Source organism: Paroedura picta, chromosome 12 (genome assembly GCF_049243985.1).
Source record: "Paroedura picta isolate Pp20150507F chromosome 12, Ppicta_v3.0, whole genome shotgun sequence".
Lineage (NCBI taxonomy): Eukaryota > Metazoa > Chordata > Lepidosauria > Squamata > Gekkonidae > Paroedura > Paroedura picta.
In genome coordinates this window covers 22,919,961-22,978,554 of record NC_135380.1, presented here as the reverse complement: position 1 = coordinate 22,978,554, position 58,594 = coordinate 22,919,961, and the positions used below count along the sequence as shown (strand labels likewise).

Here is a 58,594-nt window from a genome sequence, read left to right as displayed (position 1 = left end):
GAGCTGCGGCCTGGCGCCAAGGCCTTCGCGGCCCGGCACCGGGCTGTGGCCCGCGGGTTGCGGACCACTGTCCCTAGAAAACAGACCAGCCATACGTGGCAGAGAGAACATTATGCCTGAAAGTGGGATGTTGCGTGGGATATTACTGTGCTTGGCAGTATCTTGCACATGATAGTAGCCCCTCAGTTGCCACGTAGGATAGATGAAGAGATCGCTGCTAGCTTTTGTTCATTGAGGTCAAATAGGCACCTGGCAGCTGTACTGTGCAAATGTTCTCATTGTAGATGCCACTGCCTTCGTACAAGAACAAGGAAACATCTGTCCAGTGATACAAGGGGGTGAACCAACTAGTGAAGGAATTTTCCAAGCTTGCCTGCTGAAGAAATCCTATACAATGCGGAGGATTGAGGCATGTTGAATGGCAGGCAGCCGGATACCCTGATTCAGTCTTTCGGGAACTAAGAGTACACCTTAAGACTGCGCTACAGTGAAGCACTAGCAGGATATTAGCAGCTGTAGGCAGGATACCTTGGGGAATCAGTTCAAAGGTTGTCTGGGCTTCCTTTGAGGATTTTAGAGGGGTGGTGGTCTATGGTGACAAAGTTCCATGAGACCTGCTTGGGGTACTGGTGGCTGGCTATGAATTCAGTGATGGGTAGAGGAAAGTAGCCTTGGCACCAGTCCGTATGCTACTTCTGTGAGGGAGAGGTGAAATACACTTGCTGAGTTCACTGGAGAAAGATTGAGATACAAATGTGGGACCTGGAATAGGAAAAGTGCACATGACAATGGGCTTGATCATGTTAATGGTATAAGTTGTGTGGTTTTGTGGGGAAGGGCCATCCTCAGGATTCCTTTGACCCATTGGTAGTTCTTGGTCCTTGCTTCCTTCATGGACAACTTCAGAATCTCTGGACAATGTCGTACAACCTTCCAGTTAAAGCAGAACGAACATTAGGAAATAGCATCCTTGGAACAGATCAGTCTCTTACAAAAACTACATCAGGTAGAGCTGAGTGCTTAATTATATAGCAGATTTCTCAAACCCACTTTTGGGAGGGGGATGCAGACTGAGCCTACAACAGATTGCAGAACCTATCCGCTTGTTCTAATGAATTGCAGCCTGTGTAATGAGCCCCTCGCCTAAAGCTCTTAAGCAGCTTTCCCAGGAGTTGTCCGTGTCTTGACTGGCCAGCTATAAGATACTTTCTCTGGTTAAGTGGTATTTGGCCTAGATTGGACCTTTCATTAGGACTGCTATACTGATTTAGTGTTTAACCTGTGCTGTTCTGAACTGATTTTCGACATTTGAACATACAAGGATTGTGGCACCACTGTACCTGGGATTAATTGGAAATTCCCTTGGCTCTGCTGCATGTTTTAATATTTAGGCATGTTAATATAGTGGTCTGGGAGGCTTCCTGCTCATAACTCCTTCCAGGTTCATTTAGGACCACTAATGCCAGTTCACATGGTTTCCCAGTATGAATGAAAGCACTAAAATCTGCACACCTTTTTGTGCCTCCTGCACAAAGCACAATGTTGAATTGGAATTCAAACTGGATTATGACTTGGCCCAGAAATCTTGTGTATAATGCTCTGGCAACAATCGTGGCACAGATAACAATCAAGAAACAGCCAGGTTCAAAAACATGTATTGAGACAGGGAAAAGCTTCACTACACTCAATTAACAAACATAGTTTTGCTTACTTCATTCTTAATTAAATTATGCAGGGGAAAAATAAACACCTATGTGCTACGTTCCAAGTAAATTAAATTAATTAAAATATTAACACAGTGGAGTTGCATTCACTGACTTGGGCTGGGGAAGAGGTGTTCCCAAATAAATTCAGAAATTATGCTGGGCTGGGAAAGGTTCAGATACAGTTGGATTGCTTGCTGTACGAAATATTGGTGTGAATGTAGTCCTTACCTGGATGGCCCAGCCTCTTCTCAGAAACTTAAGGGTTGCTACCCAGATATGGGCAATGGGAAGCCATCTCTGACTGAATGTGTCTCCTGAACTCCATGAGGAGTGCCATAGGTTGGCTGTGATTTGATGGCACTTGATAGCATAGCCAGCAGCTCAGGGGCCTGTTGAAGGGTGTTGTACTGCCCTCTGGTGCTGAGGAGGTGCAGCAATAAAAATCTTTTCAGGAGAAAATGAGAGTCCAGTTACACCTCATCCTGTGTCAGTCTTTAAGGTGCTGCTGACTCTTGCTGGTACAGATTGCTAACACAGCTACCCATCTTGATACTTTTTAGGACTTTGTACCTACTATTGGAAACCTGAGCAGTCCTTAGAGCACATGGCACAGAGCTCCAAATATAGGCACAATAGGAGTAACTAATGGGGGTCTCAAATCTGGAGTATAGACACTTGCTGCTCGAGTAGAAGCAGGTGAACATGCGTATTCCATACCTGAACAGTGCAAACATTGCGCTCAAGACATCAGTTTAATGTGAATAGACATAAGTCCAGTAGCACCTTTAAGACCAACAAAGATTTATTCAAGGTGTGAGCTCTTGAGTGCGTGCATTCTTCCTCAGACAATGGAACAAGGATCACAAGAGTACAGATATGAGGGGAAAGTCAATCAGTAGCCAATTATTAAAGTCAAAACTATTCGTTTCTGGACATGCCCTTGGTCCATGTCTTGCTCCTGACAAACCTGACAACTGTGAGGGGCATACAAAAAAAAAAGTTCTTATTCCTGAAAAGATTCTGCCATCTTCCAAGGACAGTGGCATCTTCACCAAACAATGAGTATCTTTGTCATGGAGATCTTTCTCCATGAGCTTTTTTAAAACATTAAAATTTTTAGAGTGATAGTTATAATACAGAATTTAAAATGTTTTATCAATTTCATTAAGTATTTCTGTCCTACATTTTTGCAGAGTGTGCTGACAGACAAAATGGGAGAGGGAAATTTGATTATTGGCCATTAGGACAGCTGGATTAGATTTAGATGAAGGTGGAATGAAAACTGACAGAAGGAACATTAACTATTTGAGATATGCAGACAGACATCATGGCAAAAAAATGGTGAGGACTTAAAGGTTAAAGTTAAAAATCAGGATTACAGCTGAACTGGGGAGTTATGCAACTTTTGAGATTGATGATGAAACTGAAATTGTTCAAGATTTTCTTTTCCTTGGCTCTATCATTGGCCAAAAGGGAGACTGCAACTGAGAGATCGGAAGGAGGTTGAGATTGGGAAGGGCGGCCGTGAAGAAGCTAGAAAAGATTCTTAAGTATATTGATATGTCACTGGTGATCAAGTTAAATCTCGTAGCAGTATTTCACATTACTATGTATAGGTGTGGAAGTTGAAGGTTGAATCATTTGGAATGTGTTGGAAGAGTTTTATGGATACCAAAGAGACAAGTGGGTTCTACACCAAATTAAGTCTGAGCTCTTCTTCGAACAGTGGTTCTCAACCTGGGGGTTGGGGACCCCTTTGGGGGTCGAATGGCCCTTTCACAGGGGTTGGGCAGGGCAAGCAGCTTGGCTGGGGGGGGGCACTATCCACACAACAGCCTTCCGGAGTAGCTCGAGATAGAGCAGAAGCAGCAAAAAACGAGGTCGGCATGGTGGGACAAGAGGCAGAACTGAACTGAGCAACCCCGGAGGAAAAAACATTTATATACAATCATGAACAATGGATCACACCATTTATCATTTGGTTAAATTTCTGTGAAAGAACACTTGCATAATTTTCTGGTTGGGGGTCACCACAACACGAGGAACTGTATTGAAGGGTCACGGCATTAGGAAGATTGAGAACTACTGCCTTAGAAGCTAAAATGACTAAACTGAGGGTTTTTAAATTTTGTTCACATTGGGAGAAAAGTAACTGGAAAAGAAGACAATGCTTGGAAAAACTGAATGCAGCAGGAAAAGGACTCAAGACCTAATCATTAATTCATTAATTCACAGGGTTGCTAAAAGTCAGAAGCAGCCTGACCCCGCACTATATATACAAACACATAGTTTCAGTTGCTATTGGCAATGCTGCCTGAGGCTTAAAGAAAAACTGGTAGCCATTAAAACAGCAATTGATGGTACCAATTTACTGGTTAATCCTCCACAAAATCCTCATTTTAAAAATGCAGGTCAATTTCTCTCCACTAAAATGCTCCACTTCTGTAATTAATATTGGTATTGTAAGAAAGGTTTGAGGATCAGTGACAAGAGTATTGCATTTTATGCAGAGTAGATTGTAGTTAAGTTCCTGACAAGTCTAGTTGTAAGGATCCTGCATAGCAGAATTACTTTTGTTCTGGAATCTTCAAAAGCTACTAGTCAGAGAAGATAATTGTGAATTAAAATGAACCAACAGCTTCATCCAGTACTGCTTTACCCTTCAATACGAACTTCATGAGCTGTCTAGCGTTCTTCAGGATCCTGGACACTTCAGGGCCCTGCCTTTATTTGGCAGTTCACATTCTTTGGCCTCTGACCACCCCCTTTTCCTGTTTTGTCCTTATGCTAGCTAACCTTTGGATACATTTTTGACATTTTATTAGCATGCCTGATTAGGATTGTTTTTCAGGGGATAATTTCTCACAATTCTAGAAGTTATCCTGTGATCTTGTGCACACTTACCTAAGAATAAACCCTATTGGACTCAGATACACTTGGTTGTACTGCACACTTGGGCAGAATATGGATTTATCTTGTCTCTAATGTGGGTAAGTTCATACACTTTAAGGCATCACTCATTTCGGTCTACTATTGCAGTTCTATCATGGTAGGTCAGTTCTGCTTTTCTCACCAGAAGCACAAGCACCCTCCTGGTCTTTAAACTGGCAGAAAAGTTGATTGCAAAGTACAGACAACTTACGAAATATAAGCTTTGCTATCTCGCTATGAGGGAGGCTGCATCATGTAACGGCCCAGTTCTCATTATATCACAAGACCCTTGGAGTGTCACAAGTGTGCTGCTAGTTTACTCTCCTTATATCTGTACTCTTATGATCCCTGTTCCATCGTGTGAGGAATTGTGCCTGCACATGCCTGAATAAAGCTTTGTTGGTCTTAAAAGGTGCTATTAACTTCTTGAGGATGGGACAGGGATTCCCCCGCCCTCCCGACAGTCAGGGAGGATTTGGAAACGTGCAAACTGCCTCTCCTAGAGCCCTGTAAAATTATTATTTTGAAGCCTATGGATTATTTGTCAAATCCCCCCCCCCCGTCCGTCCTTTGTTCTATCACCGGCTCCAAGGTGTTGTCATTTGCAGAGCTCCCAGGTCTGCCATGTAGGCAGCGATCACGCCTACGCGTGTCAACCTCTGCGAGGGTGGGGTATCATGCGCCGTCCAGCCGCACCCTGACACGCCGGGGAATGCGCTGCTTGCTCGCAGGATCTCTTCTTAGCAGCACATGACAACCCGTCTCGGGGCCACTGCCACAGATTTCCATTGGGGGGGGGGGTCGGGACCACGTCAGACGCTTTTTGTGACGGCGCAAATGGCATTCTGTGCACGTCCCCTCGCAGGCGGAGACGCGTGCGGAGAACCCGCCCGACCCCAGCAGCCTAGAACGGCTCCCGCGTGCGGCACGCAGCAGCACGCACGCCAGCCATGGGATGAGCAGAACGTCAACGCGCCTGCGCGACAGCAGCAGGGGGGGAGGGCGATGTTTGTCGAATGACACGCGCCTGCGCCCTGCGGTCCGTTCTGGGAGAGAAGGGGCGGGGCCGGAGCGAGGCCTCGAGCGTTACGCCTGCGTGGAAACGGAGGAGGAGAGACCTTCAGCTCGACGAGGAGCGGCAGGAGAGGCCTCGCCGGCGGCCCTGAGGTGCGGGAGTCGGGCGTGAGGTGCGGGGCGGAGAGGCGCTTCGCGGGGCTCCTCCCTGAGAGGGAGGGACGCCCGGTCCGGATGGGGGCTGGGAAGGGCCCCGGGAGCAGCCTCGGCGGGAAGCCCTTTCCCCGGCGCCGGAGGAAGGGCGCTCGCTTTCCCTTTCGCGCCTCCGTCCCGCCTTTCGGCGGCGTGGGAGCGATCCTGCTTTCACAACGACCTTGCAGAGTGGGCTGCACTGAGGGGGCGGCTGAGCGGGGTCTCGGCCTCGAGTAGACCCGCACTAGGTTCATCTCTGGTGCCCCTGAGGGCTGCTCGTGGGGTGGGCTCCCCCAGGCTCCTTGTCTGGCCCCTCTGCCGGCCGCGGGCGGGGAGGATCGCCAAGGTCACAGAGGTTTCTAGGAGGAGGGCGTTGTGTAGGGTGGGGGTAAGTGCTGGGCGTTTGACTAGCCTCAAACAAACTGGTGACCAGATCAAGAGGCCCTCCATTGTGGGTTGGCTGTAAGGTGAAATTTTTAATGGGCTGTTCTGGCATAGACACGTGTGAGTGACCTGAACCTATGTGTTTTTGCAATGTAAGAATAAGTAGGTCGGATTCTTTGGGGGGGAAATTTGAATTGCTGTAGAGATCCTCCATATCTACCTTGAACTGACAATGCTTGTTCACATGTGCAGGTTGCTGCTTTCTGTGCTTTGCTTAGTAAGCATTGAGGTTTGCGTCTGCACATTAATCCTTAGTTGTTTCTAAAGGGTAGGGGTATTCTGGATGATTGGAGGGAGATTTATGAATGCTGTGTGTGATTCTTGGGAGTATTTTGCACGGGGGGTTGTTCCACATCTTATTCTCTCGACAAACCCAAGAGGCAGGTTAGGCTGTGTGACTAGCCCAGAGTGGCTACCCCAAAGTTGCCCAAGATCCTTCATGACTAAAAATCAGTTTGGATCCCTCCCATCTGACTCCCTTATATTGGTAGAATGGATTTGTTTAAATTACTTCAAGCATCTGTCCTGAAAAAACACTTCAAGATAATGCTGTGGTTTGCTAAGTGAGGAGTGAATTGAGCATCCACACTGCAATTTTATCATTTAATAGCTGTAGCCAGTCTTCACTGTTAAAAGGTTACTTGTGTCATCCTAAGGGGCTTCATTGCATGCAAAAAACATTCAGCTTTTACGTTTGCTCAGATAATCTCCATGAGAGGCCTGGGGAGTCATGGAAGAGTTGTGAAGTCAGCAGACCTTTCACAGTTCACACAAGAAAAGGATGTGCAAACCCCAGTCTGGTATCACGGCAACCGAGTGTCTAACAATTCTTTTTAAAGTGATACTACTACCTTTTATAAACAACTAGGTTTTATAGCATCTTAAAGACCAAAAGATTTAATGTAGTATAAAGGGTCCATATTTGCTTTTACATTTCTGATTTCGTAGTAAGATGCATAACTAGCAGTACAGAAAGTTGCCATGCCCTGAAAAGTGCTGTGACTCCTTCCAGTTTCTGGGGTGTTGTACAAACTCCAGAATATGTTTTAAAAACTGTGTCAATATTGGCTGCAGGAGGGTGGGATAAGGAATGAGTCTATACCTGTGGCTGGGTTTGCGATGTAAGCTTAAGGGTGGATCCAAGAATATGGGCTAATATTCCTCTAAGGAACACATTTAGAAGAAGAGTTGGTTCTTATATGCCGCTTTTCCCTACCCAAAGGAGGCTCAAAGCGGCTTACAGTCGCCTTCCCATTCCTTTCCCCACAACAGACACCCTGTGGGGTGGGTGAGGCTGAGAGAGCCCTGATATTATTGCTTGGTCAGAACAGTTTTATCAGTGCCGTGGCAAGCCCAAGGTCACCCAGCTGGTTGCATGTGGGGGAGCGCAGAATCGAACTTGGCATGCCAGATTAGAAGTCCGCACTCCTATATGCTGAATCATGTATGTTACCTTTCTTAAGTACACGGAGAGGTTTGTTTCCTCCTGTCTTCCCCTGTGACCTTGGTTGTGATCTGTGCAAAACATCTCTCAGGAGGCTGCTACTGGAGAAGGAAGGTACTCTTGATTTTAATATGCTGGATTTGAGCCCCTCAGAAAGCCCAGAGTAACTCTCCTCCTTTCAAAATCTTAGTTGATGAGATGTGTTCAAGTGAGACTTAGAACATGCTAGATTGCACTGAAGTAATTGGCCTTAGATTGAGTGCCATTTCAGTCAGATACTCTCAACTTTCACTAGTTTTGTGATAAATTCTGGTTTTCTGATAATATTGAGACTAATGAATGTGAAGGCATGTACTAGACAAAATGGTCATAGTTTCAGTTTCAGGTGAGTAGCCATGTTGATCTGTAGTAAAAGAGCTACATTCAAGTCCAGTAGTACACTAGAGACCAACAAGATTTTGGGAATATAGACTTTTGAGAGTCAAAGCTCCTTTTGTCAAATTTGCGTTGGAAGGATCTGATGAAAGGTGCTCTGTGGGGACCTTTTAAAAGTTTATACCCCCAATGTCTGCCAGTGGAATTCCAGGCCAAATTCTAGGTTCTGTAACATTTTGCGGTCAGGGTCCTGTGTATCTGAAGGACCGTCTTTCCCAATATGTCCTCAGGAGGGCACTGCACTCTGCAAACACCAATCTGCTGGTAATCTCTAGCCCCAAGGATGTGAGCCTGGTCTCCACCAACCTGTAGAATGAGTTGCCAGTTGAGATCCAGGCTCTGACAGAGCTGTCAAAGTTCCACAGGGTTTGTGAGTGGCACTGTTTCACTAGGCCTATGGTTGAGACCAGGGCAGCCATACATTTTTTATGAGCCTCTTTCTATTGCTTTCTCATTGGCTCCCCCTACTTTTTATTTAGAAACAAGCAATTTATTTATGAGCCTCTTGTGGCGCAGAGTGGTAAGACAGCCGCCTGAAAGCTTTGCCCATGAGGTTGGGAGTTCAATCCCAGCAGCCGGCTCAAGGTTGACTCAGCCTTCCATCCTTCCGAGGTCGGTAAAATGAGTACCCAGCTTGCTGGGGGGTAAACGGTAATGACTGGGGAAGGCACTGGCAAACCACCCCGTATTGAGTCTGCCATGAAAACGCTAGAGGGCGTCACCCCAAGGGTCTGACATGACTCGGTGCTTGCACAGGGGATACCTTTACCTTACTTTTTATTTATTGGTGTCATCTCTAGTCTGGGATAGCTGGCAGAGGGCACTAAGGGGTGAATGACAGGGATGGGGTTTTAAATTGTATTGTAATTTTATTATTGTAACTGTTTTTATTAAATGGGTTTTATTGTGTGAACCCTGTGAGACCATGTGGGGAGGGGTGGTATAGAAAATATTATATTCTTTTGCAGACAGTGTCTGTAAGATCTTGTAATTTCTTGTCTATGGTATGCTCAAAGTGAGACCCAAACCAGATATTACCTCTAACATGAATAGTATTTGGATTCCCCCGCCCTACTTGCGTTCCTTTTACAATCAGATATGGTACTGGGGAACAAGTGCACAGGAATTTTGCTGAATTTAGGAGGAAGTGGAGGGAGGATGGGCTTGACTAGCATCCCAGGTAATGTTTTGTATAGGCTTAAGTAGCTACCTTTCACTAGGCTGACTTGTTGAAAAAGGTGGAGAGGAAAAGGATTATTTTGACAATGTACCATTCAATCAGGCTGTGTTAGTCAGTGAAAGGAATAAAGCTGCACCTAAAGGGTGGGATTCTGCATAGGATAGATTAGAAAGAACAACAAAGAAACTTCCTCATTGAAGGAGTGAGTTAGGTAATATGATTTAACTTGGTAGGGTTATGCAAGGGAGGATAAATAGTTAATTTAGGGATAGTTGCAGGTCCGATAAAGTGGTATATGAATGAAACGCACTAATCAGAAGGGCATGGAAATGACATGCTCACCTCTGACAAGCAAAACATTTTAGCTAGTGACAGGAAGTATTCTTGAACAACTACATTGTTAAAAGATCATATAAAGAGTGATGAGGCTTAGGATGATTCTAGGAAAGTGCTGAATTGCAGGGTGGCTTAGGTAAGTTGTATTCAGAATGTGTTATTGTGGTCAACAGTTACAAAAGCTGTCTGCGTATTGTTAGTTATTTCATCTTCATCCCTAGCATTTTAGTGCAGATATGTATTTTTCTGTACATTCCATAGCTGGCATCAGAATCTTGCTGTTCCCAGTTGAAAAAATGAATTTCTTAAACAATGGGTTATGATTTTCCCTCGTGCCTTATACTATAGACTGATGACGGTTCTGGAACATTGAATAGGTGCCATCATTTCTGTTGTGCCTGGATGGAGAAGTGTGTGTTGACTGTTTTGCACAGAGCACTTTCTGTGGATATAGGAAGTAGTACATGTGACTTCTTGCGTTAAGTGCATACATGTTCAGGAAACTGCTGTTTGAGAGTAGATTCCAGTATGTGTATAAATGGCAAAATGGATGGTAGCACATTAAATATAGCATAAATAAATTTTCTCCTGTGTCTCTGTGTTAGAAACATTATGATCTAAGTGACCCATTCACTGTGCCTCTCATTTGGGAGTGCAGACAGTGAGAGAATGATTTTAGCTCACTGTATTACCTGGTTTTACACATGCTTCCAACTCTCTGCCTTGAAGAATATACATCTCTGTGATTAATTCATGTGCAAATTTCAATGCAATAGGCTTAGTGCTCTTCAGAGACTTTTAAAAAGCATAAACAAAGAATAGTAATTCAGAAATGCCCATTTAGCTCTTTCAAGAATGATGGTGTTACACTTGTAGTACAGAGAGAAAATAATTTGAATATGATTGTTGCCAGCAAGCATGAGCTAAATTCTGAACCTAAGGTTTGAACTGGATGTGGGACTATTTAGAAATAATTTAAATGGAATTTATAAATAAACAGAACTAGATGTGCAAATGTGCTTGGTTTCTAAAACAGACACACCAGTTAAGTCTCCTTTGGAAAAAAATCTAATCATGAGTTTAAGAAATCAAATCTTGGACTTGAGAATACAATTTTGAGAATAAGAAAAGCATATTTAAAAGTTAAAATTGATATGATATATATTGAGTAGAAAATTAACTTTTTCTGGTATAGTCTCTAGCAGGAGTTTACATGGTATTTCACATCTAATGTTGCATGCGTTTCCCCCCTGTATTTGACAGGTCTATATAAGAGCTAGAGGAGAGCCCTTCTGTAGGTTCACATTTCAGAAGTAAATGATTTAGGAGCTAAGTTGTCATATAAGAAGTCTGCAGCCATGTTCAGCTGTTCTCCTTCTACTCCTTCTTCTTCTAGAGCCTCAGGTATCTATATGTATTTTTATGGAAGTTCAGATGGTAAAGGTAAATTGTTAGAAACCAGATGCGGTTATGATAATATGTACAGTGCAAAGGGGATAAAATTCCCAGCCACACACAACTGCTTTGCTAGCACCTTTCACAGCAGAGTGTGCAAATCAGTTCTGTGTTTGACTAGTGTTGCCCTTTAAGAAGTGATGTTAGAAGCAGTATTAAGACTTTTTTTTCAAGCAACAGTCAGAAGAATCCCTGCTTAGCCTCCTGAGGGACCATGAGAAAAGGGAAGCGTATCAGTAGCAATAAAGCTACTTATACAGCCATATTTCTCTGTTGTGCCAGAGACATAAGAATTTTGTCCCTGGCAAACCAATGGTCAGTTTAGTGTATTACTTTTTATTAATTTAATCTAGTGTATTGAAGTTAGAATACTGCAAGAAAGCAGTTTTTTCAGAATAATAAGGCAATGCATACCATTAATAAAGTAGCCATGATCACAAACTATGAACAGAAGAAGCTGTCTTATACTGAATTAGACCATTGGCTCATCACAATTAATATTGTCTATTCAGACTGGCAGTGGCTGGCCATGGGCAGATGTCTTTCATATCACCTATTGCCTGAACCTTTTAACTGGAGATATGCCAGGGATTGAACCTTGGGCCTTCTGCACATCAAGCATATGCTGTTCTCCTGAGCCATGGCTCCTCCCAGATGGAGCTTCTCTGTTCAGAAGCAGTACATTTCTGAATAACAGAGCTGGAAGAAAGGTGTGGCACCCATGTTTTTTATACCCAGTCTGTAGACATCTTGTTGGCTACTTAATGGACCAGTGTACTAAATTAGAAGGAACATTGATCTTGTCCAACAGGCTGTTCATACATTCTTGTTTTCTTTGCACATTCAGCTGCCAGAGCTCTGGAAACTGCAACCCAAGACAACTGGGACCAAAAGTGTTTACAGTTAATGGGGGAGGTAGTTATTGCCACAAAGGAGGCAATCTGTTATTCCTGGAACTGTATACTAGTTTTAAATGTGTGTCATCTATTGGTATAACAGATTGTCCCTCGGAACAAATGTTGCTCATTCTACTAATGAACTGTAGCCTTTTTCCCAGTGAATTTTCCCCCTAATACTGTTCTTCCTGGCAGGAAGATCGCTAAATACAGGTTTTTATTCTTCATTATGCATTACATCAGTTGATTGCCATGCTATTCTATTTGTGAGCTGTCTGCATTCATGTTTTCGAATGGATGGTTACTTTTAAGTCTGTACTCTTTTTCAGACCCCATGGCTATCCCACCACCTTACTGTGACCTGGGGAAAGCTGCCAGGGATGTATTCAACAAAGGATATGGTATGTACTGTAATAACCACATGCTCTTCTGCTCTAGGCTATCTCAGCATTACTTTGGCTGACCATAAATGTTATAGGTTATCAGGATTGCAGAAGTAGTGTATTAGCAACTTTATGGTGATATTTATCCTTGAGAGTTTTGTGCGGGTGTTGACTAGAGAGTCAATATTTCTGGAAAAGCTGAAACTGGAGGCAATAACTGAAATTATTGTAAAAATTAACATACAGGACCGAAACACTTAAGAACAATTAAGAGCACTCAGGTAATGAAACAAGCAATTGGATTTTTTGGTATATTTATGAAGTATAAATGAATGACTGTTATTCAAAGGGTAATTTCAACTGTGCCAGGCACCCTAAGGTTATGATGTGTGCCAGTTGGGAAGATGGGAAAATTAGTTAAAATTAGACGCTTTGAGCTCTCAGTTGAATCTACTGACAGCTACAGTATGGAGTAGGAACCAGGCAGAATGACTGTCCGCTGACTCTTGCATCTGTGAAGCTGCCTCAGCTAATGGAAGCCTTATGTTGCTTGAAGTGGTATAATTTCCACATGATCAATGAGAAACATGTCTTGGCAATTTCAGGGTTTGGAATGGTCAAATTAGATGTGAAGACCAAGTCTTCCAGTGGAGTGGTAAGTAACAAAACGCTTTGACTTGTTGCTTTGAAAAGAGAGAGCTGCTGCCATATAAGTCCTAACTTGATAGCACTGAAGTGACCCATGGACCTCATTGTCTTACATAATTTCTCCCTCTTTCAGAAATGTGATAAAAAGGCAAGTAGCACCCACCCCACGCTTCAGTATAACACTAACTGTGGGTTAAGGTTCAGTCCTTACTTAATTTCCTATAAACTACCTTTAACTGAAACAGGAAGTACTGATTGTGTCAGTAGGTAGGCCTCTTGGCTGTCATGTTTGAAATAGTAGAAGGGACACAGCTATGTAAAAGAATGCAGAGTTCTACTGACAATGGGAAGGATCTAGCTTTGCGAATGGAAATGACAACATTTGAATGAATATCCCTTACTGATGGATTAAAGATGTTACTTACTAACATATTTTCTCCCTTTTCCATGCAACACTGGGTCTTGATATTTATTCAGCTGGTAAGAATATACAGTGTTTGCTTTTGTGTTTCTTGTATGTTTTTTCTTAGTCTTAGTATACTTGTATGATGGCCCACTGCCACGCCTGATTGAGCATCAGGACTGGTGATGGGACATGGAGCACTGCAGTTGCATATAACTCAGTTAGGCTGCAGCACTGGTACTGGAACAGACTGCAAAATAACTGTCAAGATGTGCGTCTTTACTACACAGAGTGAACTCCCTGAGTCAGAACCCAACTTTTGGGGTTTAACTCACTTAGGTTTTAGCTGAGCAGCTTGAAAATGTGTGGATGAAATACAATACACAAAGTTCCAGAGTGCCTTGTAGATGAGTTTAGGTGAGGGGTAGCATTTAAGGGATTCTTCTCTGCCTTTTAAGTTAGGCTGAATTGTCATATCAGATGCAATTTTGCAAATGGTCCAGTTTAGTTTCACTGCAAAACTTGGGACTGATTTATAGCTTGCTTCAGGCACCACTGAGCCATTTTTCTAGATTTGCTTATTGTGTTTGCCGAGGGTGAAGCCTCAGCTGCTACCTTTGCCCTTCCATTTGATGTTTGTTAGTTGTTGCCAAAGCTTAGAATTATGACGTGTGTTTTACTGAGCATCATTTGTGTGTTGCTTCTGTTTGTTGCACTGAAGTGTCAGAAGCAGCATTTACTTAGATCTGCCCCAAGTTCACCAATGAGTGTCCGTTGTGTTTAGCCTCATTTGTCTGGCTTCCGCTGTAAACTAGAATGTTTCCTTATTGCCCCGGCGGGGGAGGGGGGGAGGGCTCTTTCACGCACTGTCACTTCTCTATTCACCTTCAAAAGGGCTTGCAAAGCACGACTTTTTCTAGAAGACTTTATCTTGCTTATTTTGGCTGCTGTTAATTCTGCTTTGGGAAGATTTTGTGCTGGGCTGGGCCTGGTTCATATTGTTGGGCCTTGATGTATTGTGATATGATTGAAAGAAAGCAAACAGGCATATTGTTAGTTGCCTTGTGCCCCCTATGCAAAGCTGGGATATACATTTTCCAAAATTAATTGGGGGCTAGTTGCAGCATTCGAGAGGCAGAGGGCATTAGTGATGATCATATCATTGCTTTGCTCATGACAGTTGTCAGATGAATAGTAGCACATGTTATACGCACTCTTTTCTCACCTGGAAGGGGGAAGGCTTGTTCCAGCTGCCAGAGAAGCCTTTCTTCTGACCATATGACAAGGTTCTTATTTTTCTATGTGTAGCAAAGGAAGAGAGTTAAGAAATGAGTTTCTCCTCCATTTGTGACTTTTCTGCCACCTAAATATGAGTTAGATGTTATCTCAAAATGTCATGGATTTGAAATTCTTATATTTCAAATATTACAAAAACAGTATGTCATGGACATGCCCGCGGGTTAGTTTCTTGTTTTTTAACTGTAAGCTGTTTATTTTAAGTAGGACCTGTTGGGAAACATTACGGCTGACAACTACAAACTAAGTACTGTACAAGAATGACTAGAGACAGGCCTGGACCTCATGCTATAGCTATAGGTTAAGAGAGTTACTGACAGTGATCAGGCTTATAAATAGCTATTTGCCTGGATGCCTTTGAAAGAGGAAGATTGCTTGTGCCAGCTGCAGAAAGCTGGTGTCATCTCCCTCCTGCCCCCAAAGAATAAACTAGAGATGATGTTTTTAAACTGGTCAGAACTGGGTTCACTAGAACAGACTCCCTTTTCTGATAGTTACACGGAAGCTGCAGGGAACTAATTTTTCGAGTTCTCATTTGGTTTGGGGAAGGAGGAAAGGCAGAAGCCCCTCCTTCCTCCTATGCCATTGTCCCAATCTGAGACTACCCCCCGGCAATGTTTTAAAAATTCCCTGCTAAGTGACTAGCACAGACACATTGTAGGCAAGCTTCTGCAGTAAGAATTATTGTTTGTCAGCAGTGTTTATTTGTTTTGCTTGTCTCTTTGCAGACCCTGTAGGGCCTTATGGGTGCTCTGATGTTCCTGGGGAATTCTGTTACATATCAGCTACTCCTTTCATTTGGTGAGAGGAGTTGAGGCAGCTACGTTTTATGCAAGGGGGTGCTTGTCAGGAACAGACCTCTTTGCTGATAGGGGCAATAGAACCAAATTGATTCTTTAAATAAATATTATTTAATGCGCCTGGTTTTCTGTAACTCACGTTGTCTAGGCAGACATAAGCTTGCATGATGTGTCAGAATCACATTAAAAAAATCAGATATATGCATTTTAATGTGTATTTACAGGAATTTACCACTACTGGCTCTTCCAACACAGACACAGGCAAGGCCTCGGGCAGCCTAGAGACCAAATATAAATTCAAGGATTATGGACTTACGTTCACCCAGAAATGGAACACAGACAACACCCTGGGGACAGAAGTGGTCATGGAAGACAAGGTAAGAAGAGATGGTCTCTGGGAGCTGCGGAGGAAATCAAAGCACCCCTGTGTGATTTCTTAATAAGACTGATAAAAATCTTAAGATTGAGGGAAATAAATAAGATCTTTGCTTTTCTAACCCACCCTTCAAGTACGACTCAGGGTAGGTGGATCACCCTGGCTAGGTCCGACACTGAGACATAGGGTGCAAGTTGCTGTGCCTGGCACAGGTGGAAAAATCCCAGGCGGGTTTCATGATTTGGACCTCCAATGATAAGGAGGCATCCAAAATCACACCCAAGCTCCTGACAGAAGGTACCAGTATTAATTGGGCTCTATCAAGTACCAGAAAGCATGGGGGAGGCACCATAATGAGACTGCTAGTAATAAGCAACCAGAATAAGTAGTCTAGTGTAATAAAAATGAAGGAAAAGGAAAATGATGGGACATCACAGTAGTAAAAGGGATGTACAGCAGCAGAGTGCAATTCAAAATAAAATACTTTCCATCATTTGTTTAATTGAATAGGGAGATAATGGGACTGAGCCTTGTGTTTAAATGATAGAAACTTGAAGACTTTAGATCCCACAGGTCAGCTATGCCAATTGTGGTGCTTTCTGCCCTCAGAAGGGCCCTTGGCTTCAGTGGAAGAGCCCCTTGTGCTGAAGAAAGGTGCTTCTGTTAATTAAATGGATCTGTGGGTTCCAACCCTTTGAATTGCTAGAATTTCCATCATATATTCTTCTGAACGCATAAAATTGTGACCTCTTATATATAGAGAGTGAAAAAAGCAGAGTAGTGCTTGAAGTAGGAGAAAATAGAACCTATTCCTCTGTGTATTAAAGAGAGAGACCCAGTATAATCTCTCTCTTTCAGTTGGCTGAGGGACTGAAGCTGAACCTTGAAAGTATGTTTGTACCGAACACAGGGTAAGTATTCATCCTTTGTAAGATGGCATTCTTTAGCTGTGTCTGTTTCCTGACATGCGGGGAATGTATCGGATGCAGTCAGCTACTAGAGGACTTTGGGAGGGTATTTTCTCCTCTGTGTATTCATTTGAAAAGCATTGCATCACAGTGTTCACATTTGCCTTCAGGCAGTGCACAGTGTCAAATTCTTCTACGCTTTCTGGGTTTAAGGTTAGAAATGTTGTTGAGTGTCTTTCACAAGGTATTCAATTTGTTCCCTCTTCAGGAAGAAGAGTGGGAAGTTGAAGACAGCCTACAAACGGGAGTATCTAAACATTGGATGCAATGTCGATATTGACCTTTCTGGGCCCACTATCTATGGCTGGGCTGTGTTGGGCTATGAAGGCTGGCTTGCTGGCTACCAGATGGCTTTTGACACAGCCAAGTCTAAATTGTCACAGAATAACTTTGCATTGGGATACAAGGCAGCAGACTTCCAGCTGCACACGAACGTGTGAGTATTGCTTTGAGCTCCTAAAAGGTAAAGGTATCCCCTGTGCAAGCACCGAGTCATGTCTGGCCCTTGGGGTGACACCCTCTAGCGTTTTCTTGGCAGACCCAATACAGGGTGGTTTGCCAGTGCCTTCCCCAGTCATTACCATTTTATCCCCCAGCAAGCTGGGTACTCATTTTACCAACCTCGGCAGGAAGGAAGGCTGAGTCAACCATGAACTGGCTGCTGGGATTGAACTCCCAGCCTCATGGTCAGAGCTTCAGACAGCATGTCAGCTGCCTTACCACCCTGCGCCACAAGAGGCTCAGTCTTTGAGCTCCTAGAAGCAGACTATTATTAGTAACAGAGACTCATCCCTTGGCTGGTGCTGATTTCAGGCTAAAGGAACAGATCATTCCCCCGCCCTTTCTAGGTATTTCAGAGAAATTCCCAGTCTCCTGAAGCTCTGGTTAGAAAGCATGTGTAGCTGTCATAGTCTGTTTAAACTTTACTTTAGTATTTGGAGGAAAGGTTATGATTTTCCTCCTCCCCTTTTCTGATGGAGCTTGTATCAAAGTTTGTGTAGATATCCCATGAACCTTCCAGTATCCAGGAGCTCATTACATAAGTAAGTTAACCACACAGTCTTCCCTCACCACCTTTATAGTGCTGGCAGGAGGCTGAATGTTTGGGAGCCACAATACAATAGCTGCATTACTTTTAAGCTGATTCCTTTGCTGGAGGTTCCTTTCTCCATTCACTTGTCCCTGTGCCTAGCTCACAATAGCACATTCTAGTCTGTCGGGCACATCTGCTTTGTCTTGCAAGGTAGCTTTTCTCTGGGAAAGGAAAGCTTGCTTCTGTGATGATACCAAATCTATCTTACTGTGTGTTTCAGCAACTATTGCAATATCTTCATAAGTCAGGTGAAAACTAGTTTGTTTGGAATATTGGAATGGTGGAATGTTTGAGTAGGCAAGGACTATATTTACAGTGTTTAAAACTGCTGTTAACCATGGTGAGTCTGAGGTGAAGAAGAAAAATTTCTCTAAGAAGAGCTAGAGTTTAGGGTCTGGGGGATGTTGGGAGAGAGAGTACGGCTGGTGGAAGAAGGGAGCCTTTGGTACCGGACTGACTCTCCACATGATTTCTTACAAACAGGAATGATGGGACTGAATTTGGGGGTTCGATCTATCAGAAGGTCAGTGACAAGGTTGAAACATCTGTAAGTCTTGCTTGGACTGCCGGCAGTAATAACACTCGGTTTGGTATCGCTACCAAGTACCAACTGGACGATAAAGCTTCTGCCTCGGTAAGAATGTTACCACTGTCAGCGTATTATGAGTGTTACTTGCCAGCTGTGGGTCATGGTCAATCCCTCTCCGTTATTTTTCTTGTATCATGGCCATCTTGTAGAGATAAATTCATGACTAGGAAGCACTCTGTATTATTAACGCTGAAAACGATATACAGTTGAAGCGTTGAGAGGTAGCCAGTGCAAAATTTAGCACATACCAGCCTTTTAGAAGTGTATTCCCCTAAGCTTGCAGGATGCCAACTATGAACTGTTTGTCAAAAAGCTGCTGGGAAACAAGAAGGAAGTGCAAGGAAACTGATGATGGCAAACAGTTTATTTCTCACAAAGTGTAGTGATCTCAGCAAAGAGTCATAGCGAGTCCCTGTTTCTGAAGAACTTCTTCAGTGATTTTTAAGTGGAAGAACTTCTTCAGTGGATTTTTTCCCATAAATTTTAACATTTCTTCACACGTCTTCCTTTCCTTCAAAATATCACGTCAACACAAATGTTTTTCACTCAATACACCCTGGGGATCTAGTGGACTAGGCTGAATAGGTTGCCTTTAGATGTAGCTCTAGTCTACCCACTGTCTCCTGGGGAAAATACGAGTGCATTTATTGAAAAGGAAGTAAAAACTTGTATCTCATTCCTGTTTCTAATTTTTTTTAAAGGCCAAAGTTAATAATGCCAGCCTCATTGGACTTGGTTACACTCAAACCCTACGGCCTGGTATGTGGACTGCTGACTATATCAAAATACTTAAGTTCCTTAATATTGCTTATAACTTACCTGTAGTTCAAGAGGTATGGACTTAAAAGTTTAGGTATGCCCTAAGTTATTACACCAGATAAATGTTTGATGGTAATTACAAAATCTTGGTTTAGTCAAGATTAAGCAAGTAGTCCTTCTGGGTTTAGAGGTAGGCTTGATTCTACAGGGACAGTGCATCATGAAATCTAGGAAATCAGAAGAGTAAAGGAGGAGGAGGATAGCCATAGGTTAACATTGGGGCGGTTTAGGATGCTGTAAAGTTAAAAACAAGCAAATGTTTACTATTCAAACGAAGTGTGCACCTCAATGCATTTAATTCGTGATGGTGCTCAGAAAAACAAGGGGGGAGAGGGTCAGTGGAAGCTATGAGAAACAAGAGAAGAGGCATGGAGGGAAAAATTCATCAGCTAGTGGGCACCCTTTCCCAAGGCTGATCCTGTAGCTGAGACCAGGATCACTTTGTTTTATTGCTGTCTTATGCTTTACTTTTCCTTGTTGTGCTTTCCTGTTTGGACTGATGGTGATCTGCTGTATTTTCTAACATTGTATTTCTGCCAGGTGTGAAGTTGACTCTCTCAACTCTGATTGATGGCAAGAACTTCAGTTCTGGTGGTCATAAAATTGGGCTGGGATTTGAGCTGGAAGCTTAATGCAGGTTTTGATGAAGTATTAGATCTCTATTTGGAAAATGAAGGAGAAAACAAACCCCACATGTTCTGGCCTTAAACTCTTCTGTGAAACTTCAAAAAGTGTGAACTTGATATTCTTCCAAAGAATTGTTGTAATCCCAAACGTTGAAGTCTGGAGAGTGCAAACCACCAAGAAGGGCAATACTTGAAGGCATGCATGGAAGTTGTAATGGTTGTGCTACATTTCAGTTCAGTTCCAGTTACTTTAAAATGTGTTCCTCAGACGACAGCATAGCATCTGGTGAAAGACACCCCTCATTCCTTCTTTGTTACCACGTCACATCCTGCATGTCCTACACCTCATGACTGGTCTCTGTGCTGTAGTGAAAACTTTGGTTTTGCATCAAAGTGGAATAAATCAAATCACATTTGGAACCTATCCTGTGTTGTGCTTACTGATGCCTCTTTAGCAACAAAACACTTGCGCTAAGGGCCAAGCTAGCAAATTAAGAAAAAGTATGTCCATAGCATAAAATGCAAGTCTATAAAAGTTCAGTTTGCAGTGAATTGGGGGGTAACTAGTTAGGAGTTATTTGGCTCACCTGTTGCAGATTCTGCATAGTTTGAGCAAGTAACCATCCCAGCATTTGATCACCCCTAATTATAGATGGCTGAAAATGTAACTGTTTTGCAAGTGATCTGAAGTTTTTGGAATTTGACCTGTATGGCAAGATTGCCTTGCATTGTCAATCCCCTCAAGCATTTCAGCCTCTTCAAGCTGTAGGAAGGATGCTGTTCCCTGAGAAGGAAAAAATCTCCGAACTACCTTAAGATTTAAAAGTTATTAAACTTGGTTAAAAAGGCCTAGTAGTGTGGATATTTCCATCTCAGGGTCTCCATCCACAATTGAGAGTAAAGAGTCAAATCCATTCAGAGTGCTTTAAAATTCTTTTAATCCACAAGGAAGGGAGCAGAGACGGGCAAAACCAAGATAAGTTGACAAAATGGTTGAAGAGCATGAGGAATATGGAATATCACTGAAGAACACGGACTAGGTTTTCTTAGTCAGAAGCTGGAAAGCAGCCCAAGGGCTCCTGAGTAGGCTTGCATGCTCCAGCGCGGTTCAGCTGCTTCAGCAATCACCGAAGCTCGAGGCGTCCACCATGTAGAGGGGCGTCACCAGCTGGTGCGCCCCGGTGCACTGCGGCACTGGGTGCTTCAGGCTTTGGTGATTGCCGAAGCAGCCGAGCTGCACCAGAACACGCAACCCTACTCATGAGTGCAAGGATGGCCAGAGAGGCTGAATGCATTCTTTGAGGCTGTTGCTGTTTTCATTAAAAAACCAAGTTAAGAAACTTTCTGGGTTGCTGAATAAACTAAAACCTAGTTAAGTCAAGTGTATGCTAGTGAATTGCTAAGGGAGTGAAATATTGTTGGTCTACTGGGTATTAAAATTGCTGCTAAAATTTGCCTCCACAGGAAAAGATAGTGAATACAGTATGGATCTTTAAAAGGATCTGGTAATTCCAGGTAAATTGGTTGGAATTTTAAAGACAGGAAGAATTAGCATAGGAAGTCCTGTCTAGAGATGATAAACTACTTAGGAGTGTGGTGAACAGTATGGATTATTAAAAGCTAGCCAGGCTGGGCAAGTAGGTGACCTCATGTCAAATGAGGATCTGTGAAACAAGATACACTGTGGTCAAGGTAAATAACCTTAGAATTGTCAACTCAATATAGAACAGCAGAAGAAAATACATTCTGTGCTAGAGGTTAGGAAAAATATTGGATGCTTTGTTAGGTACTGTATTGTCCATGGATAAATCAGGGATAGATACATCTGGAATACTAAGCACACAATCTCAAAAATGGTAATAAGGCACTGAAGGAGACAAAAGAATTTATCAAAGCGATCTGCTCAGCCCTGCCCACTAAGAGGCACAAGTCTCTTCGGGATCTGTAATATGTGAAGACCTGCTCTGAAAGGCCACCATTTAAGAGTAGACCCCTCCAGATCCACTTGCAATGAGTCAAATGCACCCAACAGACCTGAAATGAAAATGGTCTGTATTCGCGAGGACAAATTAAAAGTACTAGAAGGCAGTACAGAAAATCACTTTTATTTACAAAGATTTAAGAGTTTCTCAGGTACGGGGCCTGCAGTCAGCAGTTCCCCCAACAGGATGAACACCTTGGGTGTTAAAAACACTATTCAGTGAATGTTTTTCACATCTGAGTTTGTTCCGGGTTCTCTCGTTCTTCCACTTGAAGTTTCAGCCAACTCCAGTCCAAAGCCTAAAAATAAATCAAATTCCAATTTAGATGCAGCTCACTCATAGAACTACTTGTCCCCTTTCTCTGATTCTTCTAAATATGCTGCTCCAGCTGCCAAGATCTTTAGTTTGGCATAAGTTATCAAGAGGAATACAGTTAAAGGTGGGCTGTATGTAGAGGAAGGAGATGTAACTGCCTGGTTCCTTCCCCTTCCTTAGTTACTATCCAATACATTTCTAAAAGAGAATTAAGCAAGCACTTATCTAAGTAGGAACTGCTTGCTCTCTTTATGCCTCCTTCCTTTAACCTCAGCACCTTACAGTAGAAAACTAGAAGTATTACCATGAAGCTGTGGTCTTGATCCTTCATTGTGTCAAGCATCACACTCTCTAGCTGGCTGCAGAGGCTTTGAGATTCCATCAAGAGCTCCTCACTATACAAGTTACAAAAGATTGGTGTAAAAGAGTGCCATGTAAGTATAGGAGAAATATTTATACATTCCACTTGCTGATCAATGCACTTTCTTTTGGTTTGCTAAAATCAGAGGAGCTACTTAAGCTCTCCTGAGAGTCCTGCTGAATTCATCATATCAAACTTTGCTTTTAACTTTGCTCAGTTTCAAAATTGCCTGTGTTGAAGGCTGTTCTCCAACGAGAATGGCTGACATCCGCATGGGTTCCTTGGTTTGTTTCTATTAGACAAATTCAGCAGGTGTCATAAAAACAGGCACCTGAAGGGGAACTTGTGGCCCTGTCGCAGAAAGTAAATTCATTAACTGATTTGAGAACAAGCAGCTATATAGTCCAATGTCTGGGTAGATGTTAGAAGCTAGTATTTGCCTGCAAGCATTGCAACATACGCCCTTTTAAATGTAATGAGGCTGGGATTATCATACATAAAAATACAACATGGGAAGCATAAACACAATCTATTCTTTTGTTACATTTTCTAAATTATCCATTCTTTTACCTTAAAGGAGCAAACTCACTAGTATCAATGGTCTAATGAACTCCAAACGCACGCTAGAGACTAAATTAAACCATAGTAAGAACAATGTGTACCGCTGTGTTTTCTTATAGAAGCATTAGCACTGAAGATCTTCATTGCCACGACTTCATGTCTGACCCTTGGGGTGATGCCCTCCAGCGTTTTCATGGCAGACTCAATACAGGGTGGCCTTGCCAGTGCCTTCCCCAGTCAATACCAAGATTAAGTGAGGTATTTTGTATAGGTCTTTCCGACATCTGTCTCTGCTTCGTTGCATTTCTTGGTATGAATAAAGGACAACTGGAGCTAGACAGGGCCAGGTTACTTGGTCCCACCCCCACTGTTTTTTTGTAGGAGTTGTAGAAAATTGCTACATGCCTGAAGCAGTGGCTAATCTGGAGGATGCATTTTTGCCTAAATGTAATTGTTATTTTTAAGAAACACAAAAAGAATGTGATAAGAAATTACACAAGGCTGCTCTGAAGGAAAAGATGCTGATGTGGACACAGGAAGGGTGGCACAGTGTTTTATGAAACCAAGAAAAACATGATTGTTTCAAGGGGGTCACTTGGTCTGCAATAGAAAAACTAGATTCAAGTCCAGTAGCACCTTAAAAGACCAACACGTTTTTTGGAGTATAAGCTTTGGGAGTCAAAGCTCACTTTGTGAGATACAAAACTGTATCCGATGAAGAGAGCTCTGACTCTCAAAAGCTTGCACTTTTGAAATCTTGTTGGGTCTTCCAAGGTACTGCTGGACTTTAGTCTGAAGGGACTCAATCAAAGAAGAGCGACTGCAGAATTCAAACATGGAGGAGGGAGAAAGAGCCCTCACAATTAAAAAACTGTAACTGCTATACTGCAAGCAAGTAAGCCCTGTGCTGCTGTTCACACAGTGGTCCCCCTCCCTTTCCGTGAACAAGCTCTATCTGTTCTCCTGGTAACCATAAGGCATTAGTTAAAAATATTATATGTTCCCCCCTCTGTCCTCCACACTAAGCATATAGCCTTATGAAGATGGAGTCAAATGTTTCTCGAGTTTAGATACTCTAAAGCCAGAGGAGTGGTTGTTTAAGTTTTCCTGTGGCACCTCTAGCGTGAAAAAGCAAAGGGCCATGAGACTCCAAATAGTTTAATTTGTAGTCTTATTATACAATTTATTTTCTGCTTATCATAAACTTTCAAACAGCCAAGTGGAATATTGCCAGACTGCAGCTAAAATCATTTTTGCACCCCACAACAAGCCTTCAGGGAGGAATTATTTACAGGAACATCATTATAGAAAACTTAAGTCCAGAACAATCACCTAGAACAGGGGTAGTCAAACCGCGGCCCTCCAGATGTCCATGGACTACAACTCCCAGGAGCCCCTGCCAGCGAACCTAGAACATTACCTTTTAAGCACAGGTTCTTGTAAATTGCCATTGGGGGCTGAGCTCTGTAAGGACAGCTGACCAGGATTACTAAGACGTGATGTATTCATGCTGTCTGGGCTGCCACTGACAGGCCCACGTACCTTACTCTGCAGGGAAGGAAGAGATACATTAAGTTTTCTGTGCACAGCAAAGTGGAGAAACAAGCGGTTCTAATTCAGTGGGAAGTTTTGCCATCCTTCCAGGAATGAGGGAGGGAGAAGGGTGCAACGTTATACAAGATATAAGAAGTCTGATTAAGGCTGTGGTTTTTCACACTGAGTTCTGGGGAACACTCAGTTTCCTCAATGGGAAAATCAGGAAGAGCAGCAAAAAAGCTCCACCAAATATCCCCTGCATACTTAGCTTTACAACACTGAGGAGAGTGGTCTATGGCACATTCCTAATTAAAGCAAGGTTCAACCAGAGTCTGAGATACACAAGTATGACCTAGAATGTAATCAGTTTCTATAACACATGAGGATTCCATGGCCGATGTAGAGAAGCACAGCAGAAAAGGTTTGCAAGCTGCTTAAGGGAAGGGGAAAGATTCAGACATGCAACCTGATCTTCTCTCAATGGAAGGGAAAAAATGTGTTTTTCCACTGCACTCACACAGGCAATTTTCAGCAAGTTCCACAGTTCTTTCTGCCGTTTCTCCTGGAGTCCGATAACCTTTTTCTCGTCTTCATTCATCAGATGCATCACCTCATCCACTTTAGGAAACAATTTCAGTGCCTTTTGTTTGCACACAACTGTGTTGCTGAAAAATGACAGTCTAGTCACCACCTGGCAGCTGACTCCTGAGGCCAGGAGTAAGAGAGAGAGAGGTGGCAAGATGGCACCGCTAGCCTGCAGCACTATATGGCATTCTGCCTGTTCCAACTCTATGCCAAATAGTCAGCATAACCTTCTCTCTTACAACCTGTGGTTTGGGATCTTACCTGAGCTGTGCATAAAGAAGGCGGACTTTCTTTTCAAAGGTCTGGATTGCCTGCAACAGCAGCCGTACTACATCTTGGCAATCCCCACTAGTCCTTTGATCTAGAGGAAGAAGTGTGAGAAACCAAAAAGCAGAACAGGGAGAGGTTATTTTAAAAAGTGTGAGCTAAAACTTGTACTGCTCTGAGTTTTTTTCAGGAAGAGATAGAGCTTAAGGCTATGCACAAGAGCAGTAAAGATCACACCTACTGCAGTATAATGAAATAGACACCATCTCTTATTTCTGTCATCACTGTATTCCAAACAAAATAACCTTTTCCTGCTGGCAGAAGACAGTGATAGAGGGAGACAGACAAGTCTCCCTGGAGCAGGAGTTCCAAAGTTTTGGTCCTCATAAAGAGTCCTTTCTTGGCTTGCCATCCATTTAGCCTCAGCTGGTGAGGACACCCAAAGCAAGACGTCCAAAGATTACTAGAGTGGAGGGTTTATTTGCAGAAGAGGAGGTGGTCCTTAAGGAACCATGACCCCAAGCCATACAGGGCTTTAAAGTTCACTACCAGATGGGACAAGAGGGGAGTGATGCATTCCCTACAGCCCCCTCCAGTCAGCATTCTAGACCAACTGTAGCTGCCGGACAGTCTTCAAGAGCAGCCCCATGTAGACTGCAGTAGTCTAGGTGTTACTAGGGCATGGACCACAGTGGCAATTCTATGTTAAGCTTATGTCTTTCTGCCAGACAATTTGTTATTAAGTGCTCATGGATCACTGACACATTAGAAATCACTTATATGCTTTGGGGAAATTCTTTTTTAAAAAACAGCTTAACATTCTTTAGCAACATCCTTACTGTGTGAACAAAAAAAGGGCCATGGGTGTGAAAATATCTCCAGAAGATCTGCAGTTTCACAGTATTTTGTAAGGAAAAGGTCTGTCTAAGGAACCAGGAAAAGGGAAAGGTGGACTATATGAGCTTGTGGAGAAGTTAGAAGGTTTGTAAATCAGTATCTGAACTACACTGTAAAGTTTCACTGGGGTCAGAAGAGCAGGCTGGGGAACAGTGGCATGAGAAAGGGCTCCTGACATGCAGTCCTGCAGCCCTTCCCTCTTCTCCCACTTGGGCTCCTTTGGAAGAAAACAGGCTGCAGCAATATTGCAAAGCTATGAAGCCTTTTACCTCTTGGCTTTTCCCTCAATCTTCGGTATAGGTCCTTGGCTTGCTCCTCTCTGCAAAAGCAGCAAGAAAACACAATGCCCTCTGAAGAATCTGGATTTGAAACAGCCTTCTTTGCATAGTTCAAGAAACTGAATTATTCTGAGGGCAAGCTAGTAAATATCTGAGTGGGATGGGGGTTTTTTTTATCCGTTTTTGTCAGATAAAAACCTATCATACTTCCTTCTCTCTTGTCCTAAAATGATCTTTGTTTCACTGCCTGTTTTCAGTAGGTAGAAGAGGGGAAAGTAAGAGGCAGGTGGCTATGCAGTAATCTGGGTGACAAGGTTCAAGACCCTTTTGCATGGCCTCTCTCTGCCTCACTCCTCCACCTGTAAAATGGAACTACTGGAACTCACAGGGCAAAAGGTAACAATAAAATAAAAAGATTGTGAACAGCTTTTAATTTGCTATTATGCATCTTAGTCTTGCCCTGGTGAATCTCCCCCCCCCCTGCTAATTTCCCTTTTCTGGCTGGAGTTCCCATCTCTTTCTGCTGACATATAGCTTCTGCCATAAACAAAGCCTCCCTGCTCTTTGCTGTATCATCTTTTTGACAATGGCATATACAGTCTTAGAATACCTTGGACCAAGGAGAGGTTTGTGCAAAACTTGCACCATTTGGATCTCTCAGTGCAACAAATGCAGATTTGTTGGTTATATATGGATCTAAAATTTAAATCCCCCTACATCTCCACAATTCAAGATGGCTCACAGTAATTATACATGAACAGAACTGACCGCGGACCTAAAGAAGTTTGATTTCAAATACAATTTCTCTTAATGAAGGGTTTTGTATTGTTCTGATGGGATGAGATTGAAGCCCAGTTTATACACCCAGCATGTTGGAAAGCTGAATAGTACCACATCAAGTGGGTACATAGTAGGCTTTGACTGTTCTTCTCCAGCTAAGAAAGTCTTTGCATGTACAGAAGTAGAATTCAACCAACCTCCTCACCTGCCTTGGCAAAAGCTTTGTCACCTCACTATGTTAAATGTATAAATGGGCTCTTACTGCTTGTCACATATAAGGATGAGATTACCAAGTGGTCCTTTTAAACCTTGGTAGCCTGTGACAGCAAGCTGGAGAAAGGTATGTACAAACCGTTTGGGTCAACTGGATTTATCTGAGCAACTAAAGATTTATACCCCACTTGAATGAGCTTTAGATATACCTACCTGTCTAAAGCTTCTATAGACTATCTTTGAGAGGTGTCGGGAATCCCAAACAAAGCATTATACACACTGCCACTTAAGCCCTTGCACAGGCTGGCAAAGAAGGACCATTCTGCCAAGCCATTCTGCCAATGCTAGGGAAAGTCTCTTTGGAAGAAAGGATTAAATCATAGCAGTATCTCTTACAGGTCATCCAAGGAGCTCCCTTGTTTGCGGCCCTGTGGGATCCTCTGCAGGTCCACAATCTCCGTCTGCAAAGCCATTGTCTTCTTCACCAGCTCCTCAACTTCCTCCTCCTGAGAGACAAAGAGAGACAGACAGACATGGGAGCAGCAGCAGCTTGGGAAACATTCCATCCATTGTTAAGAAACTTTCTCCCTACATCTTTAGCTTGATTCATCTTAGACGTTTTTGCTTGTCCCCCTATTCTATTTATTTTATTTAGTCATTCAATTTATATACTGTCCCTCACTATGACATCTCGGGGCAATATACAAAGAACCAGTAAACTTGGAACATACATCAAAACTTTTTTCCATAGTGTAAACATATCAAAATCAGCCAATCATAATAATCAGCATCAAAATCTAATTTGGAAACATTGAACAGTAACTGCAGCAATTTGGAGCTGAGATCAGGAGCCTGGATAATGTGTTGAGGAAGAAGACGAAGAAGAAGAGTTGGTTCTTATATGCCAGTTTTCTCTACCCAAAGGAGTCTCAAAGCAGCTTACAGTCGCTTTCCCTTTCCTCTCCCACCAGATACCCTGTGAGGTGGGTGAGGCTGAGAGAGCCCTGATATTACTGCTTGGTCAGAGCAGCTTTATCAGTGCTGTGGCGAGCCCAAGGTCACCCAGCTGGCTGCATGTGAAGGAGAAGCGAGGAATCAAACATGGCTCTCCAAATTAGAAATCCGTGCTCCTAACCAATACACCAGTTGCTTGACAGAGATGGATACAGGTTGCAGGGAGGTCTTCTGCTGCTGGCGTTCAGCGAAAGGCCTGAGGGAAAAGCTCCATTCTGCAGGCCCTATGGAACTGTGTAAGGCCTCATTAGGGCCTTGATCACATCAGGGAGCTCATTCCACCCAATTGGGACCACTGTCAAAAAGGCCCTGGTTCTTGTTGAGACAGGCAGACTTCCTTGGGACAAGGGATCACCAATTTGTTTGAGTGGATACAGCATGTTGCTCTTCAGGGGATATGGACAAGCAGATGATCCTTGAGGTACGCTGTTCTTCCTTTTATTCTTTCATTAATGTCATATCTAAGTCTTACTGACTTCCATTCCTTAATATTTAAAAAATGCATTCATGTTTTCCCTTAGTTCATTCCCTTATTCCTTCTAGATTTGATGACATAACAATTTACATTGATTTCCCCCATGTAAATCTTCCATTTTTAATTTTTAACTCCACTCTCTGCCTCCACTTTTCTATACACAGTTTGTCTCTCTGCAATTCTCTCTTCAATGGGTTTTTTCCGCTTATTATAGTCACATTTTTTTGCTGATAGAGGCTGACAATTAGTTATCATATTTCTTTAAATTACCCACAGGGACTACACACCTCCCGTGCTTTTTTACTCTATAAACATAAAATGTCATTATCACTCTGGCACAGGTCTCAGGCATGCCACCCTGCAGTTTTTTTTAAGCCACATCTGAAAACTGAAAAACACTCATCTGCACCTTTCTCCTGCCCACCAAGCTCTCTGCTGATCAGAAATCATTCCCCCTTTTCTTGCCAATTTATGGGTCCTGGTTTTGTGACTCAGGCTGCAAAGGAGATAGTCAGTGAAGCAACTAACATTAAAAAGATGGAGACATACTTGCCCACAGAGCTCTACATCCCGCTCCATTTCCTTCCAGGCAAGCAGCAATTTCTCAGAGGCTGTGAAGGGAACACAGCAAGGTTGTTCAAACTTTGAACCAAATGAATCAGCCTAAATCAAGAAAATATCCACTTGAGTCTTAAAGGCAACAAATAACAACAGAGATTATTAATTGGCTGGTGAAGCCAAGGTCTGGTAAGACAAGACAGGGAACTCAGGATTTTGGCTCAGTGCATGTTTTACAGGTTACAACAATGATAGCACAGGGTCCTGGCTGGAAATTAATGTTTAATAGAACATGGGCTGAAAGGCCAGTGAAGCCTCCATTACTGGTTGCATTGGGAAAGAGAAGGGTAGAGAACCTTTTGTCAGAATAGATTCAAATGAGTAGCCGTGTTGGTCTGAAGTAGCACAATAAAATCAGAGTCCAGTAGCCCCTTTAAGACCAACAAAGATTTATTCAAGGCATCAGACGAAGGGTGCTTGCACTCGAAAGCTCACGCCTTGAATAAATCTTTGTTGGTCTTAAAGGTGCTACTGGACTCTTGATTCTTTTGTCAGAATGTTAGTGCACCCAAGGACATAAGAAGGGAAAGGCCAGCTAAAGCTGGAAAAGTCCTAAATATAAAAATAATGGATTTTGAAAGAATAGCATGTAGCCAAGTCATCAAATCTAACTGAATTGATACAGCTAAGTGGGTTGGGCTAAGAATCCTGACCTTTCTACAGATTGGAAGTTTGGTATAGTGGTTAAAGAGTGGTGGTCTGTAATATGGAGAACCAGTTTTGATTCCCTGCTCCTCCACATGAAGCCAGCTGGGTGACCTTGGGCCAGTCACAGTTCTCTCAGATCTCTCAGCCTCACCGGTTATCTGTTGTGGTGGAGAAAGGCGACTATAGGCCGATTTGAGATTACTTCAGATAGTGAAAAGCAGTGTATAAATATTATTATTATTATTATTTATATCCCGCCTCCCCCCGAAGGCTCGAGGCGGCTCACATAAAACCCCATCTCCTAAAATCCATAGCAATGAACAATGAAATTACAGTAATTAATAACCAATCGGTCAACAATAAAAACAACAAGTGATGGCATAATCCTAATCATCCAGTCTCCACATCCTCTTCTTCATTTTTGATTATTGGCCAAGAAAGCTGCAACTAAGTGCTGAATTTTACAACTGCACAATGTTACAGGTATTCTTGTTCGGTTTTCACGTAAATGGTGATTTTATATAAATGATAAAAACAATAACTGGCACTATGAAAGGAAAATACATATATTTATCTTGCAAAGAATCAAAGGATGAAAGGTTGGTCTGAATTTGCATATTTGTATGCATGTATATAGTGGGGTTTTTTTGTATTCTATATAATGAGTTGTTTTTATATCTTTTCGCTTTTTGGGGAATACTAATGGGAACATAAACTGTGAAGGGATTTTGGTATAGGTGAATAATTCAGACCTGCAATCCCTTACTTGCATTCCAGCAAAATCTACAGCACATAATTCTGTTGATCAAACAGTTTGGTAAATATTACAAGGAAAAGATCAATAGCTTCTCTGAGCAATGGCTTGTACCTGAGGCTTGTACCTAAGGTTTGGGATATATATTTTAGGAAAAGCTTTCCCATTGCTGTTTAGGTAAGTGGAAATCATGGGGCCTTCATGGGAGTTTGGCTGTGGTTGTTGATTACATAGATAAACCAAATTCACAGTGCAAAGCCAACCAAATACTGTTTGTCGATGACTGATCACTGATGATCTGGCTTCCATGAAGTCTATGTGTACTAAGGCAACGTGATCTCCAATTTTTGTTACTAAAAATATCTCCATGTTTTTCTTTTGTTCTCCACCTTACAGGAGACCCATATACCTAATTTGGGGCTGGAGAGACATTTAATTAACTGTCACCTCCAATAGGTGCAAAAAAATACCGTATTTTTCGTCTCCTTTGTCCCAGTAACTCAGTGCAACTTGACAATTTTGTACCAAGCACTATTTACACTAATCTCACTTCATTTACCATACACCTTAAGCCCAAGGGGTGGCTGCACTCTTCACAACAGGGTCCCACAGCACTCCCTTCACTTTCAGGAATGACCTATTCCTCCTGGATCTATGCTTTTCCACCCTACAGCTGTGGAACTCTCTCCTGGAAGTGTTCCTGGCTCTAGACAACGTGGTGAGGAAGCGAAATTGATTTTAAGGGAGCTTATGGGGCAAGATGCCTCACTATGTCCAAGAGGGAGACTCACTGATTCCAAACTCTGTTTGTTCATTGTACTTCTCCAAGTCAATCTGGATGCTGGTTTTGAAGAAGTCCAGCTTTGCCTTCAGCTGCTGGGACAGGGAAGCCATTGCATTCTTCATCTTGGAAAGTGTGCTATTATGCCGCAGCAAGTTTCTCCTGCAAGGCCAGGGAGGGAGGGAGGGAGAGAAATTTTTGTAGAGAGCATACTAAGTAATATCTCGTGCATCTGTGTTGTCCTTTCACAGCCACCCCCAGACAGTGTCAGTGTCAGAAGCCCCAGACTTCTTCGTCTTGCAGTCTTTTTATTCCCTAGGCACCAGGAGACATTTTGTGCATGTTATATAGTTATGATCACCCTGTATAAGCACAAAACTTGGTCCCAGGGATGGAATTTTGCATCTTAAGAATTCATGCATTTTGAAATTTCAGAGGCCAAAAGACGCCTCAGCAAGGCTTTCAGACAAGGAAATGAACTGGTTAGGTATCAGTCTCTTCCCTCTGATAAGCAACAGACGAATTAATTAGGCAAATAAAAATCTTTGTTTCTATTGCCAGAATTTGAAGAGAGGCTACAGAGTTCACATTTGTCTGTCTAAAATACAGCTCAGCGGCTAGCCCAGTTCTATCCACTCAGTTATACCCCTCCCCTCTAGGAAACTCACACCATCACATACATGGCTGCTCGCTGACCGTGCTGAAGTTGGTTAAAGTTGCGATTCAGCTTCTGGATTGAATGCCAGACTTGACCCCACACCTTGCGGAGTTGGAAGAAAGAGAGGTTTTTCTTTGGATCCTGAACTGCAGAAGAAAGAGGGGAAAGATTTTCATCAGAAACAGCAGAGGAACTGGACCAGAACTGGATTGTGATGCTGAACACTGACTGTCAAATAGTGGCTTCCAGGAAACAACTAGTTTACCTGTATTTTTCTAGGATTTCTTGGGCTTGGAATGAACCCTAGATGGGGTCACTTGATTGGCTGGAAGTTATGTAGAATACTTTCCATGGCCAAATCAAATCCTGTTGGCAATCACAACCAACCTTGGTCTTCCTCATCTCCAGCCCTGACCCTTTTTTTGGCCTTTTTTGTTTTCTAATGCAAGTTTTCAGTCCTGCAGAAGAATTCTGAAAAGTACCATATATGGGCAATGTGTTGTGATATACCAGAGGCTAGAGACTGACTAAGGTGGGTTCCACAAAGGGACTGGCCTGTGTGGTTTTCCTGTTGCTGTTGTGGCCGCTGAAAAAGCACAGTAGCACAGGGGTACGTGTATGTGTGTTCCCACTTGTCATGTTTCGCTGATGGATCCCTGCTCCAGTCCCGATAGCAGCCAACTCCCTTCCGCTGGGTCACTAGAGCTTTTTCAATTTAAACAATCAGCTATTGAATATCGTTCTATCAACATTTAACTATTTGTGAATCAGGTTCTCTGAATTTCCAGCTTTCACGTTTTCCCAACAGCAGTGAACCTGTGGCCAATAACCTAACTGGAAATGGCCTAAGATTTCCAGTGACTACAGCTGGGGCTTCAGGCCATACGTTGCTCATTGCTCTTCCTCATGACAATCAGAAACAGAAGTTTACGTTCTTACGAATGTAGTTGATGCTTTCTGGATGAGGCCTCAGAGAGATCTGAGGCTCATAGGTGTCCTTTCTGTTGTCAAATAGGAAGAAGAGGTCTGCATCAGTAGCCGCAACATCATTCAGCTGCAAGATATAAGCAACATTAATTCCACTACAGCAGTATATCCCAGAGATGGATACATTACTTAGTTACATCAATAATACTGGCCTATTAAAATAACTCAGACCGGCCAGCAGCAATAGCACATGGACAGGTCTCATTATGCACTCCAAGCAATTATCTTGTGTGCCCTGTGCTTAAGAGGGAACATGCAGGAAATAGGTGTGACATTTTTAATATAACAGGACAAACATATCACTTTTATTCTGTAGTCTCAATCCTTTCCGTTGAATAGAATAGAATCCTAGAGTTGGGAGGGATCTCTGGAGTCATCTAGTCCAACCCCCTGCACAATGCAGGAACTCACAACTACCTGCCCACCCACTCCCAATCTGCCCAAGTTCATAAAATCAGCATTTCTGTCAGATGGCTATCCAGCCTCTGCTTAAAAACTTCCAAAGAAGAACAACGTGCCACCTCCCGAGGAAGTCTGTTCCACCGAGGAACGGCTCTAATTGTCAGGAACTTCTTCCAGATGTTTAGCCAAAAATTCTTTTGAATTAATTTAAACCCATTAGTTCTGGCCTGACCCTCTGGGGCAACAGAAAACAACTCTGCTCCATCTTCTATATGACATGTCCTATTAGAATCATAGAATCATAGAGTTGGAAGGGGCCATACAGGCCATCTAGTCCAACCCCCTGCTCAACGCAGGATTAGCCCAAAGCATCCTAAAGCATCCAAGAAAAGTGTGTATCCAACCTTTGCTTGAAGACTTCCAGTGAGGGGGCGCTCACCACCTCCTTAGGCAGCCTATTCCACATTAGTCATGTCTTCTCCAGGCTAAACAGACCAAGCTCTTTTCCTCATACAACTTGGTCTCCAAACCCCTCACCATCTTTGTAGCCCTCCTCTGGACAGGCTCGTTTCTCTACATCTTCAGTTGTGGTGCCCAAAACTGAACATAGGACTCCAAGTGAGATTCCACCAGAGTGGAGTACAGACATAAAGACATTATCTTCCCACTATTTTCTTTCAGCAAGCACCATAGCAGATTCTTGAACCATCTCTCAGCCAACGGAGAGAGAGCTGCCTAACCCCCTCCATTCCTTGAACTCTCTCCTTTTGAAACTAACATGCTGTCAAAGACTCTGTCATTAAGAAAGAGAAAGTCCCAAGTGTATTCCATGAGCAACAGAAGGCACCTTGGTGCCACTGGAGGAAAACGTTCTTGAACCTACCTTGCTATCAGCAAGATACTGAATGTCTTGTTTCTCAGGAAACAATGCCAACCCCCCTTCTTGCAGCAACTCCTGGTCCTGCTCTGAGATGCCAGTATCAGCCTGGATCTTGGCTTTCACGTTCTGCAAGGTCTCGTCTTCTGCCAGACTATACACGTGAACGACACCTGTTACCATATTCAGGATATGAACAAGCTGCAAAGCGAAAGGCACAAGCAGCAGGAGGGAATACAAAGCATCAGCTGCATTATTCAGTACGCAGAATGCCTCACCCACTCCTAAAAGAAAGCAATAAGGGGAGCTCATCTGTTAGCAATACCACTCTCTTGCTCTCTCTGCCACAATGACAATCGGGAATGGAGTCTTTTTGTGACCATAAATCCTCCTTTCAAGGTAAACTAACTCCGTGAGTGACACACAAGCTTTAAATAAATATTTTAGCATGAAGATGCAGACAATTTCTCTCATGTGTGTTCTGTAGTGATAAATTCTAGAGACGGAGGCCCAGGAAAAAAAGGGGAAATCTTAAAAAATATATATATTTTTATCCCCAGACTACTTTCCACCCTCTCCATTGAAAAGAAATTTCAGGAAACACCAAAAAACTCTCTTCTTTTTGAACAAGTAAAAGACAAAATAGGATTCATACAAAATGTGCAGTATGAAGACATGTCATGTAAAACAGCAATAAAGACTGACAGTTCCTGCCTAAACCATACAGACAATGCCTTCAAGCATATATTTATTGTTTAAATGTGGCTCTTCATATTTTATAATGTCTGATGTAGTGGTTAGGAGTGCAGACTTTTAATCTGGCAAGCCGGCTTCAATTCTGCACTCCCCCCACATGCAGCCAGCTGGGTGACCTTGGGCTCACCACAGCACTGATAAAACTGTTCTGACCGAGCAGTGATATCAGGGCTCTCTCAGCATCACCTCCCTCACAGAGTGTCTGTAGTGGGTAGAGGACGGGGAAGGCTGCTTTGGGACTCCTTCAGGTAGAGAAAAGCAGCATATAAGAATCAACTCTTCTTATTTTTCATTATTGACAATTTCATCCATTAAAGTTCCAAGATTTTATATCAATCTATCTGGAATCTGGTCACTGTACAAAAATCCCAGTTACCACATACCAAACCTTTCATTTCTTCCCTCCAAATAGAACCTACTTTAATATCCAGGATGTCATCCAAGGCCTTGAAACAGCCATTGGGACCATATGTGAGGTCTGTGCCTCTCTGCCGCGGGTTCCACTTGAGCATCATCTGTAGCCATTTCTCCAGTCGATCAGCCAACACACTGCAACCACACATGCATAAAAAGTGGGCAGGAGGGAAACAATGGCTGGCAGTGTCAGAAGGATTCTTAAGAAGTGGTAGATTGAACAAAGCTTCCTCCTTTTTACACAAAGAAGGCTCTCAAATGTATGTGGGAAGTAAGGGCTTGTGTACACAATGCAGCTGCCCAATTCCCAAAGCTTCCATTTACTGTATACCCACAAGGTACTGTATAAGAAATCCATTTCCACTTAATTTCCCCCTCTCTTGGGTCTTCTCTTATGTGAAAAAAGACTATGGACTCCTCAGTGCAAAGAGCATTCTCTTTCCCAATATTCTGCAATGAAGCTACAGTAACAATAATAATAGTGATGACGGTGATAACACAGTGATGATTGTGGGGAAACCAAATTCCCACTTGGTTGTGGAGTATTATGGGTGGCCAGGGGCAAAACACACCATTCCTCACTGGCTTACTGTGAGTATAAAGTGACAAGGTAGATTTGACAGCTAAAACAACCTTCTTCTTGCAAGAAACATAGGACTGAAATGTAATTAATAAACTGGCTTAGTCCCAACCCAGTGTAAATAAAACTTTTTAAGAAAATCATTTTCTTCCTCTAGTTTTCCCTAACCTAGATTTAATAGCCATAAAATAAGAAAAGGAAAAAAACTACTGAGCAGAACTATTTGCATATATGATTATCATTTATTTTTCTCACTGTATAGTTATTTCCCTTACCAGTTCAGATTATTGGGCTGCGGCAATTTGTTAGAAAACTTCACTTCTCCAGTTAAGTCTTCGTAGACGACAATATCCAGCTCACTTTTCTGCCTCACTTTTGCATGCCTTAAAAGAATCAAGAGAAATGTAGGGAGGTTTTTTTCCCCCTAGGGAAAGTCTCCTAATATGTTAAAAGTTAATAAGGTTCTAGCACAAGCTTTTGTGAACTAAAGAGGACTTTAAAAGTGTGAGAGGTATTATTCTCAGAAGAAAGATGGATAGAAGGTAATCAGTGAGGGCAAAAAAACATGAAATGCAAATAGCTACAGCAGGTCTGTGGCACTACTCTGCATTGCCCAAAATGTATCTCAAGTGTGAACAGAATGATTCATTCACAAGAATAGTAATGGATGACAATAAAGCCTTCTTAGCTCCTGTCTTGGACTTTGCATAAACATGTCACAACCTCACACATTTCATGGACTCTGAGTCCCAATGTTTACAGTCCTAACCCCACCCCCATACTCATGTGTAGATTTATGCCAGCTGAGGAGAGCAATTCATATCTGATAGTCAGGTGCTAATTCACATAAAAATAAGTGCCACGATAACTATATTAATTTTAAAGGTGCTACAGGGCACTTTTTTATTTTTGCTGTGACAATTCCTCCTTCCCCCACTGAAAGGTTTCTACAGTTCTTAGTGAATTTTCATTGTTAAACTCCAGGAATGACACACTGTAATTTGTGCTGCACCTCTACTCAGATCTTATCTCCTGCAAACAAAGCTACAAAGGATATCCCGAATACCAAAATTTTATTAAACTTTCAGAATACCATTTCTGCTCAACACTCACCCTCCACGTTTGTACCTTTCCAGAAGCCACTTCTACCCCATCCCATAGTACTACCTTCTCAGCCAGCAATCAGTCAAAATACAGGAAGTAAAGGGTATCATGGTACCTTTTTGTGATATAGAACTATACAACCTAACTAGCACTCAAGAATGCCCCTCGGAAATTAATAGTTAGGACACATCTAAATCACAAGATCCAAGATGCTCTAGGTGGGTTCCTGTAACAGTTTTGTACTTTGTACAATAAACTGTCTCCAAAGGACCCAGGAATTAATTCTGGGACTAACCCTATGTCTAGGCTGTGCCCCTGAAGATGGGAGCTCATTGTGACTGACTGCTCCTCCATACAAAACATAACAAGCATCAAATAGAAACATTTTAGGCCAGCTTTCTGGGACAAGCAAGTTTTCTGTGTGTTAATTTTTCTTCCATGGAGGAACGCTGTATTATATGAGACATATCTAAAGTCTGAATTGGTCCAGCCTAGGTACAGGTTTGCCACAATGAGCTCGCAAAAGTTAGCAATCATAATCCAAAACAATAAATGTATAATTGTAAATAGGCATCCTGTACAAATAAAAATCAGCAGTAAAATGAGCCATAGGATTAAATGGCAAGTTCAACCACTAAGGAGAAAGCTACTGCAGCAACAAGAAATATATCCTCTCATGCTAATTAGCATCCCTTAAGTCATCCTGAAAATACTGTCAGCCCAGTTTTTGTTCATTCTTCTTCTTAAGCTTGAAGGAGAGTCAGTGGGTATATTTGTTTCTTATAGAATCATAGAATCATAGAGTTGGAAGGGGCCATACAGGCCATCTAGTCCAACCCCCTGCTCAACGCAGGATCAGCCCTAAGCATCCTAAAGCAATAATAATCCATTCTGAGCCTATGGACAGCAATAACTCCTTCCCTCCTCTCTGACACACCAAACAGCTACTGACCACCTTCTGCCCTCATGTTACAGGAGGTAAGGTCTGAATCTCCTGCTAGAATTACTCACCATTGCACTGGTTGCCAGTTGGGCAGGAAAGGTCGGAAACCTGTTATGCACTCAAATGCCAGTGTGCCAAAGCTCCAATAGTCAACCGTCACTGTGTACTTCAGCTGCTCCAGTAGTTCCGGCGCCTAGAATATGGAGAACCAGAAAAAGACTACATCAGGACCCTCATTTCCCTAAAAGGCTCTCGGGAAGGCAGGCAGAAGATCTGGGGGTGGGGGGGGGGACTCCCCTCACTCTCTTAAGTCAAAGCAATGTAAAAGGGAAAATCAAAAGCTTTTTCTTACATGGATATTCAGGACTAACAGAAGGAAGTGCTTCTGTGTATGTAATATGCAATTAATCCGGTTCTCTACCACAAGGCTTTATTGTTGTTAGGTACGAAGTCATGTCCGACCCATCGTGACCCCATGGACAATGATCCTCCAGGCCTTCCTGTCCTCTACCATTCCCCGGAGTCCATTTAGGTTTGGCTTAGTGATGGCTTCTAGCTTAGATGATACTTTAAAAATGATTAGACAAGTTCACGGAAGGCTAAAGTGTAACTCAGTGTAATTCAGTGTAACTCTGAATACCAGATTCTGGGAGACAAATAATAAAGGGAAAGGGAAGCCACTGTCTTCACGCTTTATGATCCAGCCAGAATCAGGCAATAAAACACTGTTAGATGGGCCTCGTCCTGATCTAGGCAGGAAGTGTTCACACCATACAGGAGAAATACAGTATTTGGTGGCGTATAAGACTACTTTTCCCCCCTAAAAAACATGCCTCCAAATGGGGGGGTCGTCTTATACACCGGGTGCACTTCAGTTGGGATAGACATAGCTGCCCATAGTGGCCCATAGTACTGTAATGTAATGTAACAAACTCTATATTTTGAGTGGAAATGTTGGGGGGTCGTCTTATATGCCCAGTCGTCTTATACGCCGGCAAATACGGTACTTTCTTTATAACTGTTATCAGTCAGCACAGTATCCACTTCAGTTTTCTAAGTAAATCCTGACAGCACTCTCTCGCTCACTCACCCACACAGAGGCAGAGTTCTTACCAAGTACTGCAGAGTCCCAACGAAAGACGTGCAAAGGCTGCCCTGATCCAGCTCTTTGGCATATCCCAGGTCAATGATCTTGTGTATTAGCTGAGATAAGAGAGACAAAATTTATGTGAGCACATTAAGACGGCTCAAGGCGGGAGGAGAGAATATGGGGGCTACAATGGACTAGTACTCAGCTTTTATTTTTTGTTTAAAGTCTCTAGGTTTTTGCATTGCAGTTATAAGGGGAAACAAGTGGCATGCACTTTCGTCCCATAACTCTTTCAAACTAAAGATGGTGAATCAGTCATGGCCAAAACAAATGTGATGGAGATTATCAGTCAGTCTGTTAAAGGAAAGCTTTGTTTGGGACATGTGAAAAAATGTTTGGGACATGTGAAAAAATAAGAAAGGATTTAACTGGGCATGGGAGGTTTGGCTCGGATAAGCCAAAAAGCGCTGAACCAATGCTGATTGGTTACCTTTTCAGCTCATTTGAGCCTAAACGTTCATTTGCTGCATTCGAACGTCTGAATGCATCTCCCCCCCACCCCCCTGCTTTCTTAGGCAGCACCTGAGAAGGCAGGAGGAGAAGGTACACCAATCTGCTGATGATGACAGGCCCTGCCCACTCCATTTAAATCCCTCCCAACTGTCATCATCAGCTGATCAGCTGGCTAGAATTAAAAAGAAGCATCTTGCGCGCCAATTACCTGATGATGAAGCCCCATCAGATATGGCCAGATCAATTAGGCTGAATCAGTAACGTGATATTTGTGCCTTTTGGATTAGGCCAAGTCATTTTCAGCCAAATCCAAAATGGTAAGATGCCTAGATTTAACCTTTCAGTCCTGGCTCGGTTTTGTTGATAAAAACTTGTGTGTGTGTGGGAGGGGTGGTTCTTATATTCTGCTTTTCTCTACCACAAAGAGTCTCAAAGTGGCTTACATTCGCCTTCCCTTTCCTCTCCCCACAACAGACACCCTGTGAGGAAGGTGAGGCTGAAAGAGCCCTGATATTACTGCTCAGTAAGAACAGCTCTTATCAGTGAAAGTCACCCAGCTGGTTGCATGTGGGGGAGCGCGGAATCAAACCCGGCTCGCCAGATTAGAAGTCTGCACTCCTAACCACTAAGAGTGCACAACTCACCCTCCCATTTCCTTGTTGCAGAACAATGTTCTCTGGTTTCAAGTCCCTGTGGATGATTCGGTTCTCGTGAAGGTATCTGAGAGCAGAAGCTAGGGAGGGGCAAGAGAAGAGAGAGAACTGTTATCAGCAAAATGATCAATTTCTTCATTTTACTAACAGTGCATGACAAAAGGCAATGTGGAACAGCCAAACAGCGGCTCAGAACACCAGAGCTGAGCAAAAAAACAGGGCAAGTAACTTCCAGTATACAGGCTGAACAGAGGCATGCTAGATAATTTTGCTTGGTGCACAGGGCTCATTAGCAGAAGGATTACAACGATATAGGCTAGATATCAGGAAAAAAAATTTCACAGTCAGAGTAGTTCATCAGTGGAATAGGCTGCCTAAGGAGGTGGTGAGCTCCCCCTCACTGGAAGTCTTCAAGCAAAGGTTGGATACACACTTTTCTTGGATGCTTTAGGATGCTTAGGGCTAATCCTGCGTTGACCAGGGGGTTGGACTAGATGGCCTGTATGGCCCCTTCCAACTCTATGATTCTATGATTCTATGATTCTAAGGAGCTAAAGGATTTCCCTGAGGCACTGGCAGCACCACTGGAGCTTAGTTTGCTCCCAGTGTGTCTGGCCAAGTACACATCCCTGTCTTTTCCCTCCTCCCTCTTTTGTTTACTAGCATATCGTCATTTTCACACCAGACACGACAAGTTTTCTGGTAGTTGGCCCAAAAGGTTTGCCTACCCTGCCTTAAACAGATTTTTTGTCTTCCGAAGTAAACTTCAGTGGAACAGCAGGTCAGCATGCAACAGTGAAAATCCTGGCACCATAAGAAATGACCAGTTTTCCTAGACCAGGAGCCCTCCAGATATGCATAGACTACAATTCCCATTAGCTCCTGCCAGCGTTCACTGTCAGGGGCTCATGGGAACTGTAGTCCATGCACATCTAGAGGGCCGCAGCATTTTGCTATTTCTCCACCAGGTTGTTCTATCAGAGTTTTGAACTCCTAGTCACATCAAAGGACAAGACACAAATGCTTTGGTTTCTTCAAATACTCACTTCACCTACATATATTGCAAGGGTGGGGTACATCTCGAGTTGGAAAACCCACTGCGCTAATGTACAGAGGGCATAGTCCCCCTCACTGAAATGAATGGGAGCGTGTGCAACAGAACTGCCATATGGATCTCATTCATTTCAGCAGTGCAGAAATCCGCTGCGCTACATTGTGCCCTTGCGCTGGAGCTGTCTGTAATCACAGCCTTCTGCCGTCGATGTCACACCATAACACTCTGCCCCAGGCCACTGCTTCCATTGCCTTATGATAGGATTCTCTGGGTCACTTACCAATGTCTGACAGCAAGATGAGGATAGATCTTTCCTGCAGGCCACAACAGTTATCAAGCTGATTTAGATACTGCAGAATTAAAGAGAGGGCGTAAGAAAACTCCTCCTCTTTGCAGGAGTTTGTTAAGAATTAACACTGGTGCAAAGAGGCCCTTTTTAGAGGATGCTGGTTGAGGGAAAGTTGGCATTATATGGGAGCTCATTGGTTCTAGCATGCCTGTAACACTTCCTGAAACGTACTGGAATTCCCCCCTGCATAAAGCAACCCCATAGATTTAGAAATTCAGAAGACTAGACCAAAACATGCTCCCAGGCTAGCTTCATACATACAGGGAGATCCTGATGGGTCACTGGATACCGTACTTGCATTTTAAAGTGGCATAGTCCCAGAAGACTGCAGATCATCCTTTAAATTCCAGGAAATGCATGCATCAAAACCATCCCTTTTTCTTTTCAGAAGGCCATAAAATCAGCTTTTGGATCATATAATCATCATTGGTTCATATAATGCAGCAAACTGCTTCCTAGTATGTAGTCTGAGTCTCTAAACACAATGGTTTATCCGAAGAAGTGTGCATACCAATGGAAGTTTATACCTTGAATAAAACTTTGTTGGTCTTAAAGGTGCCCCTGGACTCAAACTTTGTTCTGATGTTTCAAACCAACATGACTACCCCCCTGAATCAATACCATTGATTGTCTGTTAATGGTACGTGGGACACAGTAGTCTAAATGACATGCACGATTTTCATAACAACTACTAACAATTAGCTCTCCCCCATGTCCACTTGCAAGTCTGAACATGCCAGTCCTACTTGCCACAGGTTATCCATCTGAAACTTTTGGGTATGATAGCAATAGTCCTTGGGCCCTTGGCATTTCTCCCTGCCCACAAGCAAGCCTCTTTGATATGCTCCTTCCTGCTGATCTTTCCTGCCAAGATTATCTATTGTCTTTCTGTAAATTAAACATTCTGTAAATATTAAACATCAGAATGTCTATGAACAGATATAAATGAGCTTCTTTTTTTGTTTCTATCAGGGCACGACCTGGGTTCTTTGATACAGTTTGTGAGGTACAAAAAGACCCAGAGACACTGCACTACACCAACAAAAACAAAGCAGCCTGACTAAGTCCAACTAGATTCCCTTCAGTCTCCCGGCTTCTCTCTAATGTATGGTGCACTTCCAAATACTCACCCGTCTAAGATCTCCTCCCTGGCAGTACTCCATCGCCAACAGGGGCAAGTCATTAGGGGCAAGGTTCTGCATCCCTTCTGGGACATCACGGGCAGCCACCACATTGGGGTGATTTAGTCTGTAGGAAATTACATAGAGCAGATAATATCTCAGGACCCATTATTTTACTTTACTTTACAGAGAACACTTTCTGCATTGACCTGTCTGTTGAACAATCCCTGAACATCAGTTGTAGGGCACATCCTACAGCAGCATATAACTTAACGGAGCTTTTTAGGCTATCACCAGCATTCTTCATAAGCCCTGAATGTGTCACAGTGGGCAAACTCTGATTTAGGAAGTATATTTGCTACTGATTCTCCAGAACACAGCTTGAAAGCAACAATATTATACAAGGACATTTGTTAAATTTTAGTGCAAACGAATCTTTGGCCTGGGCTTGACAGCACAATTGCTATGACATAAGGCCAGTCTCCTATTCCTTTCTGTTTATTGTATGTCGTTTAATGTATCAGTGCTTAAACACTGTGATTCTTCTGAAGGCCACAACATGGGGCAGGCTAAATAAATACATATTTAGTTGAACAAGATGACAATCCTGATGCCACTTCACACAGAACACACAGAAGCCACAGGCTTCGCAGTGCAGGCCCGCTGCTCACCGTTTCATTATCTGTATTTCCAGACACCATCTTTCTTTGTTGCGGATGCTGAGCTCCTGGCGACACTGTTTAATGGCAATTTGCTCCCCTGTCTCCTGTTTAAAAACAACAACAATGTTCAAGCAGACTAAATACAGTGCACGATCTTTTATCTTCTCAGTGCCTTGACAAGAATACTGGCTTTGATTTAGATGTTACAAAATCCTGCATGCTATTCAGTACTGTTGGGAAAAAGAGCAGAAACCACATATTGAGTGTCATATAACCATTATACATTGGGGGGGGGGGAGATGTCACTGCACATGCACACACAAAGGTAGCTAAGCAATCTTAACTAGCACTGCTCCAATGTTTTTGTATTTGCCAGGAACAGTTGCCATTTTTCTGTTACCTGCCCCTGATTTGTATCTCTGACAAAATGGACTCTGGCCTATGAAAACTTATACAAAGCATTGCTCAAATGGTTATTAAATAATAACTTGTGATAATAATAAATTGTGATTTAGGAGACCCCAGTTCAAATGCCCTTTTTCCTATAAGCAATACATGTTCACTTTACCAAAAAAAAAAAACCCTGGGCTAGTACGTGTGCAAGCATGTCATTAAAACCACACACCCAACAGCACATTTGTGCTATGTAATGTCAGAATTAGCACAAGTATAAAGAAAAACTAAGTGAGCCTGTTCCATGTGTTCCCTGTGACAGATGGCAGGGTTGCTATGTTCCCCCTTCCTTGGCCACTGGCAAAGGATGGGGGAGTTAGGATTGCCAGTTCCAACTTGAGAAACTCCTGGAGATTTGGGGTGCAGCCTGAGGAGGGCAGGGACCTCAGAGGGCTACAGTCCCATAAAGCCCACTCCCCAGAGCTGCCATTCTCTCCAGGGGAACAGCTCTCTGCAGTCTGGAGAGGAGCTATAATTCCGGGAGTTCTCCAGGTCCCACCTGGAGGCTGGCACCCTAATTTAGGGCTCGCTGCAGGTGGCACTAGTTCTTTACTCCAGATTGTTATTGTTGTTTGCAATCAGGGTTTTAGGGCACGTGACGTCCCCCCTTAAAAGGAGGTGCGCTTAGACACACACGGAACGCTCCTGCCACTCTGCTGACGTCACGCGAGGGAGAGGGCAACGCAAGCGCGCTCCCGCCAGATCGCCCCCTCAGGGTAGTGCGCGCGCCACCAGCGGCCTCCTTCCCGCCGCTTTAGCCTCTTTCTTTTGTTAACCCCTTCTCGTCAAGGGCGCGCTCCCGGCCGGCCTCTATGCGCTCCCGTCGCACCCACCTTGTGGTGCCAGCGGATGACGTTGCCGAAGCCTCCCGTGCCGAGGCGCTCCCGCATCTCCCACGGGCCGCAGCAGCCCATCGACTGGAGGGGCGCGGGCGGCGGCGGCGGGGGAGGGGGCGGCTGAGGCGCCATCGGGGGCCGCGAAGGAGGCCCCCGTCAAGGCGAGGCCCGTTAGCAGTGCTCCTGGCAACAGCAGCAGGCCCAGCTACTTCCGCGTGGAGGGAGGGAGGGAGGGAGGGCAGGAGAGCGTGGCTGGCGGGCCTGGGCAGGTCGGCTTTTAAAGGGGCAGCAGCGAAAAGGGAAACGGGCGGGAAAACAAAGCGGGGGACCCCTGCATGGTTAAAAGGCTGCCTTAAGCCAGCCCAAGGATGTCCCCGGAGAAAATGTGTGTGTCAGCATTTTCAGTAATGGCTGTAAAACTATGGGGGGGGGGGATTCAGGTGCGTAGCCACGTTGGTCTGAAGTAGCAGAACAAAGTTTGAGTCCGGTGGCACCTTATATATTTTCGCATTTTTAGCCGGCCCTTCCCTATGGCTACACATAAGTATACAGTGCAACATTTCATTAAACGTGCATGTAAAATCTAAACATGAGATTACTTATAAAAAACCAAAATTATATAATAAATTAAAAATACATAACTATATATGTGTTGTTGTTAGGTGTGAAGTCATTTCTGACCCATCGCGACTCCATGGACAATGATTCCCCAAGGGCTTCTTGTCCTCTACCATTCCCCAGAGTCCATTTAAGTTCACACCGACTGCTTCAGTGACTCCAGCCAACTCATTTGCTGTCGGCCCCTTCTCCTTTTGCCATCAATCGCTCCCAGCATTAGGCTCTTCTCCAGGGAGTCCTTCCTTCTCATGAGGTGGCCAAAGTATTTGAGCTTCATCTTCAGGATCTGGCCTTCTAACGAGCAGACAGGGCTGATCTCCTCTAGGACTGACCGGTTTGTTTGCCTTGCAGTCCAAGAGTTCTACTCCAGCACCAGAGTTCAAAAGCCTCAATTCTTTGACACTCGGCCTTCCTTATGGTCCAACTTTCACAGCCATACATTGCAACTGGGAAGACCATAGCCTTGACTACACGCACTTTTGTTGGCAGGGTGATATCTTTGCTTGTTAGGATGCTGTCTAGATTTGCCATAGCTTTCTTCCCCAGGAGCAAGCATTTTTTAATTTCTTTGCTGCAGTCTCCATCTGCAGTGATCTTGGAGCCCAGGATGTACAAATATAAAATGTACAAATATTTATTTATGCTTAAAAACCCAAGGCTTATGGCATAGCCTCAATAAAATCAGTGCATACATGCATACTAATGCCTCCACTGACCAGTTTAAGTGTTGCCACCTTTATCAGTGGTCAGGCATTAAATAAAAACAGCATATATAAAATACACTAAATACAGGAACTGTTATATACAGCACCTTTACATAAAATGATATCATATGCTCAAGACACTATGAACCTTAGTTCTGTGGACCAGAAGGCCAAATAAAACTATTTGAGGCCCCTAATCAAAAGCAGGCCCTGGTTAAGGTAAGCACTTTCAGTGTCCTGTAAGTATCATGTAGGAGCCAAACTTCATCCAAACTGTGCTGCAGTATCCTTAAATAGAGTGTTTATTCAATAGTGAATACAGAAACACAGGAACTTACAAAGAGCACGCCAAGAAATTAACTTTTAGAACAATTGTCTGAGGGTTAATTGTGGAGACTTGGGAAATTCCTCAAAATTCTAAACTTCCCAACAGAAGGATTCTTCAGCTGAAAAAAATTAAAACAGGCTTTAGAGATCTAGCACTCCAAATATAAATCTATGAAGCCAAAAAATATGGAGTACTGTACTAAAATAAATATTGTCACACCAAATTACCTTGGTGAAAGGCTTAGTTAAACCAGGAACATTAAAACCAAATGGTACAAAACCTGGCAAGATGTTATTACTGTGTAATAAAATTAGAGCATGTTTACTCTGAATCCTAGTAATTTCACATTTAGCAGGATACATATGCATGGTGCACCTGACAGTAGTACAGGTCATACTTTTCTATCCATTAATGATCACATGATTCCCTTTGCTAGTTGTACCCACAACTTCCATTTAAGACGTTTACTGTCAGTCCCAAAGATGCTTTTCTGAGAGAAAGTCTTATTGAACAGATCAAGGTAGAATTTTAAGTTAGGCCAGTTTAACAGTGGTTGAGATCCGAAATATGAAGATTGAGCTTAAAGGGAGGATAGAGTTTTCAGTTCTGCACACACTGTGGTTAAGGGAAGAAAACCTTAGGGTGTGGTGTCCCATGCCATCAACATCACCAGCATCCCTGGCATTAGGTCAGCTCCAGTTCAAAGGCCTGCTTTTAAATCTGTGATGCATTCCTGTGTTAACTGTTTTATCTATTACTCAGACTCTACAACGGAACAATGATGACACAGAAAAGCAGTCACTGAGGCAACTCAAAGATCAAATGTTGCATTCAGTGATTCAAAGCACATTAAGAGAAAGCTGTACACCTGATAAGTCCCTTGTACACCAGTGGTTGCCAGCTATGTAGGAGGGTGGTTTGGAATGCGGGAGGCAGAATACAGGCAGCTTTGTACTTTCTTTCTGTTTTCCATCATTCCTTATCAGGAACTTTATCCTGCCAATGACTGCATCAGTGCTATGGAGACACAAAACCAACTGTTTCTCACTATACCATGCAGTTGGGCACTTATTCCCCTTCTCCCCTACACAGAAACAGCCCTCCCACAAGATAAGGTGAAGTAGCTGAGAGTCTTTTGCATGTACAAGAGTGAGAGACAGGCCTGACTAATGGGGTATAGTCTCCCATGAAACATTGCTCTGCAAGCCCCATTAGATGAGTTTAATGTTGAAGCCTTAACAACCAACCAACAACAACCAACCAACCAAGGAAAAGCATGAAATACACATTCCACTAGGTAATAAATAACTGCAGTCTCACTTTGTCCATAATACATAGTGAAAACGAAATCAGTTAAAAGTGAAATAAAATGAAAAGTGAAATAAAATGAAAGAGGCTACAATGAGGATTCCTCAGCTGTACTAGAAACAAACCTTTTCCTAATAATTATGGATGAGGAAAAGGATTCACCAACCATCAAGTTGACAAGAAGAAATACATCTGCCAAAAAGAATATTATTTTAGCTTTATCAGAGACAGTGCTCAATAGTGTATTCAACTTAATTTGGATAACGTATAAGGGGCAATACAAAACAGTGAATGAGATCTTCCACTTGGATAAGCCCACAAAGGCAGAGCCGACAATCTGGTGTGACCTGATTAAACCTGCTGTACAAATATACTGAAGGAAAAGTCTGGAACCTTATACTCCTAAAGGTTCTTAGATTGGCATTGGTCAGATTGCTTAAATAGCCTGAGAAGGATCTGGCATATTTAATCTTGGATACCATCTGAAGAAGTTGGCATTTTGAACCAGATACCTGTCTCATGAGCCTCTTGTGGCGCAGAGTGGTAAGGCAGCCGTCTGAAAGCTTTGCCCATAAGGCTGGGAGTTCAATCCCAGCAGCCGGCTCAAGGTTGACTCAGCCTTCCATCCTTCCGAGGTCGGTAAAATGAGTACCCAGCTTGCTGGGGGGTAAACGGTCATGACTGGGGAAGGCACTGGCAAACCACCCCGTATTGAGTCTGCCATGAAAACGCTAGAGGGCGTCACCCCAAGGGTCAGACATGACTCGGTGCTTGCACAGGGGATACCTTTACCTTTACCTTTACCTGTCTCGTGGGGTATCTTTTCCATGGACCCAATTTTGGATTTTATAAAAGTCCCAGTTTTTAATCAAATCAAAGGAGCGTAATCCACATAAATGCAGAATAGGAGGAAATACAATTGACAAGTAATTCCTAACTAAATAGAACTGCAGGCAGAATTTGACTAAGTGGGTGTCAAGTTTCTTAACAAGTCTTAAATAAAATTTCCACAGTTTTAAGGGGACTTTGGAGGATAGATGGAAGACCAACCTCCGTTCAAAGAAAGGCTGCTGATATGCCTTGAATCAGTCCTACAATCTTCCTAATGGTATTTTGGAAAACTTTCATAACTTGTAACTGATTCCATTTTCACTGCGTATTGTGGACAGAGTGAGAGGGTGGTTATTTGTTAACCTAGTGTGATGTGTATTTTATGCTTTTGTTTGCAATGATTATTATGGATTCTGCTATTGCATTGAAATGGTGCTGTGCGAAAGCCTAGGAAGGAGGGCTCACTGCACATATTGTGCATGCTGTGCTGCTTTTACAAAAAAAAAAAAAGGGAGGAGAAATCAACAATTAGGCCATTCCATAGAATTTATGTTTCAATCCAATATGAAATGGCACTAGTCCTAGCAGAGGAAGATTGGACAATACTAGGAAGGGGAAATCTTAAGTGGTCGTAGGTTTGAGTAGCAGAGAAGTTTATATAGGGAGAGATGATCCTGTGGGCATGTGGGCTCCAGGTTTGTAGGAGCTTTAAAATAAAGGACCAGAAGTTTAAATTGAACTTAAAAACAAACAGGCCATTGTGAAATTGCGTCAACAGAACTGTAATGCATTTCACTGCAGTAATTGCATGTAAAAATAAGGAAATTACATTTTGTATGATTAAGCTTCCAAGTTGTTTTAAAAGGCAGCTTTGCATAAAGCTGAACCATTAGATTACAGAGGCATGGACCTTTCATGAAAGAACTATGCTCTTGGATCCAATTATTGGGTTTCATGTGCACTGGATAGCCTCAACTGTGGAGTGTGCTTTCTCACCTACTAACACTGCTGCTTGCACAAGATCAATGTTTTTCAAGGAGCCCAAGTGTCAATGGCAATGGTACAAGATCCAAACTGGACAGTTTTTTCCAGGCCTATTGACAACATGACATGTGGGGGAAGAACTGAAAGCATGGTGAAACCTATCCCCACTTAAAACCAACCCCATTTTCCAAGTCATGGGCAGACTTTGTTGGATCAACAAACAAGAACCATCATTATAAACCTGTAAACATCATAACAACACAGGATGTTTCTGTCCCCAGACCAGGATTGAAACCAAGGTCTGGCTAAGCCAGAGTTAGCCTGGTAGAGAATTGAAGGACCAGTGACTGATTGAGTGCTTATATCCCTAAACCAGGTGGTTTCATTATTCTAGCCAGGGAAGTAGTCTGCCCTGCTACGCTGTAGTTGGGATCTACTCTTGCAGAAATGTGTCTGGTTTTGGTTGCTCCTGAAGGTCACATTGTCCACGTTGCTGGTTGTACACCTTACTGCAGAGAAAGCTCAGTCATTCTTGGGGATTAGATGGAGAACCAAGTGGCTTCCTGGCCTATGAGGAGTGTAGTCTCAGATAATTTAGGCTGCTGAATCACCTGAAATGGCTTTTTTGCCATGACTTTCCCTGTCAATTGCCAATGAACAAGAGGATCTCCACAGGCATTAGGGCTTCCGGATCCCAAATCTTGAACTTGTTTGGACTTGACAGAGATGCCAGGTACTGAACCTGGAACACTGTGAACATTAGGCATGTGCTCTCCCACTGAGCTATGGATCTTTTCCCAAACGTGGGGAGAGGTGATTCATTTTTCATTCTGCTAATCTACCCTGGCACTGCTAGTTTTCTAGCAGAAGAGTACAAAGCTATTCTAAGTAATTGAGTTGGCATGTGCAGGCATGGAGACACCCAGCTTTCTCCTGAGAATCCAAGGAATTTCTCTAATTAGCTTTGTCTACGAGAGTGGGTTGAAGAAAGTGTTGATATATGATGCCAACCTGCATTGGCAGGACCTGGTAAAAGGAGATACTAATACTTTTTTTTGGGGGGGGGAGCAGGGAGAAATGCATGAGGCGGAATCAGAGTATAGACTTAATTATACCATGATTTTTAGTTTCACTCTATTAAACTTTCCTGGCACTGCTGGTTTCCTAGGAGAAAAGCGGGGTATAAATGCTTTAATTAATTAATTAAAGGCCAGAGTAAGTGGGACTGTGGTTGAGCTCCCTGTGTCTCCCACATAAGGGGAGCATGACAGCACACAGATGGCATGGTGATACGCTGCTGGTATACCTGCAAGGCTCCATTTTCTGCATGGTGCGTACTTAGTGCTAGCAACTGTTCAAGGGAAATGGCTGCTAGAGCGCTGCACAGAGTAGGTGCAGGGGAGTGAGGGGGATAGTGTTGTGAGATGCCCATAGAATCATAGAATCATAGAATCATAGAGTTGGAAGGGGCCATACAGGCCATCTAGTCCAACCCCCTGCTCAACGCAGGATCAGCCCTAAGCATCCTAAAGCATCCAAGAAAAGTGTGTATCCAACCTTTGCTTGAAGACTGCCAGTGAGGGAGAGCTCACCACCTCCTTAGGCAGCCTATTCCACTGCTGAACTACTCTGACTGAGAAAAACTTTTTCCTGATATCTAGCCTATATCGTTGTACTTGAAGTTTAAACCCATTACTGCGTGTCCTTTCCTCTGCAGCCAGCAGAAACAGCATCCTGCCCTCCTCCAAGTGACAACCTTTCAAATACTTAAAGAGGGCTATCATGTCCCCTCTGCCCAATTCTGTACCAATGCAGAGCAGAGCTTGGCACTGGCATATATTTCCCAATGACTCCAACACAAGCCGTTCTCACTGAAACCCCTTGTAAATCGGCCCCCAATGCAAACTATGTGTTATGAGACTTGCGGTGGGAAAAATTACAGATACCTGATGTAATTTCCATCACATGCCGCTTGGCCCTATACACATTGTTGTCTTTTTCTGCTTGTGGCAGAGGCTTGTGTAAATGGGAAGGGCATCTCTTTGTTTTGCCTAGGTCCTTATCATTCCACAGCAGTCTTTGCGCTCATTCCAGCAGAAAGGTTCTCACTGTGGTTCCAGCTGTGATTATTTGTTTATTCTCACTGAGTTCTATAACAGGTTGTGCTGAACATTCTTGCAATTTCATTTTCAGTTAAGGTCTCAGTCATCTGAGTCCAGGCAAGCCAGAGGTGATGGGGGTGGTGTTCCAGAAGGGCTTGGGGTTCCCTGGATGGGGTAGATATAGCAGATTCTGTAGATAGTTTAGGTGTTCTTTAAGATTCAGACCTCAAAACTCATTATAATGGCGACTAAGGATATCTTTTTTATAACATTTACATCTTCAGGGATGGATTGACCATTGAACTTACAGGGAAATTTCCTGATGGGCCCCTGTCCTAAAGCACCAGTGGTGGAGAAGGGTAAGCAGAGCCACAACCCCCTGCAATGCTGCCAGTGCCTCAGAAGCTGCTTGTCTCAGGCCCTCACAAGCAGCAATGATGACTGGTATCAGCTCACCAGTTGCCTCTTCCTGAACTGCCACCAATTGCGGCCGGTAGCAATGGGCAAACCATTACCCATGGTGGATGATGCTGAGCTGAGTGGCCCCCAGGTACTGACTTATAGTGCACCAAGAAACACTCAGCCTAGCTTGCTCCAGGGCTATTTTATGGTCCCAGTGCCTCAGGCACAGGCAATAATCTCTCCCTGTAGGGCTCTTAATTACATGATATGCTGTGAGTTCCAGGAATGTGATTCCCACACATTATACAGGCCCACATTCTGAGATGGGCCTATAAGGGGAGAAGAATATCCTCATGAATGGGATATTAAGGCCCTTAGGGCATACAGACATAATAGGACAGAATGGCAAAGTCAAAGCTAGCTTCTGACTACTAGTGGCCCATAAGCTTATATAGACGTTCTTCATTGTTGTTTTGCTGTCAAATCACAGCTGACAAAGCAATCCTGTAGGGTTTTCCAAGCAAGCGACATTCAACGGTGGTTTGCAATTGCCTGTCTCCACATCACAATTCTGATATTCCTTAGTGGTCTCCCATCTAAATGTCAGCCAGGAACAACTCTGCTTAGTTTCCAAGATCTGGTAAGATTGGGTTACCCTGGGCTACCCAGGTCATATAACTCTATTACAGGGGTAGTCAAACTGCGGCCCTTCAGATGTCCATGGAATACAATTCTCATGAGAATTGTAGTCCATGGACATCTGGAGGACCACAGTTTGACTACCCCTGCCCCAAGCTTATCTTTGTGGAGTTCAAAACTCTGATAGAACAACATGGTGGAGAAATAGCAAAATGCTGCGGCCCAACACCTGTGCATGGACTACAGTTCCCATGAGCCCCTGACAGCAAACGCTGGCAGGGGCTCCTGGGAATTGTAGTCCATGGACATCTGGAGGGCCGCAGTTTGACTACCCCTGCTCTATTAGGACAGGATAGACAAATAAGCCTGTGTGAATAAAGTCAGCCTGGGCAGTACAGAGAATTGTGCATGCCTGAATGGCACAGCGACTCCTCATGCCAGGTTTCTGGGTTTGGAGAATAAAATTTCTGTGGAAGAGGAAACATTGATGAGAAATAGAACAACCCGGGGAGGCTAGGCGTCCAAGAGTGGGAATAAGTTGAAAAATAATGCCAGTTGAGGATAGGTAGGAGTTGTGACTCTAAAATCACCATCCAGTAGGTGTGCTCAACACTAACATGCCCATTACTTTTAAGCACTCAATAGTTACACTAGAGGAAATGGAAGTACCATTTATATAATAACTCAGGTTTGTGGCTTAACTGCTAGGAAACCATGATTTCCCACAAACATCTGTTAGCATAATACCACAGGGACATTTGAGAAGCTGTTATATAATCTGCAGAGAAGAAATGGTTTCTGAGAAGGGCCTCAGAAGCTGGCTGGTTTCCTGTGCAACTATAAGGTCCTATTATGTTGCTAAACTATTGAATTAGGGTGGCTTTTTCCTGTTACAGAAATACAGAGCCTCTGTGCCTTGGCATGATGTTGACACATACTCACACGGTTTTCCACAAAGCATATGAAAGACAGCCTCTCTGTGCAGACATTAACAATAATGTTCCTGATGGTATGTAGCATCCTGCATGAACTTACTCTTGTACAGGTGTAATCCTTGTTGCAGACAATTGATTTGGGCATTATCCCAATCCTTTTTATTCCCACCCTACTGCTAAACTGCATGACAAAGTTGAAGGTCCTCTAAGTGTTCTGATTACAGAATAATCCTGGATTAACGGATTACAGAGAAGTACAGGTATTTTTCACATGGGGACAGGTGTGTGTAGTAGTTGCTACTTTGACTACCAGTATAGTGAAACAGGAATGGGCCTTCCCACATAGCAGGTTTCTTTCCTGCCTGGCTTCCCCAGCAGCAGCTGTTTCTCTCCCCTTCCCCACATACCATAGGGGTTCCCTCCACAATGGGCAACTGAATATCATTCTGTTAATATAACAGAATGGGTAAAGGGTAATGGGTTCTGAAGGATCTGTGGCTCAGTGATAGAGTATCTGCTTGGTATGCAGAAGGTCCCATGTTCAATTCCTGGCATCTCTAGTTAAAAGGGTCAGGTAGTAGGTGATGTGAAAGACCTTGGGGAGCTGCTGCCAGTCTGAGTTACAATACTTACCTTGATGGATCAAGGGCCTGATTCAGTGTAAGACAGCTTCATTCATGAATTCTCACCTTTCATTTTTTAAAAAACAAGTCTCAAGCCTCTTTTGGTGCAAGGATATTTTTAATGTGCCCCTGCATCTGTGCCCTTTTCCTTGCCTTGCCCTCCCCACACTGGATGGCTTTTTGGTGTGTCTGTGTGTGGGGCTTTTAACAAATTAATATGAATGCATTTATTCCCTTGCAGTCCAAGAGCAGTCACAAAAGAACCATACAGGATATAAGATACAGCATAAAATATTACATAAATGAGTAAAACGCCAATCATTAAAATGTATTATTACCTAGGTATGGCCATTGTAACCGTTTTAACTATCTTTCCAAACCTTCATTGTTAAGCAGCCAAAGGTGGCCACTTTAAATGTGATCTATGGATTCTTGCCCTCTAGCATTCTAACTACATTAAACGTTCTGTTTTTCCTGGGTATTTCTAAACATATATAGGTAAAGGTAAAGGTATCCCCTGTGCAAGCACCGAGTCATGTCTGACCCTTGGGGTGATGCCCTTTAGCGTTTTCGTGGCAGACTCAATACGGGGACTCAAGCTGGGTACTCATTTTACCGACCTCGGAAGGATGGAAGGCTGAGTCAACCTTGAGCCAGCTGCTGGGATCAAACTCCCAACCTCATGGACATCGCTTCAGACAGTATTTTTGCTGCTTACCACTCTGTGCCACAAGAGGCTCTTCTTAACATATAGGATCTATGAAAATTTTGCATATTTGTTTATCCAGGTAACTTCAAAAATTATATGCTTCACCACCTCAACATTTCCAAGTCTGCATATACATAAATGTTTCTCCGGTGGCACCCTCCTATGTCACCCTCTAATACAGGGCGTGGCATCTTTGGTAATCTGGATTCTTTAAATTTTTTTAATAGGGTATTGGAACAACTTTGTTTAGGTTGTTCCTACCTCTAGTTCTGATTAGGTCATGCTGCCTTTCTGTGTCTAAGATTATTTGTCGGACAAAAGCATTAGCTTGCTCATAATCCATAGATAATAGAAATTGTTCATACAAACCAAAACAACCCAGTTTATTTCTCACCCAGGGAGGCACATATTTTTCTCTCAAAACTAATCTAACTAATCCCTTGGGTGAAGTAGTCAGCTTCAGACAGAATCTTATGTGTGCAATCCAAAGCCTTGCCTCCACATGTAACCAAACCTGTCTCCAACAAATGACCACATTAGAAACACTCAATGGTACCTGAAAAATGGCTCTTAAAAATGTGGGCTGTGTTTTCTCCAAAAGGTTCATTTATTTTTTGCTGCAATGCTCAGTGGTGTGTCATTCTGAAGCTGTGCTAATGATTTTGCCATGTATATTGTTATTGCTATAGCCACATTATGTTCCCCATTAAATTTTTTCTATTGCTCCTGCACTCTTATTAGCATTCAAGCTGATTGATAGATCACTATAATAGTATAACATTTCAGCGATCTATTGCCATGACCTACTAGTTCCTCTGAATTCCCAGCTTGCATTGAGAAAAAAGGAGTCTCCATCACTTTTCATTACAGAGGAGCATGTCATATAATGGGTGCGTATAATCTCATATCTACCAGGAAAATGTCATCTCATATGTGTGGTGAAGAGATTAAATGTCTTGATGTCATCGTGTTGCTTAATGGAATGGGAAGTTCTGAAAATATCCTTCCAAAAAGAAGTTCTTTGTTTTTTGCCAAGGACTGGAATGGTTTCAAGATTAAACAATGAAAACTGCACTTCACAGGAAAGAAATGTAATGGTAGCAATGAATAAAAAATATGAGAATTTTAAATGACTGGCAAACTAGGACTCATTGGAAAGTTATATTTTTAATGGGTAAAAGGACTCCTATCCAATCTTGGGAAAAGAGGGCCATATAAAACATAGAATGAGGAAGTACCTGTGTTGACTCTGGCCATTCTTAATTTCATATGAGCGTAGACCAGAGGTTCTTAATGTGGTGCCTGCTGGTGCCATGGCACCCACCGACACCTTTTTTGGTGCCCTCTAAGTGTTTTTAGGGAGTGGGCAGGGCCAAGTAGAACTTTTCCACAGCAAGACTGACTATTGGAGAATTGATTGGCTGTGCAGGTTTTTGAAAATGTTGCTTTGTCATCTGCTGCCACCAAGCAGAAGGATCTGCACTGTTTTGCTGGAATTCCTGTGGCAGTCATTTGGTGGCTGGCTCTGCCTCCTGCAGGAGCCATTTTGTGGCAGCCATTTTGTTGCTGCTCCCATCATGCCATGACAGGATTCCTAATGTGCCCACAGGATCAAAAAGGTTGGAGACCTTGGTGTAGATATTTGGTGTAGTGGTTAGGAGTGTGGACTTCTAATCTGGCATGCCGGGTTGACTTGACAACATAAAGTTGAGAACTGGCAATGTTATAGTTTCCAAGCTAAGGCAAGTGTGCAAGGAACAGGGTTATTAGAATGCTGCCTGTAATCTCTCACAGACTTTCCGGCCTATAACAACAACGACTTCCGAGATGACAAAGTCATCAGCTTGTAAACTGCCGTGAATGAAAGGCCATAGCCACGAGGGCCGAAGACTATAGCAGTTCACTTCTTCTTGTGTGGTCAACATAATATTGTGGAGCTAACTGCCTTCATGCTGGGGAAGGCACTGGCAAACCACCCCGTATTGAGTCTGCCATGAAAACGCTGGAGGGCGTCACCCCAAGGGTCAGACATGACTCGGTGCTTGCACAGGGGATACCTTTACCTTTACCTTTAACTGCCTTCATGGTCTGATAAACCAAAGGAAACCTTCCGATTGAGTCTGGCAGTGCCAGCTTCAGCATTTTGCTTGCCAACCTGCTGCTATGCTAAACTGAGGAGGTGCAAATTTATTATTTACTACAAAAACAATAGCTGTAATTTATTATGGCTGCTGTGATTTTAAATGTTTTTTTAAATTGGTTTAACATGTTATTAAGAGCCAGTTTTGTGTAGCGGTTAGGAGCGTGGACTTCTGATCTAGCATGCCGGGTTCGATTCTGCACTCCCCCACATGCAGGCAGCTGGGTGACCTTGGGCTCATCACAGCACTGATAAAGCTGTTCTGACTGAGCAGTGATATCAGGGCTCTCTCAGCTGCTTTGAGCCTCCTTCAGGTAGAGAAAAGTGGCATATAATAACCAACTCTTCTTCTTCTTCTTCTTCTTCTTCTTCTTCTTCTTCTTCTTCTTCTTCTTCTTCTTCTTCTTCTTCTTCTTCTTCTTCTTCTTCTTCTTCTTCTTCTTCTTCTTCCATACCAGTGACTCCTTCAGATGTATCAACTAGAGTGGTGTAGCAACAAGCCCTGCCTGATGTTGTTGGCATTGCTGGTGATAAGCATGAATTTGTTCTACAAGGGAGCCAGCAAGGATACTGCTTTCCCAGGATAGTACATGAGATGCTAGTAGAGAAGCCACAGCTCAGTGATAGAATAAAGATTGTATACACAGAAGTCAGTGGAATCTCCTGTTAAAAGTTCAGAGGCAAAATTAGAAAGCTTGTGAGCGTGGACAGTTCTACTGA

The 58,594-nt window shown here is 43.1% G+C and overlaps 2 protein-coding genes across 5 annotated transcripts; one reads left to right on the top strand and one right to left on the bottom strand.

The window, feature by feature from the left end:
• The first annotated feature begins 5,648 nt into the window (after positions 1-5,648).
• Positions 5,649-20,458, top strand: VDAC3 (voltage dependent anion channel 3). Of its 4 annotated transcripts, none has more exons than XM_077306643.1 (10): positions 5,649-5,804; positions 10,946-11,086; positions 12,363-12,434; positions 13,022-13,071; positions 15,788-15,940; positions 16,798-16,850; positions 17,116-17,343; positions 18,484-18,634; positions 19,291-19,348; positions 19,949-20,458. In XM_077306643.1, the coding sequence occupies exons 2-10, from the start codon at positions 11,041-11,043 to the stop codon at positions 20,038-20,040; spliced, it is 903 nt and encodes a 300-aa protein (XP_077162758.1). In that variant the 5' UTR covers positions 5,649-5,804; positions 10,946-11,040; the 3' UTR covers positions 20,041-20,458. The 4 variants fall into 4 exon arrangements, with proteins under 4 accessions (XP_077162758.1, XP_077162760.1, XP_077162761.1 ...); XM_077306644.1 differs by lacking the exon at positions 5,649-5,804 and adding an exon at positions 5,806-5,824; XM_077306645.1 differs by lacking the exon at positions 10,946-11,086 and having other exon boundaries at positions 5,650-5,804.
• A 1,665-nt stretch (positions 20,459-22,123) lies between these two features.
• IKBKB (inhibitor of nuclear factor kappa B kinase subunit beta) lies at positions 22,124-45,787 on the bottom strand. Its single transcript, XM_077306642.1, has 21 exons — positions 45,549-45,787; positions 44,272-44,366; positions 43,610-43,727; positions 42,411-42,480; positions 41,068-41,156; positions 39,934-40,023; positions 38,889-39,013; positions 37,049-37,156; positions 36,199-36,328; positions 35,030-35,224; positions 33,697-33,811; positions 32,780-32,903; positions 32,110-32,261; positions 29,848-29,909; positions 28,206-28,315; positions 26,808-26,857; positions 25,636-25,735; positions 25,307-25,454; positions 24,674-24,801; positions 22,636-22,726; positions 22,124-22,314 (listed from the first exon to the last, which is right to left on the bottom strand). The coding sequence occupies exons 1-21, from the start codon at positions 45,681-45,683 to the stop codon at positions 22,246-22,248; spliced, it is 2,304 nt and encodes a 767-aa protein (XP_077162757.1). The 5' UTR covers positions 45,684-45,787; the 3' UTR covers positions 22,124-22,245.
• Between the last annotated feature and the right edge of the window lie 12,807 nt (positions 45,788-58,594).

Bases quoted from the DNA above. Each gene is read 5' to 3' on its own strand.
- VDAC3 (XM_077306643.1), top strand. From the start codon at position 11,041: ATGTTCAGCTGTTCTCCTTCTACTCCTTCTTCTTCTAGAGCCTCAG. The intron at 13,072-15,787 runs GTAAGTAACAAA...GTGTATTTACAG, and splicing joins CCAAGTCTTCCAGTGGAGTG to GAATTTACCACTACTGGCTC. The intron at 19,349-19,948 runs GTATGTGGACTG...TATTTCTGCCAG, and splicing joins CACTCAAACCCTACGGCCTG to GTGTGAAGTTGACTCTCTCA.
- IKBKB (XM_077306642.1), bottom strand. From the start codon at position 45,683: ATGGCGCCTCAGCCGCCCCCTCCCCCGCCGCCGCCGCCCGCGCCCCTC. The intron at 42,481-43,609 runs GTGAGTATTTGG...TTAATTCTGCAG, and splicing joins AGGGAGGAGATCTTAGACGG to TATCTAAATCAGCTTGATAA. The intron at 36,329-37,048 runs GTAAGGGAAATA...GTGTGGTTGCAG, and splicing joins CAGCCCAATAATCTGAACTG to TGTGTTGGCTGATCGACTGG.